The sequence below is a fragment of the Rutilus rutilus genome (assembly GCF_951802725.1).
Source record: "Rutilus rutilus genome assembly, chromosome: 6".
Taxonomy (NCBI): domain Eukaryota; kingdom Metazoa; phylum Chordata; class Actinopteri; order Cypriniformes; family Leuciscidae; genus Rutilus; species Rutilus rutilus.
The window spans coordinates 4,525,218-4,581,406 of NC_140214.1; the positions used below are offsets into that span (position 1 = coordinate 4,525,218).

General features: G+C 37.8%; 2 protein-coding genes across 4 annotated transcripts; both read left to right on the forward strand.

The window, feature by feature from the left end:
• The first annotated feature begins 405 nt into the window (after positions 1 to 405).
• On the forward strand, positions 406 to 12,136 carry rab31 (RAB31, member RAS oncogene family). 2 transcript variants are annotated; one of them, XM_084411914.1, is made up of 7 exons: positions 406 to 889; positions 2,223 to 2,302; positions 3,280 to 3,361; positions 4,417 to 4,488; positions 5,473 to 5,579; positions 6,022 to 6,131; positions 10,688 to 12,136. In XM_084411914.1, exons 1-7 carry the CDS (start codon positions 854 to 856, stop codon positions 10,783 to 10,785), a joined length of 585 nt encoding a protein of 194 aa, XP_084268040.1. In that variant the 5' UTR covers positions 406 to 853; the 3' UTR covers positions 10,786 to 12,136. The 2 variants fall into 2 exon arrangements, with proteins under 2 accessions (XP_084268040.1, XP_084268041.1); XM_084411915.1 differs by lacking the exon at positions 10,688 to 12,136 and adding an exon at positions 8,000 to 8,173 and having other exon boundaries at positions 715 to 889; positions 6,022 to 6,137.
• A 2,199-nt stretch (positions 12,137 to 14,335) lies between these two features.
• On the forward strand, positions 14,336 to 31,936 carry LOC311291687 (C2 calcium-dependent domain-containing protein 4C). 2 transcript variants are annotated; one of them, XM_084410871.1, is made up of 4 exons: positions 14,336 to 14,439; positions 16,437 to 16,780; positions 16,874 to 16,963; positions 27,209 to 31,936. In XM_084410871.1, exons 3-4 carry the CDS (start codon positions 16,884 to 16,886, stop codon positions 28,509 to 28,511), a joined length of 1,383 nt encoding a protein of 460 aa, XP_084266997.1. In that variant the 5' UTR covers positions 14,336 to 14,439; positions 16,437 to 16,780; positions 16,874 to 16,883; the 3' UTR covers positions 28,512 to 31,936. The 2 variants fall into 2 exon arrangements, with proteins under 2 accessions (XP_084266997.1, XP_084266998.1); XM_084410872.1 differs by lacking the exons at positions 14,336 to 14,439; positions 16,437 to 16,780; positions 16,874 to 16,963 and adding an exon at positions 25,200 to 25,582.
• The last annotated feature ends 24,253 nt before the right edge of the window (positions 31,937 to 56,189 follow it).

The following is a 56,189-nucleotide window of genomic DNA, read 5'->3' on the forward strand; positions in this document are numbered from 1 at the left end:
TTTTGCTTTGTTTGTTTGTATGTTTTCCCCCTCTTTCTTTCTTTCTTGTCATGATGTCAAGTAAGTGAGATGCATTTCAATACTGTATAATTCTAATCAAAGCTATTGACAGACTTGATTGTCAATTATATCAGATGTAAAAAAAAGCTCTTTTTTCCTTAATGTCTCTCTGCTAGAATTGATCTCAAAGAGATACGTACCTGCTCATCTACTTTTGGAAATCATAGTTTTTCATATTATAGACAAAGCTTTTGTAGCTCATGATCATTGTGAACAGAAAGCTGCCATCTAAATAAAATTATAGGTTGGACAGTAACTTAAGTTTGAAGGTTTTTCACTGGAATGCAGAATATCATGGATCACCTCCTGCGATTAAGGCCACGATGATGATTTATTAACACAATTATGTATAGAAAGAGGTATGTGGTCTAATTTAACACAAGAAGCTTAGAGATGAAGGTTTTCTCCGTCTAAACAGGTTTTGCACAGACTATCAGTGTACTTTACCATGCAGAGAAAACTTCAATGATTAATTTACGACTACTTTAGAATGATAAAACTACATGCCAGTTAATAATAATGGACCATTATTCAGATCACTCTCGGTTTTAGTGTAATTAGAAGCAGAATTGTTGTTGTGATACGAGTCTTTTAGCAGTGCCTCTCTCTTTGAGGCGGGGTTTATGTCGTCACGTGATGTGAGTGACAGCTAAGCCGAATTTCTCCAGTCGGTTTCCGTTAGGTCTGGGAGGGAGATGGTCAGAGTTTGTGTTTTACAGATGAACAGTCTGCTGTGACCGTGATAGATGAGAGTCGACAGAACAATGCTTCAGCTGCCATAACGTGCTTTACAATGGCCATCAGGGAATTGAAAGTTTGTCTGCTAGGGGTGAGTGTTGAGATTCCTCTGTCTGTCTGTCTGCGGCTTCAAACGCTTCAGGTTGCTTCGACACACACACACACACACACACACACACAACAGACAGACTGGAACTGTGATGATTCCTGCTTCCTTTTTCCTAACTAACTAACGCGTTGAGATGTTTTACCGTCACGAAGGTCCTCTTTCAGTCACGCAAAGCTTCGTGAAATCCGAACGCAAATAACTTGAGAGAGTTGGAGCCGAAGCTGGAAGTGTTTTCGCATAAATTCGTTCTTTTGGAATGTTTGCGGCCATGACGTCACCTCGTTCTGGAGACTGGCAGTGTTCGAAATGGAATTCTAGCATACTCTGAGTCTGCAGTACACCGTTTAAAAAACAGTATGAAAAACAGGATACATTGCTTTAAAAAAGATGACACTATCGTATACTACTCTTACTTTTTCCGCAGTATGCATAACTGTGCATAGTATGCAGATTTTCACTTTACATGGAATACCCGGATGGCCTATAGTTGTAACTGATTTTTAACATCTTTATGACTTGATTAAAATTAACCTAAAGTTAAGACTGGATTAATGTAAGGAGCTCATGTGACAACAATGTAGCTTACTAAAGTTTCAAACTTTTAGTGACATACTCTGTTTTACATACTTTAAAAGAAAAATAGCAGGCTGTATTACAGTATACTCCTGTAATAGTATACAGTAAGCAGTTAGTATTAGCACACTATGACACACTAAATATAATTTAGCCTACTAGCGATCAGATAAAATAATGATTCAAGTTGGTGTTGTCTCATATTTGTTCATATTACTCCTGGTTCATTCGTCACACTTGCAAGCCCGTCTATTGGTCCAATGAGGGTTTCCGATAATACGGGGAAGGTTTCTCTGTGTATTACTTGTCTTTCCTTTTCGCAACACAACAAGAATAAATGCAATATATTTTCTCACATGTATTGACTCGTAAAACTAAAGGTCAAGTGCATTGCATTATGGGGTACAGTATTCTGAGCAAGTGCCTTATAGTTGTATACTAAAGCAAATTTAGGTCATCCAGGTATTTTATACATCCAGAAAAGTTGCATGCAGGGTACGGTATGCATTCTGCAGATGTAGTCTACTTTGCGTAGTATTGTTGTGTGTTATTTTTGAAGCCGCACTCAGCTGTCAGCTGCAATAGATGTTTTTAAAGTTTTTTTTTTGTTTAATCCCCTGAGTCACTTGAAGTCACACATCATCAAGTGAGACACTTCATCAGCGAGACACATTTGGACGTCAATATTTCATGTATTTGATATTTTATGATGTTTGTTTTTCTTTTTCTCATACTCATACAGGACACAGGTGTGGGGAAATCAAGTATTGTGTGTCGATTTGTTCAAGATCACTTTGACCACAACATCAGTCCAACGATAGGGTAGGGGCATCTGTTTACTAAAAATCATATTTATAGAGATTTACACACAAGTGAAGCATGAGACCACCTTCTTTCTGCTCTGCTGGTTGAATCTGTGTCTAAATATTCCTTTATGAGTCAAACACTCCGGAGCCAACACTGAACTGCTGATTCCGAGTCAGTTTGTTTGTCTCCTCTCAGTTTCGTTCACATCAGCACACGCTGGTTTCTCTGTTGGGTTAGTCATTACTTTTAGAATAGAGAATATTTTTAGCTTTTCTGTTTTTGCACCGTTTGCACTTTAAACAGAAGCTCTTGCAAAATATTGTTTTTATTTTAGTCATGGTTAACATTGTCATTTCCTCTTTGAATGATGTCTGTATAATATAAGTTTAGGGCATTGTGCATTTTTGCTTTTTTATTGTTTATTATTCATTTTTTTTATTGCATTTAATACACACTGCCTGGACCCCCCAAAAAAGTCACTGTTTGGATCATTATTGCAGTGATTATTATGTTTCTAGCATGTTATTTTTGGCAACAGGCAACAGTGTGTGTAGCTTTTCATTTCTTAAACACCCATGTAGGAAGACACATCATGGCCATATTCCAGGATGACAATATCAAGATTCATCAGGATCAAACTGTGAAAGAATGGTTGCGAGGAGCATGAAGAATCATTTTCACACATGAATTAATCCTCTGAGTCCAGAGCTTAAATTCAGTGACGTCTCTGGGATGTGCTGGAGGAGACTTTACAGAGTGCTGGACTCTTGCATTGCCAATACACGATCTTTACCAAAAATTAATGCAACTCTTGATGGAGATTACATCACAACATATATTTCCATGAGGTGCATGAAACATAATCACTGCGATAATGATCCAATCATAGACTCTTACAAATTTGCCTATTTAAATCCAAACAGTGACTTTTTTGTGTGTGTGTATTACCATATTTGTATCCTAATGATATAGATAATTATTTGTTTTTTCAGTGCATCATTTTTAACTAAGACCGTCCCATGTGAAAATGAACTTCACAAGTTTCTGATCTGGGACACCGCAGGGCAGGAGCGGGTGAGAACGTCTAGTTGTTTAATTCATAAATTAGAGTTTAGGTGTATGAATGTTTTATGTAAAGTTTGTCTCTAACCTTGTTTCTGCGGCCTCTATGGTCAATATCATATATGTATACATGTGCTTTACTCATTTATGTGTTTGTTTTTATTTCACCAAAGATCATTATTTTCTTCCTTAATGCATGCATTTGTGTTTAGTTGATCTTTGAGCAGATTCATGCATCTACTTCTGTCTTAAAGCTTCATACAACCACACAAATAATACAAATAAATGAAGCACCATCAGTTCTCTGAGATAGTTAACTCCCACTCCATCCCATGATCCATAGCGTTCAGCTTCTGTTCTCCACCCACATATACACACAACGGATTCCTGTCCGTGTATCTGTGCCCTTTAATTCCCAACTTAAAGCAGTAGTTCGCTCAAAAAGGAAAATTCTGTCATTTACGTTTGGAACATCTTGTGAGTGAGTAAATGATGACCGAAGTTTATTTTTGGATGAACTATCCCTTTAACACAAGATTAAAGGATGCGAGACAATTCTACGTCAGACCTTTGTCATCAGTTAGAGAAATTTCATTTCGTTTCCAACACACACTCACAGTTCAGAGTTCACTGTAGGGGTGACTCATTGGGTGCGGTGGAAATGTGTGTGTGTGTGAGTTTGAGAAAGTGCTGGCATGACTTTGTGTTCACGTCTTTGTTCACTATTAGCATGTGCATCTGTTCAGATCGCTCTGAAAAAAAGGCGTCCCCCTTTTGAACTCGCTCAGACGTAATTGCCGTCTACTTCTTTACAGCAAATCTGCATCTCCTGCATCTGTCTGAACCAAAACCAGCTCAAGTGATCCTAATGTGCTTTATTTATCATTAATGCAGTTTACAGTAACTGTGAGTGGTGTTTTCCGGTGCAAACCTTGCCTGAAGTATGAGCAATAGTGATGTTTGCCTTATTTAAAACGTAACATGTATGTTAATATAGTAATCAAAATGAAATTTTACAATCTTTAAAAGCTCCCAACGTTAACAAAGTGTATCTTATTTTTCTCCAGTTTCATTCGTTGGCTCCCATGTATTACAGAGGCTCTGCAGCAGCCGTCATTGTGTATGACATCACAAAGCTCGTAAGTGTGCGTCATCAGTAGGCGCGTTTCCATTACAGATTTGCGCAAAACAATTTTTTTTTTTTTTTTTTTTAAATTGTATTATTATTATTATTATTATTATTTTTTTTATTTTTTTTCCTTTCTTTTTTTTTTTTTTTTTTTTTTCTAAATATCGATAAAAAACTATTGCGAAATGACGGCGTTTCCATTAACCGATGTTATGCGACTAAAACGTCATTTTTTCCTCTCGCGATAAGTCATTCCAAAAATCATGGCAACGGACTTGGTAAGTTTATATACCAAGTTTATATATCACAGCCACGTACTGCACTAGACATTATTATTATTAATGGAAGGAAACGTAGGCGTGTTTTCCAAGCATTAATGGTAAGGAAAGACCCTTATACTGTGAGCGGCACATATGAGGTGTTTCTGGGTTTTTCTCCCTCATTTCTGCTTCGAGGTCTTGATTGTGGCATTTCTTTGAGGTTGAGAATCCAGTATTCCTGTAATTCTTCTGTCTTTTATGAATTTAATAAAGAACTCTGTCTCGTATTCTGTCCAAACACACCGCGTCATCTAAGTCAGGTGACTGTAAATGCGCAAAAACTGTTTCCATTGCAGTTTTGCGAAATATTCCTTTTTCGAATTGCCTGAAAAACACCTCATGCGAGCGTAAAAACTTTTAGGCGATAAATGAGAGTTTTTGCGAAATTGACGTGTTTCTATTGGGCGTATTCGCAATTTCAATTTGCGCAATTTGAAGGGTAATGGAAACGCGGTTAGTGTGTTTGTGCAATTCCTTTCCAAGTTGTTTCTATTTAAAAAGCATGTTTAACTGTGTTTAAGATGCAGTTTACGGAAATATGTCATTGTTTATTTGTTTATAATTGTTGGAGAAAACAAACATTTTGAAAATAGATTTTACACCTCTTTTGCATCTCAGTTGTTTCTCTGATCTGTGAAACAGCAGCTTGTGTTTTTTGTGTCTGGTTTCTGCAGGACTCTTTCCAGACGTTAAAGAAGTGGGTAAAGGAGCTGAAGGAACATGGGCCAGAGGATATTGTCGTGGCCATAGCAGGAAATAAGAACGATCTGGGTGACATCAGGTTGATAAAAACCCTCTTGCTCTCTCTGAGAACGTATTATATTCTGTGAAGTTTCTTTCCAAAGCTGCTCCTGCTTAGATTTTCACGTCTTATACATGTATATATTGTGTGATAATTGTACTTGAAGTTGACATGAAATGAAAACTGACCCTGTTGACAATCTTAAAACAGAAACTGCTCTTATGTGCATGATTCATAAGTGCATGTTATTCCAAAGAAATTAAAGTATAATCTTTCATCAAAATGTAATAACTTGCGATCCAGTCAAATCCTAATGGATAAACTGGACTGTCGGTCTTTGCGTCTGTGTAATTATACAACATTTGCAGGCAGTCTGTTTTCGATGAACCCCTTTGGTGTTTGTTTCGGTCCTGCCCTTGCTTGGATGTCTGTGAGCAAGCTCATTATTTACTCATATTCAATGTTTTTTTATTTTTTTTAGGGAAGTTCCAACTAAAGAGGCGAAAGATTTTGCAGAGTCAATTGCTGCCATATTTATGGAGACCAGTGCCAGAAATGCAGTTAACATAGAGGAGCTGTTCCAGAAAATCAGTAAGTATCACTAGAGCCCGACCGATATGGATTTTTGGGGGCCGATACCGATAAAAAAAGCCAGATACCGATATATCGGCCGATATTATTTATGTGTATATTATAATACAGTAGTAATATTATTTATGTGTATTATAGTACAGTACCAGTCAAAAGTTTGGACACACTTTCCTATTGGTGTGTACAAACTTTTGATGGGTACTGTATATAGAATACACAGTATAAACAGAATAAATATATAAACGTTTTGCGATCACTCAAATGTGGTTATCAAACACTTGTGTGACAAAGATATGTAATGGAGGCAGGGTGAATGATAGAATGAGAATGATACATTTGAGCTGTAACCAAACTAGTTTGCATTGCATGTTATATTATATTATATTCTAAATACGGTTGCATAATCTTCACTGACGACTTTGTCTTTTAATTTAGTCACGTTATATAAAACATAACTTGTATCAATAAATATATCAAAAGTGTCACTGACAAAACCTTATTATCTTCTATTTTTAGTCTTAATTCCTCTAATCTCTACCAGTGGAGCAAGATCTCAGATCTTTTTACTAAAGTAAAATTAATAATATCATAATGAAAACGTACATATGTACAGTACTTTTATACTATTTTAAATAAGTAGTAAGCAAAATGTACTAAACGTGAAACTAGGCTACTCTTAATGCAAAATGGCCCTATATAAAGTGTTATAATTATATAAATTATTGGAATATTGCTTGATGTTGTAACATAGCGTTATAGGCAGAATTAGCTTTAACACTTGTCTACACCGGACGCGGCCGTTATTGCTCGCGTCGCAACAGCTGTTTACCCTAGACGCGAAAAAGCGCCCTTTACAAAGCAGAATGGGGCATCAGTTTACTGTCGGAGATTTGTCGCTCGCATTTTAATCAATGTTTCATCAACCAATTGCCTGGATTAGTAAATATAGCAGACAATATAATCAGGACTTCTCAGCTGCGCGCTTGTAATAGTCACAAGCTCACACAATACGTGACAGAGGCTGGTAGCAGAGAAATCAATTCTGTGAATTACACTGCGCAAATCAAAAGTAATAGGCTACTACCCACCGGATGAAGAAGGGTTGGCTCTCAACAGAACATAAAATATTCATTTTATTTTATTTTTCGTGTTCGCATTTATGAGGAAAAAACAATGTTACGGACGTGACAAGCTCTGAAAGCGGCACTAAAGTGCTTTAAAACTTTCACAGAGACCTCAAACAGAAAGCACAAAGCCTTTCATTAAAGTGAATTTCATTTTGTATAAATTGTACCTTAATTTTAATCAATGTTTCATCAACCAATTGCCTGGATTTAATAAATAAGAAGTAAATATAGCGGACAATAGATAATCTCGACACGGAGGTGCCGTGAACTGCAACTCGTCTCATAAATGAACCAAAACTCAGCGTATAGACCTGAGAAATATATCTATATTGAAATGTCTACTTTTAAACAGAACAATTCAAAACGAAAGACAGACTGCTCTCTGCTTATGTAATCCGTATGAAATGTGCATTTCTCTCTGGCGTGTTCACTGAAGATCGCGAGTCAGCGTCGTCAACTTTGCAGCCGACACTGACTGAAAACACTTGTTTATTAATAAACAATTAAAATGTCTCCTTGCTATATTTGATGTATTCATAATCATTACTTTTGCCAGTTCTTTGTGACAGCTTTTAGGTGCTTTATTGGCAGCGCCATCCTTACATAAATCACCGCACCCCGCATTTTTTTAAATAATCATTTATCGGCCATTATAAATGCCGATACCGATAGTTAGGAAAATGCCTAATATCGGCCGATAATATCGGCCCGCCGATATATCGGTCGGGCTCTAAGTATCACTAAAACTAGTCAAGTGTCCACGCTACACCTGACCCACCGTAGCAAACCCGAAACGCTACAGGTTTATTTTCAGTTTTTTTATTAAACATTTACTTACAAAATACAAAAGTGAAAAGACATAAGCCAGAAAGGAAAGCCAGAGGTTCAGGGACTGATAAATATTACAGCACATTTGAATTAAGAGACAGAAAGAAAGACAAATAAATAAATACAAACAAAAAATAAAATAAAAAATGAGGAAGAAAACAATTCTCCCCACAAAACATAAAATAATAATAATAATAAAAAATGTAAGCTGCAAGCAGCATTTATCGGGGTTCAAGCAGTTAAGGCCTTTAAGCACACAAGCATCAAAAGACATTAAATTTTATTTAGCAAGCATGTAACCACTGACATAATAGATGGAAAACACCATTTACAGCCAATACAGGCAATGTACCATAGGAAATATATGGTTTTAAAGCTTTTTAACAGCTTTTTATGGGTCTGGTTCCGATTGGGCGAAAAACCAGGGACTAGTTCGCCAAAGTAGGTTTTGGACAAAATTGGCCGAGAATCTAGGACAAACTGTCTAGGAGTTATGAGCAATTTAGTAAATGTGGTCATTATAGCGCCACCTATGGGCCAATCTGGGTCATATTTTGATAACCTCTCCTCGATTTTTGTACTACCATCTGGCAAAGTTTCAAGGTTCCAGCTCTTACGGTTTGGGCTGCACGATGCGTTTTACGGCAGAAGAAAAATAAGAATAAAAATCGGTACAATTACAATAGGGTTTCAGCACTTTGTGCTTGAACCCCTAATTATACAAAAACGCCAAAAAATGCGAAATGCTACAGCTATAGGGATTGCTAGAGAATGTTTTTTCTCTGTATCATCATCATCATCTCCCTCATTTACTCTCATTTTCCAGTATTTTGTGAAGCGTTCTCAAGTTAGTGATTTACTATACTAATAGAAAAGTTATTTAAAGGTGACATAATGCCCCTTTTCACAAGATGTAATATAAATCTATGGTGTCCCAGATCATTCATTATAGCTTGTCAAAGTTGCCCCCTTTTTGGGTGTGAACAAAAACGCGCTGTTTTTGTGTGTCTGTCCCTTTAAATGCAAATGAGCTGCTGCTCTCCGCCTCCGTTCAGAAGACGGCCGATCCTTCTCACGAGCTTCGGATACTCGGCAATAACAAAACACGCTAATTTCAGTCAAATTTCAGAAATAACAGTAGCGGAGTGCAGCCTTACGGAGAGACTCAGGAAGAGGTTGCAACTTTTAGACGCACCTGGACGTGATGAGTGGTTAGTGGATACAGTTATGTAGTTGTTGTGGAGTTACATTGATTAATCTCATCGACTTGCATGTACCTTCATGTTTAACTTTTACACAAGTTGACAGTTCCCTGAGGTCTTTATAAGACAGCTGTGAATTTTTTTTTTTTCAGAACAGAACAGTTCAGAACTCAAACTTTAATGCCATTGCATTAGAGCTGGTTACACTGTTGTCACTGGCTAAAACCAAATGGCGGCGCCGTGGGTGGAAAATGTGCAGATTAAGGGTTCAGTAATATGTTTCTGATCTGCTTATTTTTTTACATGCTTGCAGAGAAAGGCTTACCAAAACAAAGTTACCAGGTTTCACTTTTCATGTTTTCTGGGTTGGTAGATGCACCGGGGACCCGATTATAGCACTTAAACACGGGAAAAGTCAGATTTTCATGATATGTCCCCTTTAAAGGGGTAGTAGTTCACCCAAAAATGAAAACTGTCATCATTTACTCACCCTCATGTTGTTCCAAACCTGTGTGAGTTTCTTTCTTCTGTTGAACACAAAGGGATAGTTCACCCAGTTACTTCTTCTAAGGTGGTGCTTTACAGGGTTGAAAGGGTTGTTAGGGTGGAGGGTGTCCATAAACCCTTTCAAACATGGTCAAACTAGCTTTAATTCAATGCTTTGAGTGATGTATAGCTTTTATAAAAATATGATGAAATGCCAATTTACATAAAAACACACTAATGCGCAATATTGCTTTTGTAAAATTATGAAATGGCAATTTACATAACACACTAATGCTCAATAACTACACTACTGTCCAAAAAATTTAAGGGGCAGTATGTTTTAAAAAAAAATTTTTTAAGAAAATAATATTTTTATTCAGCAAGGATTCATTAAATTGATCAAAAGTGAGAGTAAAAAAGACAAATACAATGTTATAAAAGATTTCTATTTTAAATAAACTGTTCAAAAACAACTGTTTTCAACATTGATGATAATCAAATTATTATTTAAATTAAAATGAATATTTTACAATATTTAATTTTTTTACTGTATTTTATTTAAATAAATGCAGCTTTGGTGAGATTAAGAGACTTCTTTCAAAATCATTAAAAACTCTTACCGACCCCAAAATGTCATGGCTTTGCACAGTAATAAATGTATGCAAGTTAAAATAACTCCTTTAGTGGAGTATTTCATTCTAGCCGTCCGCGACGATGACGCAACGCTAATTTTAACGTGTTGCAAATATTTCTCAGTCATCTCCATCACCTCTGTGTCACATCTGACATCAGTTTGTGTTTTGAAAGATTGAGTTTCATTATGCTAGCGGCCGCTGTATTTAATCTAATGCAGTGACATGCGCACACTAACTAGACGTGGCTTAATTGTTCACGTTCTCGCATCTGTGTGCAGGTCGACAGATCCCTCCGCTGGAGAACACGGACGCTGACAGTCACGAATCCTTTAAACTGACACGACAGCCTCCTCCCTCCACCAAACGCTGCTGTTAGACATCCGCAAGTCACTACAAACACCCTAGAGCGTGATTTCCTGTGGGATCTGACCCGTGTGCTGCATAGATTGGGATCAAATTAAACAAATCAAGGTGTGTTAATGTTAATGATGAGGATACAGTCAAATGACTGACAAACATGTACGTTACAGTAGAAAACAGCAATTGCTGCTGAACAGTTATATACCAAGTCACAATGTTTTCTGAATATTGCAGTGATGCTGAGCAACTTTGAGAGGTGAGTTATCATGACTTGAAATAGACTTAATATCAAGTTTTTTTTAAATGCAATATTGTGTTTTTTTTGTTTTTTTATGTGTGCAATATTGTATAATTTAAACGCTGTCTGTCCAGTAGTAGTTAGTGCTGTGTTTACACAATAATAAGTGCCTTAGAAATGCCTTTTTAATGTCGTTTCGACACATAGATGTAAAAACAAAAGCTTTGATTGGTTATTTCTAATCTGGCTTCTTACAATGACATAGGATCGAGTGATGTAAATGACATACAGAGTCGCAAATATGTTGGTCACACTTTGTATTACAGTGTTTATGTTATTACTCTCCTAAAAATAAAGGTTCTTTATTGGCGTTGATGGTTCCATAAAGAACCTTTAACATCCATGGAACCTTTACATTCCACAAAAGTTTCATTATAGTGGAAAAAGGTACCTCTGATTATTAAAATGCTCTTTGCACCAAGAAAAAAATGGTTATTTTCAGAACTGGTCACTGAACGTTTCTTTGAGGATCCTAAAATGGTTCTTCTATGGCATTACTGCGAAAACCCCCTTTTGGAACTTTTATTTTTAGGTTTTCTATGCATAATACTAATAAACCACATATGTTTAATGCCATTTTTTCTTCCGTAGTGCTGTGTGTAATTGCACATAGTTACTGTTGTTGTTTTTAGAATTAATTCATTATATGGGCACGGTAAAATTAAGCGTTACCAATTTATTTATCCTGGGAAAGTGAGTTACTTAGTAATTATAATTTTGGTTATTTGTTCATCTATTAAAACTTTTTACAATTTTCTGTTAAATCTATTTGATCTATGTATATCTAGATAGATATGGATCACAAATAGATATATTTATCTATAAATCTATTAAAACACCCAGTATTAAGTGAAATATTTACCCCTTTATTAAACAAAACAAATGTGAGAGATCAGCCACCAGAGGGCACAGTTGACTTAACTGTGAACAACAGTTTTGTTAGTATTTTTGCGAACTTCTGCTTACCTGTTGCTGTCAATGGAAAAGAGGTTGACTCAACTGTTTGTTTTTATCCCACTAGAATGTGGGTTTTTGGTCAAAAAAAAAAAAATTTTTCAATGGTTCTGACAAAATTCTGGTCATCTGTTAAACAGGCACACTTATTAGCTGATCACTAAATTTGTACAACATTTCCTCCAAAAAGTTTAAACTGTGATTCGGCTGTGCTATCATTACTTTACATAAAGCATCTCGACCATATTCGCACAGCAACATTCGCTGAACCAGTGGCGAGTTTGGGACAGGGCTATTTGTTTGACCGACCGGGACTCTGCCATTGGTTGGGTCATTATTTTTGCAATTCCATTTGGATGAGACTAGTGCTTCAGAAATGGCACACTTCACCTTTAAGGCTAAAAGCATAAAAGCAGGGTAATTGTGCGTGCTCTTGCATTATCAGCCTACCTCGGTGTGGTTGCGAGTGGATTGATTACCTGCCCTTTAGTTTTTCAATTCTGTAATCGGAGTGATCTTTTCTGTCAATCACAGCTGGCAAAATCACAACATTACATGCAGTGTATAGTTCTATACACTAATAAATCAATCGTCACAGTCATCATTGATAAAGAATCACATGCAATATATATAACATTTAATATGAGTATATCTATATAATTATATCTCTTTTCTAAAATAAACGTTTGAAGGATTCAAATTTATAGTGTGAATTCACATATATGCCTTAACCTTGCAAATTCGCTCTGAATCGCAACAGAACTGGATGAGATCTGGTTATAATGGTTCCAATTATACATTTTGTACATAATTCTAAATTTGTACTTTTAAAACCTACCTTTTGTTAGTTAACTTAATTTTTTTCTTTTATGTGATGCTGTGACAATGGTATCCAACACATTTTGTACCAGATGTCGTCAATAAACTACAAATGTTTGCTTAAAATGTTCGTATTTTCTTCGTATTATATAATTATTTTGATTTATGAGTATCGCTACAGATTTGGACAGTGTTGAAGATGTTATTGTTTTAGAAGATAAAAAGCACAGTTTCTAGTGGATAGTTCATATCCAAAGTTTACAGTACAATATGATTTTATAAATCCCTAAGGGGCAATTTCTGTCCAGTGTCTTTTTTTCCTCTTTAAGTGAACTACGGATCTAAACTTTTCTTCATGCCTACTGTATTTCAGCAGTAGTTTTTCCTGAGCAAAATAATAGTGTTGACGACCATGTTGACTCAAAAACAACACGAAATCACATTCGGATTAACCTATCAGTCAAAAGTTTGGACACACTTGACTGAATTTATGTTTTGCAGGATTAAAAAAAAAAAAACTTTTGGAATTATTTTATGTGCCTATGATTTGTGTCTTTAATTCAATTATCTATGCATGTACTGTATATACACTGCCATTCAAAAGTTTGGGGTTGGGAAGATTTTTGAAAGAAGTCTTATATATGATGCTCACAAAGGCTGCATTTATTAATAAGAAAAATACAGTAAAAACAATAAAATATTGAGAAATATTATTACAATTTAATATAGCTGATTTCTATTGGAATATATTTTGAAATGTAATTTATTCCTGTGATCAAAGCTGAATTTTCAAGCATCATTACTCCAGTCTTCAGTGTCACATGATCCTTCAGAAATCATTCTAATATGATGATTCGCTGCTCAAGAAACACTTCTGATTATTATCAATGTTGAAAACAGTTCACATGCTTCATATTTCCGTGGAAACCGTGAGATACGTTTTTTCAGGATTCTTTGATGAATAGAAAGTTCAAAGGTAAAGTATTTGAAATAGAATTATTTTGTAACATAAATGTATTTACTCTTAATCTTGATTAATTTAATGCATTCTTGCTGAATAAAAGTCTTAAAATCTTTTTTTTTTTTAATCTTGACCCTAAACTTTTGAACAGCGGTGTATATTAATGTATTTATTATCATTGTTTTTTTTTGTGTGTGATGAATTGGACAACGTAATGAAGAAAGAGCAGCAAACGAGTGTCCAGCATACATGGACGTATCATGAACCATTCTGTAGCTTTCGACTGGTACATCATGCGTGGCTTCTTTGAGGCGAGTGGAATCTAAATCACACTATTAGGTGTTCCTCAGGGTTCGGTGCTTGGTCTTCTTCTCTTCACAATTTACACACGCATCACTGGGTCCCAGGCACATCAATTTTTGTATTACTGCTGCACTGACAACACTCAACTTTACTTCATATTTTAGCACCTTGCTATATGGTTGCTAGGGTGTTCTGAGTGGTTGCTATACGGTTGCTTACTGACCCAAGTTAAAGTCTTTATGATATATTCTGGTCTCTACAGATATGGCTCGGCTCCCCTCTTCAAAGTTTATGGGATTTCTTTTTCCTTTTTTGTTATCCACCAAGTGGAAATGGTAAGTCTAATCCTTAGAAAAGTTATTGCACACGTCAACAAGCTGTACAATTTGAGATATCATGTTTTAGCACAAATTGTGTGGCATGAGATGAGACATAAGCAACAGCAAAGATGTTAGGCTTAGTAAGCACAACGACTCTTCTTTAATCATCTTGTTTGTCACATCACAGTAGAAGTCAAAATAAGCAAGCCAAACAAGTTTTTTCCTATACTTATTTTTAACGTAAGAGTGGACATTTGTAAACTCGCATATGCAAGGCTTCTGGTTTCATCTGCTTCCAGTTATTTTAGCTGTACAAAACAACTTAAAATGCTGCTTGATATTGCAAACTGGTATTATCAAATTATTTTAATGTATTGTCAAATTTATAAACGCACTGTGCAAATAGTTTTATTGTTTACTGCACTTTTGCTATTCTTCTACCTATCGGCATGTGAATAAAAATTCTCACACAATTACAGAAAATATATGGAGGCCAATTTCCACCACATAAGATAAATCTTTTTGTAAATTATGACATAATTATGAGATTAAAGTCTGTTTTTGTCATAATTTCAACTTTGTATGCCATCGTTTTGATTTAGTATGATTGTCATTTTTCTTTTTATTATTTCGACTTTTCATCTAGAATTAGTATTTGATTATTTACTTTTCATCTCATAAATATGACTTGGAAAGTTGAAATTATGACAAAATGTCGCTCATAATTATTACATTTTGTCTCAATTTCTACATTAATTAATATTTTAGTCCATCTGTAGTCAATTTAATCCCTTAAAACTCATCTTTGATCACCAAAATTACATATTTAAATGTTTTTTTTTTCCCTGTGAATTTTTTTTTTATTCATGCCTTAAAATAGCTTGAATGTAACTATATCCTTGCTTCATTTAGTATACGAGGATACATTAATATGCAAATGAGCCCCGTCTCCACTCACTCGTACACGGTTGTTATAGAAGTCGATGTATCAGAGTAGTAATGCGACTAATGAATCACTCTCTACGATGAACACATACTGGTAATTGATATGATCAGCCTTTGGTTTGACTAAGTTAATAATAACAGATAATAATGTGTTGCTAATGTTACACAAACCATGTTCCCATTTGCCATCACAGACTCAGACAGCTGCCTTCTAAAAATCAGCATCCTTACAAAAGCTTATAGGCATATAGTTCATCATAATAAACATCATACAGTATACATTTCACCCGCTATATTGCTAAATGTACCCGATGATATGCATATCCCGATGTTAATGATATGCAAAAGCCCATCCCCCTCGTGACGTGATTGGTTACAAGGTAGTTTGTGACGTCAGAAACACCAGCGAATTCAAACCGTTTTTAAGGCTGTCTTTGGTGCACTGCAGTTTTAAGGAGAAAATACTTGTTGACGATGAATTTGAACAATTTGTCTTACAGATTATTAAAAACAACATTAAAAGCTTGATTTTCACCACAGGTGGTCTGTAAGTCACAATTTTGACCTAGTATGTCATCATTTTGACATTTCATCTCATAAATACGACTTAGCATGTTGTAATTTCGATTTTTTTAAGTCATAATTATGATTTACATGAAGTTCCGTTCCCTTTTTAGATTGTGATTTTGTGGCCAGTGATATTTGAAGGGTTTTACCTAGTCTGCTAGGTCAATGCTATGTCAAGCACAACTTGATCTGAAGTTCAAGTATTGTTTTGACTAGAAACCTTTGGAAAACACTTGAAAAGGAAAGGAAATGGAACATTGTCTTGTTTCTGCCAGGAAAATAAAGGCTTTTTTGTTCTGTGGAAATTACTCTTTAAGCTCAACTAACTCTCTGGTTGACCCCGCAGACTCTCTCTCATCTCAGGTAAAACGCTCGTAATACCCGAGTGACCTTTGTGATGGCCGAAGGTGACGCAGGTGTCCTTTGCCGGTGGGCGTTTGTGACAGGTTGACGTTTGGGTATATTACACTCTTCTCCACGCTTCTCCTTGTGTTTAACAGATCCACGTGCGGACGCCCACTGCTAGCCTGGACTTTCTCACTGAGGAGACAAGTGGGCGATTCAAGAGAGGAGAGCGGAACAAAATAACTTGTGGCCAAATGTCAGTAAATGGTGTAGCCCGCATCACCATGGGAACGAGCTGGGAAGAGACAACAACAGGGAAGCAGGTTTTCACTGTGCAGTTTCCTGAGATGATTTCACGCCGGGTTCAGATGTTATTGTCATCCGCGCTTTGTGCGCAATGAATGACTCCTTTTCTACCTCAAAGTACCTGGAAAAAAAATGGCCTCTATTTTTGTCTGAGCTCTGCTTTTAGTAAAAAGGTCACCGAATGAGTTTGATTGTGAGTCTTTACTCTTTGCACAGTGGTGTGAATGGATGTTAAAATAGAGTTGTGTGCTTCATGGCTGTAACCATTTAGTTTCTGTCATTGTAGGCCGCTGTAGATGTATGTGGAGGCAGTGGCTTCATCCCTCCTCCTCCTCCTCCTCCTCCTCCTCTTCCTCCCAGAGTTCAGCTGGGTTCAGTAAGTGTGAGAATACCCCGGCAGAGATCATTAGACCTGTTGTTTACACTGCTTGTTAAAATATCATTCCGTGACATTTTCTCAAACATGTTTGGTGGCACCTGCACTTGTTAAAATAAAGGTTTCCAAATGGCAGAGCAAGTTCCTGTGATGCCTATGGATTACAAGAGCTATAACCTTTATTTTAATCAGTGGTTGCCAACGATTTCGTCTTGAACAACTCAATATTCGAAGACTACTCAAATAAGCTTATATTTCATCTGGTGTGTTCCACTATAATTATGATAAAGCAGACTGTTTTCAAACTTTTTATCAACAGAAATTGGGAGTGTCAATATACATGGAAATAGTTTGTCATCTTTATCTTATTGTTTGTTATATTTATTTGCCTGGTCAATGTCTTTGTAGGTTTTGGTTCTTTTGCTGGAGTGGAACTACTATTAAAGTGTAAGTGATTTCTGAGAAACACTGTTGATATTTGAAATCAACCCAAACAAACACGCCCCTTACTTCATTGCTTCACAAACACACAATGCAAGAGCGAATGTCTCTTTATCATATACCCCTTTTCCACCAAAAAAGAACTGGTCCGGAACTGGTCCTGGTTCAAAGTTGGTTCAACTTGCGAACCTTCTCAGAACCTGTTTGTTTTTCCACTGACTAGAGAGCCCAGCGAACGACGTCGTTACGTCACTGTGTACGTTGCCATACGTCTTAGCTTTCGCCAACTTCAAGCATAACAATTACAATGGCGGCCTACATCGTCTTTCTTCAAATGTTTCTCCTGGCTTTGCGATCCTATATTGGGGTCAGAAGAAGACGTTTAGAACACATTTGTGGGTACTATACGGTTATCCGGACCACATGTGATGACCTACCCCAACCCCGCCCCTAAACCTACCCGTCACTGGGGTTACGACCAACCAAGAGCGGTTGTGGTCACATGTGGTCAGGTGTGGTCCGGATAACCGTATAGTACCCATTTGTGCAGCTCGTCTGGATTACTATAGACGGAGGTTACGTTCGAGAAGAAGTTCGACAATAACCCTGCTCCCAGCCCCCGACGTAAGCATGACGTGGTAAAAGAACGGTTCTAGTCCAGCAAAGAGTTTGTGCCGCTTTGGAACCAATTTTCCTGGCCGAGAACCGGTTCTTTGGCTGTCGAAACACAAAGAACTGGTTCGCGAGTAGGCACCGGCTCCGAACCGGCACCAGCACTGCCTTGGTGGAAAAGGGGTAATAGCTGAAGAGAAGCAAAGCAAAATAATCTTTAATGAAAAATAAAGCAATGATGATGAACGAATGGAAGAACAAAATATGAGCATTCAGTGCACAAGAGTTGGTTGTTAGTCGCCAGCAGCTCAGGACAAACAATGACGCTCAACTGTCCTGTTAGCTAACATTACAACAACATTATATCTTGGTTCTCTGAAACGTAGTAAAATGTTACTCATGTATGGAGCAGAAACAACGCAACCTTAGCGTCCGATCTTGCTTGGGTCTCTCCAGCGCTGGAAAGCTTTTCCAATATTAACGCAGGTCCTGAAGCTCTTGCCTGGTCATAACCCTCCTTTCTCCAGTGATATTCCTTTTCTCTTTGGTAATGTCTCTCAGCCATCTCTCTTTTCTACAGTCTTTTTTCAAATCTCCCTCTTGCTCACTCTCTCTCCTCCCCCTTCATGAGTGGACACACCCCTTACTGCTGATTGGCTCAGTCTCCTCTCCCATCATGTGTCCACGCCCACTACGGTTGTTTGGCTCACTCTCTCCTTCCCCATAATGAGTGGGCATGCCCCCTACTGCTGATTGGTTCACTCTCTCTCACCCCCCATCATGAATGGACACGCCCCCTACTGCTGATTGGCTCACTCTCTTTCACCCCCCATCATGAATGGACACGCCCCCTACTGCTGATTGGCTACAAGTATGTTGTGCTGTTCAATGCAATCCACTTTCAACAGAATTTCTCAGAAATCGCTTACTGCACCTTTAACTGTGCATTTCCTTGAAAATAATTGCACACCTTAGAACGTCCATCAACCAATCAGAATCAAGCACTCAACATATAAATATTACTTGTTATTAGTTTGTGTTAGCTAATGCGTCAATAGATGAGACCTTTTTGTAAAGTGTTACTGTTGATTTGTATTCCTGTAGTGTGGACACTGCTGTTGAACAGAAGATTTTACACAAGTATAAAAACAATGTGTCCATATTTGGATGTTTCTGATCGTTGTCTTGAATTGGTCTGAAGCTGTCACCCCCTCTGTGATGATAGACTTTAAATCTGTAAGCACTATCATCACTGCTTAATGTGCCGCAGTTGGAAATCCGCTTTTGTTATGCGACAGTTAAAATTTCATTATCTCAGATGTGCATAATACTTTCTGTATATAAAAGTACAGTCTATAATTAATACCTGGACCCCTCTATTTTTCCTCATTGTTAGAAAACACTGTGGGTGAAACCACCAATCTGCTTTTGCAAGATCATCTGGGCATTTGTATGCACATGAAGACTTTTTAGATGGACTAGAAATGAAAGCATACTGCGTGACAGTAGCTCAGCCCATGATGCATCCTGGGAAATTAGAGTGAATGTGATCACCATGGTACTTTCATAGCCATAATGCTCCTCACCTCTCCAGGCAATTAGTTAATTGCATTTTAATGTTAAGCTCAGACAGCAGATGAGAGAGAGAGAGAGAGAGAGAGAGAAGGGAGGCTAATAAAACAGTGTACCTGGAGATGCGACATTAAAAACAATTTGTGTTTTGAGTTAATTCTTAAATCAATACATTTAGGCTACCTGATAAGCAAAATGACAACATATTGGTCTTGCTTTATGAAAAATGTATTAGTAATGAATTGTTTATTATTTAAAAAAGAGCAAATACACTATATTGCCAAAAGTATTGGGACACCCCTCCAAATCATTGAATTCAGGTGCTCAGTGAATTCAAGCGTGGTACTGTGATAGGTTTCCACTTGTGCAACAAGTCCATTCGTGAAATTACCTCACTACAAAATATTCCACGGTCAACTGTTAGTGGTATTATAACAAAGTGGAAGCAATTGGGAACAACAGCAACTCAGCCACGAAGTGGTAGGCCACGTAAAATCACAGAGCGGGGTTAGCATGGGATGCAATGGTGTAAAGCGTCTGATGCAGTGGTGTAAAGCGTGGGATGCAATGGTGTAAAGCGTCTGATGCAGTGGTGTAAAGCATGGGATGCAGTGGTGTAAAGCGTCTGATGCAGTGGTGTAAAGCGTCTGATGCAGTGGTGTAAAGCGTGGGATGCAGTGGCGTAAAGCGTGGGATGCAGTGGTGTAAAGCGTCTGATGCAGTGGTGTAAAGCGTCTGATGCAGTGGTGTAAAGCGTGGGATGCAGTGGCGTAAAGCGTGGGATGCAGTGGTGTAAAGCGTGGGATGCAATGGTGTAAAGCATGGGATGCAGTAGTGTAAAGCTTCGGAAGCAGTGGTGTAAAGCATGGGATGCAGTGGTGTAACGTGTCGGATGCAGTGGTGTAAAGCGTGGGATGTAGTGGTGTAAAGCGTGGGATGCAGTGGTGTAAAGCGTGGGATGCAGTGGTGTAAAGCGTGGGATGCAGTGGTGTAAAGCGTGGGATGCAGTGGTGTAAAGCGTGGGATGCAGTGGTGTAAAGCGCGGGATGCAGTGTAAAGTATGGGGTGCAGTGGTGTAAAGCATGGGGTGCAGTGGTGTAAAGCGTGGGATGTAGTGGTGTAATGCGCGGGATGCAGTGAGATGCAGTGGTGTAAAGCTTGAGATGCAGTGGTGTAAAGCGTGGGATGCAGTGGAGTAAAGCGCGGGATGCAGTGGTGTAAAGCGCGGGATGCAGTGGTGTAAAGCGTTGAGTGCAGTGGTGTAATGCGTGGGGTGCAGTGGTGTGAAGCGTTGGGTGCAGTGGTGTAAAGCGTGGGATGTAGTGGTGTAAAGCGTCGGGTGCAGTGGTGTAAAGTGTGGGATGCAGTGGTGTAAAGCGCGGGATGCAGTGGTGTAAAGCGTTGAGTGCAGTGGTGTGAAGCGTTGGGTGCAGTGGTGTAAAGCGTGGGATGCAGTGGTGTAAAGCGTCGGGTGCAGTGGTGTAAAGTGTGGGATGCAGTGGTGTAATGCGTTGGGTGCAGTGGTGTAAAGTGTGGGATGCAGTGGTGTAATGCGTGGGGTGCAGTGGTGTAAAGCGTTGGGTGCAGTGGTGTAAAGCGTCGGGTGCAGTGGTGTAAAGTGTGGGATGCAGTGGTGTAAAGCGCGGGATGCAGTGGTGTAAAGCGTTGAGTGCAGTGGTGTAATGCGTGGGGTGCAGTGGTGTGAAGCGTTGGGTGCAGTGGTGTAAAGCGTGGGATGCAGTGGTGTAAAGCGTCGGGTGCAGTGGTGTAAAGTGTGGGATGCAGTGGTGTAATGCGTTGGGTGCAGTGGTGTAAAGTGTGGGATGCAGTGGTGTAATGCGTGGGGTGCAGTGGTGTAAAGCGTTGGGTGCAGTGGTGTAAAGCGTGGGATGTAGTGGTGTAAAGCGTCGGGTGCAGTGGTGTAAAGTGTGGGATGCAGTGGTGTAAAGCGCGGGATGCAGTGGTGTAAAGCGTTGAGTGCAGTGGTGTAATGCGTGGGGTGCAGTGGTGTAATGCGTGGGGTGCAGTGGTGTAAAGCGTGGGATGCAGTGGTGTAAAGCGTCGGGTGCAGTGGTGTAAAGCGTCGGGTGCAGTGGTGTAATGCGTCGGGTGCAGTGGTGTAATGCGTCGGGTGCAGTGGTGTAATGCATGGGGTGCAGTGGTGTAAAGCGTTGGGTGCAGTGGTGTAAAGCGTCGGGTGCAGTGGTGTAATGCATGGGGTGCAGTGGTGTAATGCGTTGGGTGCAGTGGTGTAAAGCGTCGGGTGCAGTGGTGTAAAGCGTCGGGTGCAGTGGTGTAATGCGTCGGGTGCAGTGGTGTAATGCGTCGGGTGCAGTGGTGTAATGCATGGGGTGCAGTGGTGTAAAGCGTTGGGTGCAGTGGTGTAAAGCGTCGGGTGCAGTGGTGTAATGCATGGGGTGCAGTGGTGTAATGCGTTGGGTGCAGTGGTGTAAAGCGTCGGGTGCAGTGGTGTAATGCATGGGGTGCAGTGGTGTAAAGCGTGGGATGCAGTGGTGTAAAGCGTGGGATGCAGTGGTGTAAAGTGTCGGATGCAGTGGTGTAAAGCGTGGGATGTAGTGGTGTAAAGCGTCGGGTGCAGTGGTGTAATGCATGGGGTGCAGTGGTGTAATGCGTCGGGTGCAGTGGTGTAAAGCGTCGGGTGCAGTGGTGTAATGCATGGGGTGCAGTGGTGTAATGCGTCGGGTGCAGTGGTGTAAAGCGTCGGGTGCAGTGGTGTAAAGCGTCGGGTGCAGTGGTGTAATGCGTCGGGTGCAGTGGTGTAATGCGTCGGGTGCAGTGGTGTAATGCATGGGGTGCAGTGGTGTAAAGCGTTGGGTGCAGTGGTGTAAAGCGTCGGGTGCAGTGGTGTAATGCATGGGGTGCAGTGGTGTAATGCGTTGGGTGCAGTGGTGTAAAGCGTCGGGTGCAGTGGTGTAATGCATGGGGTGCAGTGGTGTAAAGCGTGGGATGCAGTGGTGTAAAGCGTGGGATGCAGTGGTGTAAAGTGTCGGATGCAGTGGTGTAAAGCGTGGGATGTAGTGGTGTAAAGCGTCGGATGCACTGGTGTAAAGCACGCCGCCACTGGACTCTAGAGCAATGGAGACGTGTTCTCTGGAGTGACGAATCACGCTTCTCTGTCTGGCAATCCGACGGACGAGTTTGGGTTTGGCGGTTGCCAGGAGAACGGTACTTGCCTGACTGCATTGTGCCAAGTGTAAAGTTTGGTGGAGGAGGGGTTATGGTGTGGGGTTGTTTTTCAGGGGTTGGGCTTGGCCCCTTAGTTCCAGTGAAAGGAACTCTTAATGCTTCAGCATACCAAGACATTTTGGACAATTTCATACTCCCAACCTTGTGGGAACAGTTTGGGAATGGCCCCTTCCTGTTCCAACATGACTGCGCGCCAGTGCACAAAACAAGGTCCATAAGGACATGGATGAGCGAGTTTGGTGTGGCGGAACTTGACCAGCCTACGTCGGACTTTAACTATGGTGGTCCGAGTCCTGACCTGAACCCAATAGAACACCTTTGGGATTAATTAGAGCAGAGACTGCGAGCCAGACCTTCTCATCCAACATCAGTGCCTGACCTCACAAATGCGAAAATTCCCACAAATAAACACACTTCTAAACCTTGTGGAAAGCCTTCCCTGAAGAGTTGAAGCTGTTATAGCGGCAAAGGGTGGGCCAACTCCATATTAAACCCTACGTATCAGGAATGGGGTTTCATTAAAGTTCATGTGCATGTAAAGGCAGACATCCCAAAACCTTTGGCAATATAGTGTATCTGCGAGTCAGAAAATTAAACTTAAAGTGGCTGTATGTAAGAATTTTCATGTATTCATTTTAAGTATTATTATTTATTTATTAATATATTTTTTTGCCAATGTGTGAAAATCTTGTAACAAAACGTAAAAAAAAGCCAAGACCTTCCCGACTTCCTAGTTTGTCTGTAAACCTGTAGACGGATTTTTATGCGAAGGACGTTTTTGCCGGGAAAATCAAAAGGATGTGACGGTTACACGCGCTCCCGAGAAAATCTCTTCCGTTGAGTAACACATGAAATAAATGCTTATACAATGTTTAGGATGAAGCTGAAAGAGGCATTCTGTACTGTAATGTCATTGTCATGCAAGAAAGGGGATTAATTCAAACTATAGTCTCAAATATACAATCAAACTATCATAGTCAAGTCAAGCTGGTGCAATTTTTTCATTTTTGTTATGTGTTTATTTTGTTATTGACAGGAAAGAGCGCAGCAAATATTTACATATTCATCTAAAAGTAGCTCTCAGCAGCTTGAATGGCGTCTGAATCATTGTTAAAAATGAAAATATTTTTCACAGTGTACGTATATGGGCATATTTTGGTTAAAATGTATTCACTGGCCTCCATCTGTGAAATAAAATAACTTCTATTTTGCATTTTATAATTACATAGGACTACATTATTATATACAAATAAAATTACTTTTTTCATAACAAATTTAATTATCAAAATAACCATAAATGTTGAAAATGCACATGAATTACATTTGTGATTCAATGGAAGCTGTAAATCTGACCGTTTGTTAAAAGGTTGGATTTGTGACCAAAAATAATGCGTAAGTTGTTTAATATGTCATAATGTCCTGCCCGTGCTTCTGCGTGCACAGACCAGTAACTCTATAGCTACATTAAGTCTGCACTGCATGCTCAGGGGAGAAGCTGTACATATGCACCAATTAGGTGACTTTTGGGAAAGTTGTATGCTTTTGCATATGGGCGTGTGCGTTTCCATAGTCCTCTCTCTCCAAGTTTCCAGGGAAACAGACGGGCAGATCAGAGAACAGCAAATCAAACACAATTATAGTACATCATCTTAGAGCACTATTTCATTCAAACCCCCCCCCCACCCAATCTCTCTCTCTCTCTCTCTCTCTCTCTCTCTCTCTCTCTCTCTCTCTCTCTCTCTCTCTCTCTCTCTCTCTCTCTCTCTCTCTCTCTCTCTCTCTCTCTCACTCACTCACTCACTCACTGGCCAGCTATAATATTCCAGCGGCTGTGAATAATAGACACAAAGGGTTTAATTGACAAGGCGTTTTAAACCCTGCCAGTCGCAGTGCACTCGTAGTTATCCATCATGATTTTCTTGACGGAGAAAAGCAGTTTTCCTGCATGAAAAATGTCACACTGTCTGTTTTTGATTAGTCTCGTGTTGGTTATGTTCAGAATGGCATTGCAATATCATGCTATTGTCTTTTGTATGCATAGTGTGCATGCAGTAAGTAAATGTCATGCCTATGCGCTCAAAATAAAGTATACTTGCACTAGGCTATATCAAATCATACTGTGTGCTATATTATATAGTGTACTGATAAATGAGCAAATGTTAAGACATATTTACACAAAAGTGGATTGTTTCAAAATTGCTTTAATTATTGGCATGATAACTGAAAAACCACTATTTTTAAAAATATGTTGAGTTTTGTTTTGTTTTTTTGCAGTAAAATGTGTGCTAGAAGTCACTTCCTAACTGCCAATATGTACCCTGACACAGACTATTTTAAGCAGTAATAGCCTAGTGCATATATTCCATTCCAAACATAACAAATATTTACTTTTTGCATAGGCTGTTTTTTTTTTTTTTTTTTTTTTTTGCATATGGGTTTTATATAGACCCTATTTAAACAAGTGGTCAATTCCATTCATAACATCGCCTATATGTATTCTTTAACATTCTATTTCTAAGTAGTATAGGCTGTATACAGTGCATTAAGCAGTACGCAAGTATTGATACGGACTGCGAGTAATTCCAGAATGATGCGCGTTACCAAGCGCGCTCTCCCATTGGTTGATATGCGCGCGCACGGGGGTTGGTGCGCTATTATTAAAGCCGCGAGTGGACGCGCAGTGCCAACAGACAGTTCTGTCCTGGAGTACCGGAGACCCGAACGAGGGTGAGACGAACAATAACACATGGATTGAAGCAAGGACAGTAGGACCACAAACCACTTCACGTAAGTTCAACTGAGATTCAACAGGTTTTTAATAGAGGAGCAGTTTTGGAAAAGTTTAAATCCATACATACAGTAATTATATGCATTCATATGCATTTAAAACTAAACGTCTGAGTCCTAGAGATATGCAGTAGGCCTAGTGCTCATTAGAAATGTGTTGTGGAATGTGGAGATCGCAGACACGTCAGTTTTACAGGTGTTTTGAGATGAACAATTGTCAAATAAGGTTTCTATCTCTTAAAAATGCAACACACTCTTAAAAATAAAGGTTCTTTATTGCAACTGATGGTTTCATGAAGAACCTTTTACGTCCATGGAATCTTTCCATTGCACAAAAATTAATTAGTTGAAAGGGTATTTTAGATTATTCAAATGTTATTTTAGAAAAGAAAAAAGGTTCTTTCAAGAACTGTTCACTGAAGGGTTTCTATGGGAAACCCAAAATGGTTCTTCAGTGACATTGTTGTGAAAAACCCCATTTTAAACCTTTATTTTAAAAGTACATGGTAACTTTAGTTAGTTTATTGTTACAAAAAAAGTAATTAATACTTACAAAAAAGTACCATAGTGTTACCGTGGTATTCTTGGAAGTACCTTGATTCCTACACAATTTGAAGGATATGGTATTTTATTAGAAACTAATGTTACTGTGGTATGTTTTTGCAAGGGATAGCCTTATCAATCATTATCACTTCACATCTGCATGTAAAGTCTTTCATGTGTACCAATTTAGACAATGCAGATGTTTATGCACATGATTTACTTTAGAATAAAGTACCCCCTTTGCTGCTCCGTCTCAGTGTTGTGCTTCTGCAGTCACAGAGCAAATACTGCGCAATACATATTTCATATCGCAATGTGCTGCGGTCTCCACACATTGAACTCAGACAGAGTCTGAGACAGAGTGTTGTGCAGAGGACTCTTTCAGAGGAGAAAGCTGTGTGCATCAAGTGTGTGCAGGCATTATCTAATAGATCAGGGTTTTTCAGCATTTACAGACCAACTCGGACCAAGACAAAGCAGCCTAGGACCTAAAAAAAAAAATATATATATATATATATATATAAACATTTTCTGAGTAACACTGTTGCTTATTTGTGATATATACACCTTACAAAAATAGTAAAAATATTTCTTATGACTAATGGGTTATACCATGCAGTGAAAATATTTTTTAAGGGTCCGATCAGGAAGAAATAGCTCACTAAAGATGCACTAAGACCTTCACGGACCTCAAGGTGTCAATAGTTGAAAATCCCAGTAATAGAAAGTGAGAATGTATAAAATACTTTAATGTGTGTTAGGATATTGTGATACTTGAAATACAACATCAATCAGTTGATTTTGTGTATGTGTGTGTATACTTTCTATATGTGAATAATGTCTCCACAAGGTGACAGTCTACAATTGATAATGGAGAGGGAGGCAGGTGTCAGCTGTCTTTAACAATTGCTTTTTAGTTTTAACAATGTGTTAAGATACTGTCAGAATCTCCCAAGAATCCACTGGGTGACAGTGTACCCAAAGCAGTGAGAAGGTGGACTGAATTCAGTTTGTATTTGCATTCATGAATTGCAGGTGTCAGTGTGGGTTGATGATTCTTCATTTCACTATCTGTGCACACAGGGTGCAATTGCACATCTTTCCCAGACCTCGCAGAGCGATGTGGCTGCTGGAAAAGATCCGCGGTTCAGTGGAGGGAAACGTTCTCCGGCAAGGAGACTCGGCGGACAAACAGGGCAAAGCCCCCACCTACTGCAACGTCCTCACCCCTGACAAGATCCCTGACTTCTTTATTCCACCCAAATTCGTTTGCTGCCCACCAGAGGAGGAGACGCCAGAGATGAAGCCAAAAAACGAGCTCCACTCTTCAGCGTCAGAGCAGACCATATGCTGCAAGAAGCCTCAGGGCAGTCCTCGCAGCCCACGCCTCATTAACAAGTTGGCTGGAGACACCAAGAACTTGCTCAAATCTGCAAACCGCCACATCATCCAGATTGAGAGCGCAGATGACTTGGTGGTTGGGGAAGTGGGCGACCTCAACACGAACGCCGACCCGCAGTCCCAAACGGCCATGTCTCTGCCCTACGTACCCAAAGCGCAAACCTCCTACGGTTTCGCCACGCTCATGGAAAGTCCTCACACGAGACGTAAAGAATCCCTCTTTCACACCGACCCCACAAGTCCGCTTACCTCACCCAACACCCAACGCAAGTCGCAGGGTAACCACCTAAACCCCAGCGACTGCAACGCCTCCCACTCCAACCCCTACCGGTACTTCAGCGGAGGGGAAAGTGACACTTGCTCTTCGGCCGAGTCCTCCCCATTCAACTCCCCTCTATTATCTCGTTCTGCATCTCTCCTCAAGGTGTTCACCCACGAAACCCAAGCCAAAGTATCCCGGGCCAAGCGCTCCTTCGCCCGGCACAGTTCTCTCTCCACTGATGAGTGCAGCTCTGTGGAGACCAGCCCGAATATTCAGAGGCGCCTCCGTTGCCCTCCTTCCCCTGCTTTCCGTGGACGGAAATACGGAGGTAACATGGATCGCTTCACGCAGCACACCGTCAACCTCCACAAGGGAGGAACTCTACGCCTCTGCACAGACTACGACATCGATGCCGCCCGGCTTCACGTGCGCGTGCTGGCGGCCGAGGACCTCTATGATAAGCAGTTTGACGTGAAGAGCATCAATTGTTGCGTGGCTCTGTACCTGAACCCGGGAAAGCTCCAGAAACAGCGTAGCACCATTATCAAGAACAGCCGCAACCCCGTCTTCAACGAGGACTTCTACTTTGACTCCCTTCCTGTTGCGCAGGTGAAAAACCTTGCCATAAAGATGAAGGTTGTCAACAAGGGCACCAGTCTGAAGAGAGACCACCTACTGGGCGAGAGGGAGGTGCCTTTGAAGGAGCTGCTTTCCGGGATCTAGAAGTCTAGTTTCGTCCACCACCTGGGCATGGGACAAACGCCTCAATGCAGTCTTCAACTTGCAGAACCAGACAATGAAATATTCCAGCTTTGATTCCAAGTACTGAAAGGGATTGGAGTTGCAGAACTAACTGTGTGCGCCTTCCTAATTTGTTTACCAGCAGTGAGAGTGTATGGATGTACTGTATGTGTGAGATCTTCAGTATATATCCTCTGTGTGATTGTACAGGCATGCTCCGATTGTTCCCAGGGTTTGTGTTTGTGCTGAGACCAACGTCGTCTTGATTCCAGACCCTGCTGGGTCTCACTGTTGGAGACGCCGATAGATAAAAGATAAAAACAGCTCCCCATCCGCATCGCTATCGCGACGGCAACAGCTCATTTTAGTTGACTGATGCTTGAAGTCACTTAATGCCAGAACACAAATGCATGCTTCATCAGCCGGTTTGAGCCTTAAAAATGATGAGAATGACAACTATATATTTCCCCCTGCATTGCTGTAATACCAGTGTTTCGCCTTATCCCTCTTTAATTCCAATTTAGGGTTTAAGACTGTGACATTTCTCTCAATCTCACTGTAAAACTACTGGACTTTTGCTGTTTTTCCTTTTTTTGAGAATTGAATCTGTGCAGTTAAAAACACCCTTCAGCCTTACTGAGTGACAAGCTGCTCACTTTGAGTGACAGAACTTTAGGGAGGGCGTGATTGGTCAGAACATATGACATCATCATGGATGTCATGACATCATGACTTCTGTAAATAGAAGGCTGTTCTAAATCTGCTTCTAGCTGCACCTGAAATGACTCCGTGTTCCCTATAAAGTTGACTAAACCATGCACTGTTTGGAGAAAGAGTTCAAAATTGGAAACAAAAAATTGCCAAAAATTAGCATGGTATTACCATGCTAATTGGACCTGCTACTGTGGTAGTGCCATGACTTATTTTTTATTTATTTTTTGCAGTAACTTCGATCAGCATGGGCTTTTGGGCATGTTCTCTATTAATACGAAAGTTTTTTGTTATTTATATGAATATAGTAATCATTCAGAAACTAAAGTATTGTACTATTACGATCTGATACCATCACTTTATCATGGTAAAACCATAGTTTTGGGATATGTGCCATGGTAAAACAATGCTTTTGGACAAGTGCCATGCTAATACCATGGCAATATTTGAAGTACCATATTTACATGGCAGTCCATACCATGTAGTCCCAAGTTTTTGGATATTAACCCTGATTATACAATGGTATTCTTTGAGGTGCCATGTAAATACCATGGTATTCATTCAGTGCCATGATACTGTGAATATCAAAGTATTGCTTTACCATGGTACTATATTTGTAAGGCATATACTAGTAACTATAAGCTACACTGGGTAAAGGCTTATGCTAACATACACTACGCTTGCAAAGAAGTTTCTTCGGAAACTTAGCGTGTGCGTTTATGTTTCTAAAGGACATTTACTGTGCCCACTAGTGCCATTTTAGCTTCAATCTCAGGTTAGGGAACATAATGCTTTTTAGTACCTGTGCACTTTAATGGAGTATGTTGTTGATTTGCAACAGTTTATGGTGCGTTGTGGGTAACGTTTAGTAAAGTATACAATTGTTCAATAAGATTTGGGATATCCCCCAGAAAGTATGAAGTTTTTTCATACTCTGTTTAAGTTCATAAAGTGTTCAGATGATTATTCTCCTATTAAATATATGCATAGAGTTTTGGCATGTTTATAGATGTGTGTGTAGATGTCTACCAATGGGAGCAGTTGCATGGCAAAGTGTTCAAGCCCTAACGATTTCATTTCTAATGTTATGGAGTCAGATTGTAAACGTAAGATATAAGCTCACATCTTTTCTTAACATGTTCCCTTGTGTTGGATCCACATCACTAGCGTAATCTTGTGTACTGTACTTTAATATTTATGACACCCAATTTACCTGTATTTTTCTCATGCATTGTCTTCATTGGGATTTCAGGAGAAAAAAAGGTGTTAAATAGTAATGAAAAGTCTGTCTTGAAAGGTTTATATCTTATAGTTAAAAAAAAAAAATCCTTCATGGAGAAAATGTATGGGATTTTCACCCCCAGAACCTTCTGTTGCACTCAAATACTGTTGATTAAAACAGAGTAAGATACATTTGGACTTTAAAATTACTGTTGTATAAGACACTGTAATGCGTCATACATCGCAAGCTCTTTGTATGACCTAAAGTGTGTCCGGTAATATTCCTGAGAGCTCTTCAATCAGGTTACTGCGCTCCTCGGTTCTTGAGTGGATTCACACAATTACACCGCTATTAGAAGTGAGACAGATTGTCTCACAGTTCTGGCTTCAGTTCAAGGAAACACATCTGTGTGTTTTTGATGAATCATTTGCATATCCTTAAGGTTGAAGTGTGTAATTTATATGCCATATGCCAAATGGAATTGCAACTAGCTTTTTACATTTTCCATTGAAATGTGAGTGATGTTTGCCTGTGCAAAAGTTGCTATTTAGTTGTTGTTCATTGCTAAGGTGTTCTGAGTGGTGGCTAGGCCATTTGCAACTTCCATAATCTGGCATTTTTCTGTGTGAAACAAGATTTAAATGAGGAAAATGTCAGGAGGGAAACACTTGGTTCTATCCATGAGAGTTGATTGAATGGTGAAAAATAAGAGGGGTTGGTGATGTCAACCAGAAAGTCGTTTCAGAGGCTTTTGATTAATGATTCAAAATACAGTTATTGGGTTTTTTTCTCTTTGGAATAATATAGACGAATGAATCATGCCTAATAGGGATGTTCCTGAAGCCGAATATTATGTTCGGAAAGGAAATGTCACATTCTACGGAGCCCCTAAAAGGACATGGTGATGTGAGAAAAAAATGATTTCATGCTTTCGCGTTCTCTCGCAATTATATAATGTATAATTATATTGGCATCAGGGAGTCGCTATCAATATGCGGCGTATTGAAATCACTTTTGAATGCACGCTCGCTTTTTACTTTCACTTTCCAATTCGCAATCACGCATTCTCTGTTTATAGGGAGTGGTGGTACTGACCACACATTTTACAAGATAAGATATTTGTAAAGCCCTCCGTCATTGTGCTGTCAGTCATCTCTCCTTACTATATTCACGTGATAAATCTGATGTACTGTATTGTAACCGACCATAGAATGCGTTATTAATTTTCTGTGCCTTTGCGAATTCGGATTTAGGCATCGGACACATCCCTAATGCGCAATGAAGGTGAGGTCACATTGGGAGAATTTTGCCGCCAAAAAAAAGGTCCATTGTCAATAGTGTAGTGATGCATGAAGCAATCAAGCAGTTTTTGTTGGTCAATGTGGCAAACCTGTGTGACTTAAAGAGATAGTTCACCAAAAAAAAAAGTAAATTTTGTCATCATTAACTCCCCCTCAAATTGTTCCAAACCTGTATGAGTTTCTTTCCTCTGTTGAACACAAAAGAAGATATTTTGAAGAATGTTGGTAACCAGACAGTTGATGTAGCCATTTATTTCCATAGTTGGAAAAATTACTATGGAAGTCAATGTCTACCATCAACTGGTCTGGTTACCAACATTCTTCAAAATATCTTCTTTTGTGAAAAACTCATACAGGTTTGGAACAACTTTAGGGTGAGTAAATGATGAGTACATTTTCATTTTTGGGATGAACATCCCTTTAAACCCGTTGCGAAATCTGGGGAAATCTTTCGCCCACGTGCAGAATTCACAATCTCATGGATTTCATTTGAACCGACTGGATTTTGGCAGCAGAAATTCACCAAACAACCGTAAATGTGACCGCGTTGAGAAAAGAGTTTTCATTTAATCTTGACTTTACTTGCTATTTTATATATATATATATTATTTTTATATTTTCGCGTTCACTTTAAGTTTCATGATATAGCATGCTGCATAAGTTTAATAATCTTTCCTTTTAAATGTAATGACTGATGAATTTGCCCTTTTCTAAATCACATTCCTGTTTTTCCTTCTTTCATTCATTCATTCATTCATACTTGGGCATTTTCTGCTCTGTTGAGTTATCATCTTTCATCCTTCATTAAAAGCACTTCCATGTCACTTTCGACAACCTGAAAACCTTTATTTTAAAGAAAAAAAGCCTGAACACCTTGAGCACACGGTCTGTAATTACACTCCGGATATGAATCACTCCATATGTGCTTCATGCGTATTCACCACTGTAGACTTCCAGAGTACAATGATTCATTTTATTAAATCATTTCCATTTCTATTTTCATCACTCTTTTAAAACGGCCAAATCGCCGGTGTATTAGATTTCCCGTCAGAGCCATGTAGAAATCAAAAAGTCTTATTCCTTTTTGATTGGCAGAGATTTCAAATTAGAAGAAGAGAATGGATTCCAGAAGAGATTCAATACGAGAGGGGGGAGGGGGTAAATCACATTTATTTCCGTAGCCATATTGCTGTACGTGAGATTAAAACGTCTCGCACTTGAGTTCGGATAAGTCATGGAAAAAAAAAAGTGCCTATCCACTGTACTTGATTCCCGTTCCTTCCCTATACGCCCGTCACCAGCCGCAGCGTTCCTATGCATGTGTACATAAACACACGTCACCCGTGATGTGCCATTTCAAACCCGGAAATCAACGTTCCTTTAATAGTGTATCTCAAAGATGTGGTGTTTCGGCTTGTTGTTATTCCGAAGATGGATGTGGTTATTATTAGATGCACTGTTGTCATGCCGTCAATTTTGTTTATCCAGTGGTTTATTCTCTCTTTGTTTCTCTTCCTCTTTTCCAGACTGATTTTCTATTCATTACTTTACTGGATCATGCTATTGCTTTGTCTTTTTTCTTACCTTGCTCAATAAAGGTTGTGTAGATGTTGTACAAAGATTGCTCTCTGTCCTTTAACCCCAGAATGTTTCTGGAAATGTGAAGCATGATCTTCTTTGCGTTTGCAGTATCATGCACAAAGTGTGTGTGCATTCATTTTTGTATGTTTGCATAGGCACAAAAACGTACAATAGAAACATATAGCAGCATCTAAAACTTTAGAGACATACAAAACAAAAAGGCTTTGAGCTTCATACAATATTGAAGTCATAGAGAATTCAAAGCTCAAGAAGAGTGCAAATTACATTACTTTAATTGGACCCATCTGTATTTCATTTAAGGTATTTTAAAATTATGAGTAATTTTCTGCCAGTACATTTTCTGTATTTCTATGCATTTTCTTAAGTTGTACAATGCAAAAAGGTTTACAATTTAGATGCTGCTTATATGATACAATTGTACGCTTATACTTTACGTGCAAAAACCTACAGAATAAAGGATGAGATCGCCATGAAATGCGGTCAGTAACCGTTCTTATTTCATTGAAGTCAGAAATCATAATTGGAGACACTTTGTGTCCAAATGGCAGATTTGTTGTTTGTGTTTCTCCAGGTGTTCTGTCGAAACGTCTGAAGATTCAGTAAATGGCAAAATGACAAAAGTGTGTTCTTCATGTTAAAAAAGAAAAGGTTTGCAAAGTGGTGCCCAACTTACAGCTTGCAGTGATATGTAGGGCTGCAGATAATCAGTAATATCCACATTTGATAAAGTTCATTAGTTTTTGTGCTTTCCACAAACTTATAAGTGACGTCAATTTGTAATAGTAAATTATTATTTATATGAAGCTGCAATGGAGCACTTTACATTAAACGTTTTAATGAGGATCGTTAGTATAGTTTCACATGGCCAGGTTGCATCATTAAATGCTTGGATATTTGAAAGCATCTTAACAGCATGATACTGATGCCAAACAAACATGGTGTTCAGTCTGATGGCAAAAAGCCTTTTAGTCTCTCACCAGACTGAAAAACCTTCGTCCAGCTGCTTCAGACTCTCCCACAGGCTTTCTGGTAAATCTGAGATGTCATTTGGTGTTTAATGGCAGCAGCTTCTCGTTGCTGCTGTCCAATACAGTGACTGGTGAAGCACCCGAGCAACAGCTGCTGTCTCTCCAATGTCGGCCTGCTGAAGCTCCTTCACAATTGTCTGTGGTGGCCTTTCATGGTCCGTTTTTGAAGATGTCCTGCATGCATGCTCTAGGTACATTTTACAGTTGCGTCCCTTACGTTTCTGATTTAAATGTACATCATTGTATCTTGAATCGATCGTCTGTCTCTTGTTTTTCAGTTACTTTTCTGCTTTTGACTATTCTCATGGTAATTCCTGCCACAATGCTGACTCCAATGAACAGGTTTTGCTGGATTCTGAGCATTCTGACCTATTATGCCCTTTTATACAAAATGTCATACAAGTCTCAGGTCTTCCCAGAATCTGTCTGAAGTGTCAGCTCAAAATATCCCACAGATCATTTATTACCATGTTGTAAAGGCTCATTTTCAGCATATCAGTCTAAACTTCAGATATATGGTTTTCTGAGCGCAACACATCCAAAGCACAGACAGAGAAAGCTTGATGTCAGATGGCATGTCCAGTGAGTATAAACTAAGTTCTTTTTCACGTTATTGCGCTTAAACGGTCAAATACACACAAGGTTATGTCAAACAAAGTTCACAAACACAGTCTGTTATGTATGTGAACCTAAACAGCAGGGAAAGAAATCGGATGTGTGTATTAGATCTGTGTATTAAAGGCAGGGTAGGTAGGACTATATAAAAATAAAAGATCCAAATTTGTTAAAACTTTCTATATATATCAATACATAATTAAAATGTAAGTACTCTGAAAAAAAGAGTATAAAAATCAAGTGACTCTAGACCGTTTAATCTGTATTAAACACAGCTCATTATTTCGATTCGGGACGAATCAAAGGATTGGCTTAGGCGACTGTCACTCTCTCTCGCAACCATGGCAACCACCCTTTTGCCACGGGATCTGCCCACTTGCGCGCGCACGTTTGATTTGAGGAATTCGAGAGGCACTGAACCTAGGAATAGCAAAACAATGGCAGAGAAAGAGCAATCAAAATTCACATTACCGGCATATGCAGTTAGCGAAGGCAAACAAGGCAAAAAAAGAAGACAGTACAAGAAAAGGTAAAATTAACAAAAAGTCTTTGGATAAACAAAGAAATAAAACGCGTGTCAATATCATCGTGGCTTTCCAGCGACCACCCCGTCCTCAGCCTCTACTTCCTCGGACCCTAGTTGCACGCCACGGCCTCTTGCACGACCTCCTCTGCTTCGCCCTAAAATTATTTTTATTTTACAAAAGGACATTTTACAATGCACGCACTTTTCCAGTCACAACACAGCAATCAAAGGAGGACGCGCTGAAAACTGTAATGCTGTTCTCTTCCTTCATAACTCATACTGAGAATGTTTGAGTTGCAGAGGAATTTGTGACTGTTTCAGCTGTTCAACACCACATCAAAGTTTCGTAATTAGTAAGTCCGTGCTTTTTCTCTTTTTGTTATTATGTGCTGAAGGGCTGCTGTGCCTTGGTGAAACTGTGTTTGTACGTACGTGAAGAGCTCTTTTCCAAAACGCCATAAACCTAAAAAGCTGCCTCAAAGAACCAGCAAAAGTAATGATTATGAATGTGTAAAATATTGCAATAAGACATTTTAATTGTTTATTAATTTCTTTGTCGGCTGCAAAGATGAAGTTGACGATATTTGACTCGCGATCTTCGCAGTAGGCTAGTGAACGCATGCACCGGAGAAATGCACATTTAGGCTACATAGTTTTATTTTGTTTTGGATGGTTTTGTTTAGAACCAGATTTCTGTAAATATATTCCACATTTTTTAGGCCTGTGAGTCGAGGCTACGGTTCGGTTCACGATGATATAATCTCCAGTTCAAGCACCTTATGTTGTGATTGATAGCCTATATTTACTTTATGTATTTAATCCAGGAATGAAAATATTAATGAATTAATGAAAAAAAAATATTAAAATTAAGATACAATTAATACAAAACGAAATTCGTTTTTAAGGAAGGCTTTGTGCTTTCTGTTTTGAGGTCTCTGTGAAAGTTTGAAAGTCTTAGTGCAGCTTTCAGAGCGCTCGCGTCCATAATGGAGAACTGTCAAGTAATATTGTTTTTTCCTCATAAATGCAAACACGAAAAATAAAAGACAAAAACTTTTTTTAAAAGACAAACCATAAATAAAATAAAAAAAAAAAGATGGATTTATAGCGTTTTGGGGGAAAAATGAATGGATTTATACCGTTTTGAAAATGTTATTTTTTTTTTACTTTGAATTGATCATCAACAATATTGTTGTTTGATTTAATAATCAATGTTGCAAGAAGTGCCTAGTTAAGGTTTTTTTTTTTGTTTTTTTTTTTTGTAAGTGGAAAAAGTAGGGGCTGCCACAGATTATGTTTAGTTAGCTCTTTTATTGTTTTTTTCTATAGCCTAGAATAATATAGGTCAAATGCAGCAAGTCAAAAGACCAACTGGACCTTCTTTGCCAGTTTGCTCACATTTCTTTGAAGGATGGCAAAAATATCGCCTGAATATCGATATCTAGATATTGGAAAAAAATATCGAGATATTCATTTTTGTCAATATCTCCCACCCCTACATGCAGAACACCATATATGTTATGAATCTTACACGAAATTCATCTTCATCACAATATAACTGATGGTAATGTAAAAAAGTGTATCAATGCAACCTCTTTTTAGCTTATATAACTAGCTCGTTAGCGAATCAAAAAATATATATTTTAAATTTACCAATATCAATATGCTAGCTTGATAGTGAGTACTAAAATACATCTTATTTGTTTATATTCATAAGCAATTAGCGTTAGATTTTTTTATTACATGTGATTCTGACATGATGTCACTACATGCACTGTGCTCCTTCCTCTCTGCTTGTCTCAGGTAAATAATGCGTCTTCAGCTCAGCGGTTGGAGTCGCGCGTTCATGTGTTTTGGGGGCGTGGCTTTGGAAGGAGCCCAGAAGGGAGGGGGTGGAGTGAATGGAAATAATGAACTGTCTTTAAAACAGTCCTGAGAGGTCTACAGACACTCGATTTTTATACTTTCTTTTTCAGAGTACTTACATTTTAATTATGTATTGATATGTACATAAAGTTTAAACAAATTTGAAAAAGAAGTTTTTTAGACCATTCCTACCTACCCTGCCTTTAAAGTGAAAGCAGCGTAATATACAGTACTTACTGCTTCATATGCTGTTGATATGAATCAAACAAAAACAGAAAATCACTCACTGCTCTTGACTGAATAACTTTAGTAGCTTTAATAAGAATAGATTTCTTACTTGAATGCTGCTGTTAAATGCTCTGGAAATCCAGAGTTCTCGCGAGTTGAATTTGCTCAGCGAGTTACTCTGGCGTCGAGTAATGATACTCATTAAATATGCCCTTGTATCCGAGCTGCACCAATCACATCGGGTTATCTGATATAGGCGGGCCAGAGGCGAGCTAAACAGAAGACGACAGCGCTGTGACGTCGAAGTCATTAGTAAACATTGCAAGATGGCTATGGATGAACACCAGTTGTTTGAAACGGCTTTGGCCGCTACAATGAACGAGTTAGACTTGGCTTTTTATCTAAAAGAGGAACAGAAGACGGCGCTCAAATCGTTTCTTTGCAAGAAGGGCATTTTTGCTGTTTTCCCGACCGGATACAGCAAGAGTCTAATCTACCAGTTAGCTAAGCTTGTTGTGATTGGTCGTAGTGTTATCCAATTGCGTGCAGTGAGATTTTCAAATGCATGCTTGGTGCCGCCCCTCGAGCTGGCCGATTTTCATTAGTCGATGCCAGACCATTAATCTTTTAGATTTAGGTCTGGATTTCCAGGCTAGCTGTTAAATGCTCTGGCGAGGAGAAATATCTAGGATCTTCTTAGACACTGCTTATGATTTATGAGGGTTAAAAAAGGTGGATTTTTGCCATTATAGGGAGGTCATGTACACACACTGCAAACACATTTATGTTCAAACATCATGTAAAAGTACATTTTGCAGAATAGGTCCCATTTAAACTAAACATTTGTGGTACTTCATATCACATGGACGCCACTTAAAATACATCAATGTCATTGCATTAGACACAAAAGACTCAATTCCTGCTATTGCATGTTTAACTTTCTGGAGTTGCTGTGCCTATATAAGTATATAGAGTTCTGATTTACTACAGAATTGTTTTATGCTTTGCTAAATGAAAAGCGTTTTCTTTTCCACTGCGAGTCTCGGCCAAGCTGAACAAAGATTTAAGTTGTGTTATCTTCTTGTGCGAGTTTCTCAGGTTAGCAAGGTCAAGTTATTTTTGTGAAATTGCAGTAAAGGAACTTTCCCACTTTAATTCGACTGCATTCGCTTTAGGGTTTGTCACAAGTGATATTTCATTTTTGCCATTTTACAAAGAGGAACAAGGTACGCTTGAAACAATAGCGTTAGAATTCTCTCTTTTCTTCTTTCTTATTCATTAATGGCCACATATATAACAACAAACATGCTGTGCTAACATTAGCCACTGCATACACTGATCGGGAGATGGGTTTTTTTGTGTAAGGATTCTGTGTTTCCACAGATGTTTAATGTTTTGGACAGATGCATTTTGGCCATATTTCATTGGCAGTCATTTATAAGATGGTGCTTAGGCTATATTGTTCAAGTCAATTACAGCCACTACAGCAACAAAAAAAACAAAAAAATGTAAAGAATGATGTGCTATTAGCAGCAATAGTACTAGGATACAGAAACCATGACAGTTATGAAACTCAAGACAGTTATAAACCCATAATGAGTTTTGGGATTAGATTTGTGAGCTCTCTCTTTTAGAGTAAGTGAGTTTGAAGTGTGTAAATGTGCTGCTAAAGAACTGCACAAAACAGTAAACAGCCTTTGTAAGACAACAAAAGAAAACATTTAAAATAGTTAAAGGGATTGTTTCCCCCAAAAAATGAAAATTCTGTCAAAATGTATTCACCCTCATGTCATTTCAAACCACTTACTTTCTTCTGTTGGAGATGGAGATTCTGCGACAAAAGCCAATATGAGAGAATCTGTCTAAACTGAAAGCGACATGACAAATCCCCGATGTTAAACTGATGTCCTATTCTGACGTACTCCAAGTGCTTTCGCTACTTCTGACAAGAAGGACAAATGGAAACTTTCAACTAAGTATATATCTTTGCAACTACATATGATCTAACTCTCATTAGAGTGACTGTCTAATATCTGCTAACATTTTATTTTGATGCTCCCTCAACAGACATTCTTCAGTAGGGCTCTATGATTTCTGTGATCCGGATGAAACATGGATGAAATCGCCGAATCCAGTCATAAAAATGGAATTTACTGTGTGACGCGGAATTTCATGGAATTTTTCAAATTATTGCTGAATACGCTAAATAAAGAGTATATCTTGAATCAAAACAGATGGTGTCTGTGAATATTAAAACACAAAAAGACTATTTAAATATGAATCCTGCATGTTCTGTGTGAATGAATGGTGCAGACACCATTTATTTACGCGTGACGCTCGCTGTGTTTTCAGCCTTTGCTGCCTCACTATGAGGACATGAACGGCTTCACGGCAACCCGTCAAAATAAAAGTCCAGTTTAACTTGAAGGAATTGTGACAGAAATATATTACTGTTGTACAGTAGAATTTAGCTACGTCTCAATGTAATAGTAATACTAAAACTAATAATAATAATAATAAACATAATTATAATTAAAACTTTAATTATACATTACTGTGCAAAAGTCTTAGGCATGTTAATATTCATTATTACCCTTTAACATGCCTAAGACTTTTGCACAGTACTGTATGTTTCCATGTTTCATTTTGATAGTAAAGCTGTTGTGCAGCACTTTGTTTGACAAAAAAAGTTTCAAAAGATAAATTAAATAAATGTTTTATGCCTCCATTTGATTGCCGAAATATACCATTAAAACGGAATCTAGAAAACTTAAAACCAGAAAACAGAATTTGATAAAAAATAAATAAAACCAAATTGGAGAAAGAAAAAGTATTTCATAGGGCCCTAAACATGTATTTTTTAAAAAACTTTTAGGAAATTGTTAAATTATATACAGTATGTTTCACGTTTTCAATTAATTAGACATACTTTTTGATTAATAAAATGTAATGTAACCATTAAAAAGAGTCCAAAACATGTCAACTTATTATTGTAGCAAATTAGCTGTCAAGAAATATTAATAATCAATAATAACTTGCTATAATTGATAATTAATATTTGGATCAGTTAATAGAATTAACTTAATGTAGTAAAATTAATATTACAATCAATTAACCTGTTTGTGCCGTGAACACTCAGTGTTAATTGTTTATTATTTCTAAGAAATGTACATTTCCGGGGCATGGGAAATGTCTTTCTTACTGTATAGTACTATTCAGAGCCTGACTCCAGTATGAGCTTGAGACACGGACAACTTTACGTGTGACATTAACTAAACACTTAAACTACTCTAACATACACACACATGCATGCATACAGTTAACCAAGGGAAAGAGAGCTGAAGCAGAATACAGGAAAGCAAGAACTTTGCATTGCTTGAAATTCAGCAGATCAACAGCCTTGAGCAAACCATCAGTTTAGTTCTAAAATAATGAGACTAAGTTTAATATACTTGCCCATTTGAATTAAACTGTCCTGATACAATTTGTTGAGGCTCCAGTTGATCTTTGCTAATGTTGTCTTGATGAGAGAGAACCAGTGGGAGTCAGAGGATCTTTGGTGAATGGAAAGACAAACTTGGGGGTCCTTAGAAAACTTCTTGTTCAGCATCATCTTTACATCAGGATTCAGAACGGAACTATAAGAGAGCTGATCTTGTGATCAGTGATTTTTAAAGCGTAAAGATGTCACACCCTCTGGAGGTGTGTGAGCCAATAAGAAGTTTTCCCTTTGGAGGGAGATTTTACGGCCCTTTGAATATGTAATTTCATTGGATGTTTAAGAAAAAGAATCTTCAGGATTCTTATAATACTAATGCGTCACAAAGTTAGCAAAATGTAATGTAAATTAACAAATGGGAGATTGGAGTTTATAGAGACCAGACATGGTATAGTTGAGTTTACATTGAACGTTGGCTGTATAATAAAATACATACACTCTCTGAAAAAAAGTTACAAAAGCTGTCACTGGGACAGTACTCTTCAAAAAGGTTCTAAAATGTACCATTTAGGTACTAATATGTACACTTTTGGTACCAATATGTACCTTTGAGGGACTAATATGCACTCTTTAGGTACAAAAGTGTACCTTTTGAAAAGGTACCGGCACCGTGACAGCTTTTGTACCTTTTTTTCTGAGAGTGTAGTATCAAATAAATAATATCAAAAGACACTACACAAGACAGCAAATCATTCACACAGTGTCCTGGGATGCATATTCATTTATAGATCAGTTCGTCTATAAATGAATGCAGCAAAGTCTGTTTTAAGGTCTTTTTCTGTCTTTCCTATGGCCGAGGTCTTGACCACATGACCACATTTTTCATAGCAATAAAGCCATCTTATCTGATCGTCGCCCTGGCGACTAAAACCTTTCCTGCTCTCTTGTCTCTTTTGGAGGGGGGATCCAAAGAGTTCATTCCTAAGAGTGGGCTTTAAAGCTTATTTGTTAAATGTAACAAATAGTGTCTGATTGTCCCCAGTCGTTACATTATATAACCCGAACCTTAACCCCTAACTATCTACTATAGTCTACTAATACTCGAATGACTGCTAGTTGACGTACTTTCAAAGTCACTTTCAGTCAGTAGAATGTTTAAAGTGGACCATTGAAATAAATAAGCTGTAATGAATTATGTAACCATAATTTGTTTTTCCATTCAATTCAACTGGCTTCACAAAGATCAAATCAGTTCAGACAGATGTGGAAACCTCTAAAAGGGTCAACAAGTCAAGAGTCAATACATATTGCGAAAAGGATTACATAGACCCGAAAATGACTTCATTTCAACAATGCACTAAAATTGCAGGAAGACGTAATAACATTGTTTTGCCTTATGGATTCTCATAGACATAACTTATATTTATGCTAATTATAGCTTTCATGCCTGACTGAAGAAATCATTTGTCAGTCTTTCAAGTGGCTTTTTGGCAGAATAACAGCCAACTGCAAAAAGTCTGCCATATTGTGTTATGGATTGTGGGTTTGGCCGCGGGTTTCTATGGCAACTATGCAGAACATTTACCGTCCGGTTTGGAATCCAAGATGATCAGTATGTTCTGTGCATCTGCTTCGAAAAATATTTTTAGAGAAGCTTCTGGAGTGACAGATAAAGACCACAAACTGACCGCAGCGTTTAGGCAAGGTTATAGCCTGAACTAGTTCTGTAGTTTTGTCTTTACTTTTTCAATTGTATTGTGTTCATATTCGGCCAACATACATTTTAACCTGAATGCACGCAGGGCAAGTCTGACTTTTTACCAAAGCTTCTCAGTTGAAGTCAGTGTTATAATTGCATCAGCTATAATATGAAAGGTCCGTGGAAAGATTGAAGATTTTGTTATAGCTGACAGACTATAGGTAATGAAACAAAATCAAGGTTAAAGGCACTGTTTCTTTGGCCCTGTTTACTCCTGGTATTAAGATGCGCTTCGGTCGATCGGATCACAAGTGGACAACACTAAGAACAGGTGTAAATGGGGTCTAAAATGTTTTGAGAGGTAGTTGGAAACATATTCAACCGGATTGCTTTCGTAGTGTAAACGCTCATGTGGTCGAATGTGTTCGAACAGCTGCAAAAGACCGTCTACTCTCCGTCTACTGAACTAATGCGTAACATTACTGGAAGAGCTCTAGCCAGACGAGATTTAAACTTTATCAGCTGAAGACCCAAGTTTAGTTTGAAGATGAAAAATGTACCAAGGTAGGGATGCACGATATATCGACCACCATATCGGTATCCTAATCGATAAAAAAATTAGGCTGATATATTAAAGCCGATAAATGATGGATTATTTCCTTCAGCGGAGACACTTCAGATGCGCACTGTTAGACATGATTGTTTTGAATTGCTTAAAATATGATTGGAATCACTTCAAAATGAAAATATAGTTCAGTGCGACATGTGCAGCGCAAGCCTGTCATATAGGCTACATAAAATTACAATGAGAACATCATAATAATTGTGGGCTTGGGACATGGTGAGGACTTTTATTTTTGTAATCAGGCTCTCAAAAAGTATGTAAAAATTTGGATTTAGATTTATCGGCCAATATATCGGTTATCGGCTTTCAAATATAAAGAGTTTTCATAATCGGTGCATTCCTATACCAATCACAATGTTCTCTCAACATTTCTGATTTCTAACACACACAGCGTTCGGCGGCTGTCAGAGGAGAAACGCTGATGGTCTCTTGTGTATTTTTCCATCATTTTTAGTACGTTTATATAATTACGTGAGCTTATTTCATCCATTAGATCTGAATATATGAAAAAAAACATACATTTACCCGCTCATAGACCCTCTCCTCGAAGAAATCAGGACAGAAGTGGTTGAAAGTGGACAAAAGAGACGGATTAAAACACCAGGTGTAAACGGGAATAGTCTCCCTCGTCTACTTGTGATCCGATCGACCAATCTTAATACCAGCTGTAAACAGGGCCTTTGAAAAACTGTTTAATCTTTTTGTTATACACTGCAAAATTTTTATTTTTTTGACTTGTTATTATCTCAACATTCTTCAATCAAGATACATTTCTTGAGAAGCAAGATTAAAAATTGTTTTCTGAAAAATTAACAAATAAATTGAGTTTTTACTTAAAACAAGACAAAATATCTGACAATAGGGTAAAAAAAAGAAAATTCCCTTTGAATTCACTTCATTTTGATTATTTTTTCAGAGAACAAGGCTTAATATCTACTATATAGTTAGTGTGGGATATTTTTAGCTATTTTTACATAAGGCTGTTTCAGAAATAATTTAAAATATGATCATGAATATTATAATGCATTTTGCGAATGCATTTTCTACCTGCTGTCCTCCATAGTCTCTGTTAGGAGGGTGTGTAGGAAACATAGTATCAACTTTATATAGACGCAAGAATACCAAGTAGAAAATGTTGCTATGGCAACAAAGGAACCATTGTTTCCTGATTTCAAAGGGTGAATGTTCTGAGAGTGGCGATATTTCATCAGATCACATGAGCCATAAAAGTTCAGAGTAACTCACAGAAGTTTAGGAAATGTTTCCTCTAAGGCTTGTTATGGTAATAAAACATGCGCTGTGATCTGTCACCGGTTTTCCTCACAATTCCATGGTTATTCTTTACTGGCAGTTGCTTTCAGAATCAAAGTAAAGGAGTATTAAAGCAGATTAAATGGCTCTGAGAGAAGCAAAACTGCAGTTTGATGTCAAACCAGGTACATTTAATACAAGCAAACTAAAAATTAAGCTCATTTGGGAGCCTTCAAAGAGAAATCAACTTTTTTTAATGGGTTTGATTGCATTCATAAAATAACTGAACTTAAACCATGATTGAATAAAATGTGAAGGCAGGTAAATTGCGCCATGTTTTGACAAATCATCTTCTCAACTGCTATGATTTATCCTCGCTGCAAGTGAAGCGCATTTAATGTAATCTAGGCTATATTTTCTTTTACCTTGCACAGTTTTGGGTATGGTTTATGAGGATGAGTGTATGTCGCATGTCTAATTTGTTTATCTTTTTAATTTGTACTGAAATAACAGACTTTGAATTTGTACAATTATATAAATAATTGCATTTTATTATTAGCATCCAGCATTGTTTTCCCCTGCTGTCTGTGAACATCAGACCATCAATCTCCAGTTGAGAACAACTGATTTCCAGCGGCATTAAACGTCTATGGACATGCCTATCAATTTCCAGAAGTGTCTTTTTGTGTCGAGCAGTCTTGACATCTGTAACCTTCACCCTCGTAAATTAAAATTTTTTTTTTATTGCGCTTGCAACGCCAAGGTCATGGGTTCGATTCGATTCTGATAACAATGTAAATGTGTACCTTGGAATGCAATGTAAGTCGCTTTGGATAAAAGCGTCTGCCAAATGCATAAATGTAAATGTATGTGAGTGGGTTTGTGCACATGATATATGCATATCATATGAATAACAGATGACATATCCAGGCATAGCTATCCATTTGGGTACTCTCTTTCGATAACATTTGAATGCGCTTCAGTAAAAATAAATTCGGTAAAATATGTGCTAATAAAAATAGCCTTTTTCATTTAAGGGGCTATATGTAGAATTCAGAAACTCTTGTTATTAGCAACACCGTTGGCCGTAAAGTGAACTGCAGCAGCACTTACTGCTCGTGCTCACTAATGTAGGGCCTACAAGAGACTGAATGTGATTCATGGCCTAGATAAACTAACAGTGAATTTTTTTTTTGTTCTTCGCTTAGAATTAGGAAACATCTTTGCAGATATACTGTTAACGATCATCCAGATGCCGTCCATGCTGCTGAAAGCCACGTTGAGATGAGTATGTAAATGAGCATGCGATGTGGATATGTTTGCACCAGCTCTGCGATTCACCAGAATCATGTCGACAGATGAGGTAATTCAAATTACACTTTTATGATATGATTACATAGTATATTTGAAACTATAGACTATATATAAATCTAGCTATGTGAGACTATTTAAATTAATCCCTTTTCTTTGCATGACACATTGACATTACTGCACAGAATGGCTCTTTCGACATTATCCTGAACATTTTTGTTATTTATTTATATGGTATTTATTAATATTTTAAATTAGCTTTTATTTGTATTTTTATATTTTCAGTTTTCAGTTTAATTTTTAGTCATTTTATGTGCTTTTGTCATTTTAATTAGTTTTTTTAAACTAAATTTTCCATTGAGCTTTAATTAATTTTTTAGTTTCAGTAATTTTACTTTAGCTTTATCTTATTTTTATTTCAGCTATTTTTTTTATTTTTTTGTAATTAAGTTTGTTTTTCCACCTAATATTGAATTGAATTTATTTTTGTTTAATTACCGAAAAGTTTAAGTTAAAAATAACAACACTGGTTTGGAATAACATGAGGGTAATATAAATAATGAGATCCTTTTGAAAAACATGTGGTCAAACTAAAGACATTTTTCCTCAGTAAAAGTTTCTGAATCTGAAAAGATGACTATTTTGTTTCCAAATTTAAACCAAGCTAACAATACAAGCACCGACAGGCAATAATTTAGTCTGAATTTGTGCACTAATGTAAAACGCAGGGTCCTTTACTCACCCTACTGTGGAGAAGGAACTGGTGGAGACTGGGAGTTTGCGTTTGATTGGTCGGTGTCCTCCTCCCAGACGGCTTTGAGTGTGTAGATGAAAGCTCGCGTGGTGAGTTTTGATGATTGCGAGGCAATGGTGAATAAAGGAGCCAAAACGCTGCCGCACACCAATCACAACCTAATCAACATGAGCAGAATGCTATGTGCTCAAAAGGCACAGCACTGTGTATTCAGCTGCTATTTATAAAAGATCAAATGCTGCCGGCTGCTCAGTGATATTCCGGTCAAAGCACAGCACTGAGTTGTTTATTAGATGGCAATTTAGATCCGACCCCAGAGTTTTTGTGTCCAACTTTTGCTGGCTACTTATGACCCACTTTATATGCTGAAGTACACATACGCATATAAACATACAGTAGCTGCACATATTTTGCCACACTGATTATTTGTATTAAAAAAATTAATCAGAATGCACATGGGAAGGGGGGGGGGGGATTCTGGTCATGAGATTCCACCCAGTCAACAAGCCTATCGTGTTGCTGCCATAGAAACATGAGAAGAAATACAAAGTTCTGTCATGAAACTCTAGATGGTGCAGGCTAATAGGTCCTTAAAAGTGCATTGTGTCGATATTTAGCAGGATCTGTTGACAGAAATGCAATATCATATACATAACTATGTTTTCAGTGGTGTATAAAGACCTTACTTAATAAACCATTATGTTTTTATTACCTTAGAATAAGCCATTTCTATCTACATACACTGTAAAAAAAAAAAAATTCTGTTAAATTTACGGTAAAAAACTGGCGCATATTACTATGCGTGGTTACCAGAAATTTACCGTAAAAAAATACGGTAGCAACATTTTAGGTTTTACAGACTTAACTAAAAATGTACAGTAATAAACCGTATTTCATTATCAGATATAATGTTAATTTACCGACCTATTGAAGTATTAATATCTGTTTTGTTCCATTGTAATACACTGACAACCGACAATCACAGCAGTAATGAGAGTCACATGATCAATCACTTCAGTAATGAGTCACATGATCAATCAAAGCAGTTCTTCCACACGAAAGTTATAACTAATATATATAGAAGCTGCACAGTGTCATTCACACAAACATTAAACACCATCATGGTAACACACATGAAATTTAAAAAATACAATAAACATTAATTTAACAACATTAAATGTAACATAAAATACTAATGTACATAACTGATTAGAAAAAAACGGTATTTTAATTTAACGGTATTTTACAGTAAAATTACATTAAATGGACCATTAGATCTATCACAGTTATTTACCGTATATAAGGAAACTTTTTTCACTGTAGCATTTTTACAGTCTTTTACTGTTAAAATCACAATAATTTTTTACAGTGGGTCCCCTTACATTGAAATAGCCATTTTGCGCCAACATGTTTCTACAGTGGCCCTAAACGGACAAACGCGCTTCGTCACTATGTTGTTCTTCATGCAAAGAAACTATATAAAGTCAGTGAATAAAACACTGACACAATGATGAACAAGTAACAATAATATTTGCAATAACATATCGTTTTTACTGAATAATTAAGTGCTCAATCTTCAAATACTTGGGTAGCATTTGCCTTAGCAGTGCAGCGCACTTTCAGAAACCCTCCACCTTCCCCAGCTCCACCTGTATAGATCTGCTATGGGTAATAATTAATGTACGTTATATTGTACGGCAGCAGCAACCTTGGTTTTGGAGTCAATATTTGAACTTTACCTTTAAATGGGTTCATTTAACATTGAGTTTTTAGGATCTCTTGGATGCAGAGCAGTTGAGCAGTCATTTCAGTGTGTGAGTTTCTAAATCTCGGCTATGTAAACAATATTTCATAATTCACAGATATGTGTGGGACGACACTTTTTTGCTGGCAGGCTCCTCGCTTAAAGGTGAAGTGTGTGATTTCTTTGCAACTAGCATCACTGTTGATCGAGCCAATGTTTCTGTGCCGGGTGCTTAAACAGATCAATGTTTTGATAGTGACGCAGTGTTTATTTCTTTCAGGAAATCAACCTGCATATTAAGCTGAAAAAGGAGAAAATTACACACATCACCTTTAACATGATTCATGGTGATCCAAGCGAAACATTCATCAGATATCAGTAAAGCTTGAATAGCAAGCAATTATTCTTTCTGAACTTCTGTATCTTGGAGACAAAGTTTGTTTTGATATAAAACAAGAATCACAAAAATGCTTTTGTTTAACATTTTGTAGTTGCATCTATTGAAGGCAAGCAGCCATACTAACTAGATACACATTTCTGGTCAAATTGTTGATGAGATATCTTTGCACCATTGATATGTAGACCACCCTCTTTTTACTATCCAATCAACTTCTGATGCAGTGCGATATAAGAAATATAATATATTCATCGAGCGTCTGTTAATTCATGCTGTATCAGAAAAAAAAATACTTTTAACTTTTTTAAGGACGTGAAGGGCTACAGTAGAATTCAGAAACTCTTGTTATTAGCGACACCGGTGGCCGTTAAGTGAACTGCAGCCAGCTAGTGCTCACGTAACGTATACAAGAGACTGAACGTGATTTAAAGGACACAATAAACTCACGGTGAAGTTCTTTTTCGTTCTTTGCTTATGTAAAAAGAATTTGGAAATACTTTTGCTGCGATATACTGTTAACGAACATACAGACGCCAGATGAATCGGCCCATGTAAATATGTGCGGCGCCTGCGCACTTTCCTCCTAATAACAAGAGCATCTGATCGGACCATCTAGATATATTTGCACCAGCTCTGCTATTCACCGGCCTCAATTTGACAGATGAGGTAATTAAAATTACACTGTTATGATAGTTTGATTTTAAAGTATTTGAGGTCCGATAATCTTTGCATGACACATTGACATCACAGTACAGAATGACTCTTTCATTATTGCCCTGAACATTGTAAACAACTAATTCTGGGTACACACCAAAAGATAATCGGGCTGATTTTGGGCCGATTTCCCCCTTCCGACAATCCTAGCTATGTCCCGATTATCTTGATGGTTTAACAGATTATTTTATCAGATTTTCCCTTGGTGTGAGGTGTGTTAAGAGTGTCCGAACCTGCTCGGAAGAACGTCGGAGCCGCTCCGATCGCGAATCATAAATATTAAACATGTTTAATATTTACGATCAGAAATCCTGATGTGTGGGGGGAACCCCGAGGACAAACGCGCGCACGCTCAAACAATATCCAATCAGAAAGCGAGATGATGGAAGACACGGTCATTCTCTCACACACACACACACACACACACACACACACACACTTGCAGGAAGCTTAATGTTAAGATTTAGTATTCATAAGTGTAAATTTCGAGGAAACAAGCCTTTGTTTTTCATTTTAAGTGCAGAAATTTTACAATACCTAAACACAATTGGGTTTGAAAAATAAGAAAGCTGCAAAGTGCGTTTCAATCTGTAAACATTTTCACATTTTTGTTTAACTTTTAAGTTTGTCACTGTTTATGTATATGTCTTTTTATGTTTGTTTATCGGCTTTACTCTTTGTACCCCCCTGACTGTAATTGTAATTCTTAAAATCAAAAAAAAAAAAAAAAGATAAAAAAAAAAAAAGAAGAAGCTGAGTGTTAAGGGTTCAGTGAGGTTCTATAGAGGGATTAAATAACTTTTTCTAAAGAGACAATAAATCCAATAAAGAATAAATAAAGACAATAAAGAATGAATATATTTCTGTATAAAAGGTTATATACAATGGTAGGTACAATGGTTTTTTCACGTGAATTTTCTGTGAAAATCATTCCAAACACTATCGCAATTTCTTCCTGCATGTTGTCCGTCATGCTTATTCTGAAGTCTCACAATATTTTGCGAGATTTCCTGTGTTCATAGTCGAGACCCTGGTTGAAAATCTGTTTGTGTGTGGTGTGCTGTCTTTGTCACATCATGGCACACCACACACTATAGGAGCAAAACGCTTAAATCTAGGATTTTTTGTCCTCATGTTTGTGGTCTGTCACATTTTGAAAATCTTATAAGATGTCAAAAATCTTTTGGTGTGTACCCAGCATAAGCATTCGTGTCATAACGTGTCACTGAACAGAAGAGATGCTCTCGGGAGCATGTGTAACCGTCACATCCTTTTCATTTTCCCGGCAAAAACGACCCGAGACCTTCAAAATTCAGTCGACAGGCTTTCATAGACAATCGGGGAAGGGCTTTTATTTTTTTGGTTTTGTCACAAGCTGTTCACATATTGACAATAAAAAAGCAATTCAAACATGAAATTTCTTACATTATATATAGCCCATTTTAATTTAATTCACACTGTTCCTTACGTTTTATGTAATTCAGAAGACTTAAAATGTAGTGCACAAGTCTTGGACTGTTTGTAGTTTCATGTATACTTTTCTGTAATTTTTCTGAACCTTATATCTCTTGTTGTTTCAGTATGTAAAAGAACAGCATGGACATCCTTCAAAACATCTCAGAAGAAACAAGGTCTCGTTTTGGACTGGCATAAAGGTGAGTAAATAACAGTTTAGGTGAAATAACCATCTAAAAAGAGCCTGTGCAATATTTTTAGTGAGCATACAGTGTTTCCTCTCAAAACTAGCACTCATCTGCATTTAAAGTGGGCATATTCCATTTCTGCTCGGTCAACATGGCAATGAAGAGGTGTTTGGCAGTTGAACACAGCACTTACAGTTCATGAGTGAATGATTATGTGATATTGTTCAGTGTGCTGGAAATGTGATACTGTATCTGTCCTCAAGCTTCTGTTTAAAATGTATATCCCTTTCTTTCTTTCTTTCTTTCTTTCTTTCTTTCTTTCTTTCTTTCTTTCTTTCTTTCTTTCTTTCTTTCTTTCAAATTTGAATATGGTAAAAAATAAATAAGATAACAATATATAACATAAAAAAAAAAAAAAAAATTGTTATGCAAATAAAAATATTAAAAAAAACATTTTGGGAAAAAATGAAGAACAGTTTTTGGTGATTGGAAAAAAGCAGTGTGAACACCAGTCAGTAAAATTTTCTTTTTGAGTGAAGGTAGGATAGTGGGGAAAAGTCTAAATTTGAGTCCCAGCAATTTGGTAAATGGAATTAGATGCCAGGAGCAGTTGTGAGCTTTCAAGCTTTTATTTTCTTCCTATTGACCTTTGAAAGTTGCCATTTTTTCTGACATAAATAGCTCACAGTTCAATGGTGGCATCTCTGCATGGGTCTAATAATCCACATTCTGGCACTGAGAACATTTACAGCTGGTGTTAAACTGTGTTGACCAGTGAAATCGTTCTGTTTTGCGTTCTGTTATGAACTGTTATTCTAGTATCCTTGATATACTATTATATTTTGCTAATATTTTAAACTAGATTTTATTTCCATTTTTTTAATTTTAGTTAAAGTTTTTGTAATTTTGTCATGTTATTATTATTTTAAATATTTCTGTATAGCTTTTATCAATTTAGTTTTAATTTATTTAAACTAAACAAAAATGAGAAATGTTGCCTTTACAACTAAAGAAAATAAGTTTTTTGTATTTTATTTATTTCAGTTAATGTTTATTTTATTAGTAATGAAAATATTTTTTCGGTCACCGTTTTAGTTTATGGTTATGAATTATGGCTTTATGAAATTATTGTTTATGGATGCCACTTTTTCCAGTACTCTATATAAAAATGTAGAATCACTCAACAAATGGCATTCATATTCATTATGCAGCCTTTGCATGCATTGCAACTGAGACATGCAGGAAATTGAAAAAAGACTTTGCGATTGTGTTTCTTTCTTTTTCAGAAGGGAAAATGACATAGTAAATGATACACTGTTAACATTCATGGGATGGAATGGGATTCCGCCAGGTTGTCACGGCAACCCACAGACGCAAACACACCTGTGAATTAGAAGTGCTCGGTTAATGAGAGCCAGAACAGGAGAGCGGAGAGGACAATGCGCTTTGTTTCTTCAAACCACCAATTAACACAAACCTTCTATCAAATCACATAGAATTAGTTCTCCGCTCAACAATTCTGACTCGTGCTGGGAAACTATGCTTAAGATTCCTATCAAAACTCGTCTTTTCTAAGGCAGAGTCTCTATTAACTCTCTTTCTCTTGATTATGGGTTTCTCTTCAGATGCAAGATGTACTTCTTGATGGGATCGGAGTTCACAGCAGATTGACTAGGAAAGAGAGTAAACAGTATTATGGGTTATGCTATGAACAGACGCATAACAAGGATAAATTAAGAACCTTTATTGACGTCACAACATGCTTTTCAGAGAGGAAGCTATTCTGAAAGTGAAAATTGATGTTATTGGAGTAATGATCCTGAAAATTCAGATTTGCATAACAGGAATACATTTTTAAAAGACATTCAAATAGAAGACATTTTTTTTAAATTGTAGTAATATTTCACAATAGTACTATTTTTACTATAAAATAACTGAATGCAGCCTTTCATGAATAAGAGACTTCTTTAAAAAACATGCAAAATTATTCTAAACTTTTAACAGGCAGTAGACATGTCATGAATCTGGCATGAACTTTTGCCAAGCACTCATTTGGAAGTCAAAGTAGGAGATGATGTGTATATTATGTAGGCATGGATGTGTCAATGTGGGGGCGGTCATTAATTTAAATGATTTTATAAAGTGACAAAAGTGCAGAACGAGTCATTTTTGCAGCCTACTATCAATGAATTATGTTTTTGGACTGGTGAAGAAGTCGTGCAAATGTTTTCACAGTTCTGAAATTAACTTTTTATCCCAAAAGATCAAGGGAAATTGGATTCCTTACATGACTCCTCTGAATCTTTGTCTCTTTGGATTAACCACCAAAACCACAGGTGCATTGCAAAAGAAAATGAAGCAGCTGTGAGATATGCACTATACTATAATGAGTGTGACCAGGAATATGCATTGGATTGCTTTCATACTAATCGCGAACTGTACCGGTGTTCACATGAACTGAACCTTTTGAAACTTTTCAGCTTTTGCACTAACCAAACAAATCCATGACGTCTAAGGCCATGTGTACACCTGGTATTAAGATGCGTTTCAGTCGATCGGATCACAAGTGGACGACACTAAATACAGGTGTAAACGGCGTCTAAAACGTTTTGAGATTGTCCACTTTCGACCACTCCTAGAGGTAGTTGAAAGCGCTTTGACCGGATTGCTTTCATAGTGTAAACGCTCATGTGGTCGAATGTGTTTAAACAGTCACAAAAGACCGTCTACTTAACTTATACGTAACCATTATAGGAAGAGCTCTAGCTAGATGGGATTTAAACTGTTGGCTGGAGACCCAAGTTTAGTTTGAAGATGAAAAACGTCCCTATCACAATGTTCTCTCATCATTTCTAACACACACTCACAGCGTTCGGCTGGTGTTGCGGCTGTCAGAGGAGAAACTAAAGCTGATGCTCTCCGTGTGTTTTTCTGTTGTCTCCGGGTGCGTTCATGAGCTTATTTTGTCCATTAGATTGAAAGATCTGAAAAAACCCATACATTTACCCGCCCATAGACCCTCCCCTCGAAGAAATCAGGACAGAAGTGGTTGAAAGTGGACAAAAGAGACGTATTAAAACACCAGGTGTAAACTGGAATGTGTCTCCCTCGTCTACTTGTGATCCGATCGACCAAAATACATCTTAATACCAGCTGTAAACAGGGCCAAACTGACCACAAAAAGATGTGAAAGTGGCCTACAACTCTGATCTAAATCACTCAGAGTTTGAAATCAGAGTTTGTCTGTCTGCAAGAGTCATACTTGTGTAGTGACAGAACGCATTGCAAAAATGAAAATGTTCTGTGTGGCTTCAGCGCAGAAGTGTCTCCTAATGAGCTTGCTGTGCTGAATGCGACTGTTTCACTTAGACAGGTTGATAAGCCTCAAATAAACACATGTCCATCCGTCCTTACAGCGCCTCAGCTCTGATATCTGCACATGTCGTACTTATAATTGGAAATTTGGAAAAGACGGATACAGAAAAAAAAAATGTTTCTCCTGCAAAGCAATGAGACTAAATTGAATTTTGGATGTTTCTCTTACAAAATGTCCACATATTTATGAAGGCACAATGCATGGGAAGAATTCTGAATAATATGTTACTATTATCTTATTTTGCTTTGTAATTAGAAATATGTGACCCTGGACCACAAAACCAGTATTTTTTATTGAGATTTATGCATCACCTGAAAGCTGAATACATAAGCTTTCCATTGATGTATGGTCTGTTAGGATAGGACAATATTTGGCCGAGATACAACTATTTGGAAATCTGGAATCTGAGGGTGCAAAAAAATCTAAATATTGGGAAAATCGGCTTTAAGTTTGTCCATTTATGTTTGCACTTTTGATGAATCCGCTCACAAAAATACATTTTTGATATATTTAAGGTAGGAAATGTACAAAATATTAAATGGATCATGATCTTTACTTAATATCTTAATGATTTTTGGCATAAAAGAAAAAAAAACTTGGACATCACTAAAAATAATGTAAACTTGCAGTTCATTAAGAGTCGCATGTTGATTCAGTAACCACTCTGATAGAGTTGGTCATTCATTGAAGAATTTGTCAAACTGAGGCAAACTGATACATGAGATTCAGCCAATAACAGTATGTCACAATTTGTTTGTGAATCGGTGAAGTATTTTTGATTCACTAAAAGAACTGGCTCAGAAGAGTCATTTGTCCGTGAATCGGAAACTTTTTGAGCTGTAGGCCTGGCCTATGGTTTTTAATTCACTTAAAGGAACCTGCTCTTAATAGCACATTGTTTTGCAAATCGAACTGATCTAGTTAAGTGGTAGGCTATGTTTTTGATTCACTAAAAAGAACCTGTCCATAAGAGTCATTTTTTTTGTGAATCAGACTACACTATAGTTATGCGGTATGTTTTTGATTCACTTAAAAGAACCAGTTCATAAGAGTCGTTTGTTCGCAAATCAGAATACATTTTTTTTGTGCTGTATGCCTTGTAATTCACTGAAAGGAACCGGCTCATAATAGTCATTTGTTCACGAATCAGAATCGTATTTGCTCTGTAGGCCTTGTAATTCTCTAAAAGGAACTGGCTCATGATAAGAGTACATTTTGATGAATCGGACTACACTAATTATGAAGTAGCCTATGTTTGTAATTCACTAAAAGAACCAGTTCGTAATATTTGTTCATGGATCGCTAAAAAGAACTGGCTCGCAAGATTCATTAGTTCATGAATCGGAAACTTATTTGCACCGTATGCTTTTTAATTCACTAAACGAAACCAACTCATAATAGTCATTTTCTTCTGAATGGGACCGCACTAGTAAAAGGGTTGGTGACACCCATTGGTCTTCACAACAAAACTAGCCCAACTGCAAGGATTCCCCAGATATTTTAGCTGTAATCTGAATATGAGTATTTGAAAACTTAACAAGGGCTGGAAAAAAAGCAAAATAACTGAGAAAAATCATAAATAGTCCTCAGATTTAATTTATACCAAAA

Bases quoted from the DNA above. Each gene is read 5' to 3' on its own strand.
- rab31 (XM_084411914.1), top strand. From the start codon at position 854: ATGGCCATCAGGGAATTGAAAGTTTGTCTGCTAGGG. The intron at 2,303-3,279 runs GTAGGGGCATCT...TTGTTTTTTCAG, and splicing joins AACATCAGTCCAACGATAGG to TGCATCATTTTTAACTAAGA. The intron at 3,362-4,416 runs GTGAGAACGTCT...ATTTTTCTCCAG, and splicing joins ACACCGCAGGGCAGGAGCGG to TTTCATTCGTTGGCTCCCAT.
- LOC311291687 (XM_084410871.1), top strand. From the start codon at position 16,884: ATGTATGTGGAGGCAGTGGCTTCATCCCTCCTCCTCCTCCTCCTCCTC. The intron at 16,964-27,208 runs GTAAGTGTGAGA...CTGTGCACACAG, and splicing joins CCAGAGTTCAGCTGGGTTCA to GGTGCAATTGCACATCTTTC.